Here is a 71,861-nt window from a genome sequence, read left to right as displayed (position 1 = left end):
GTACTCCTAGTAGCACCAGGGTATTAGATACCGGTTCGGTTGCTAAGTGTTAGTAACTCGAAATAAAAGCTACGGAATAAACGGAGACTAGCTAAAGGTGAGCTGACGATATGTGTTGGAAGTGTTTCCAAGTTTGATGTGATCAACATCGCACGCTCCCTCTACCATCAAGATTAGTATTAAACCTGAATAATTGTCATTTGGTGTTTGCGTTGAGCATAGACATGATTGGATTATGTCTATCGCAATACGGTTATTCATTTAAGGAGAATAATGGTTACTCTATTTATTTGAATAATACCTTCAGTGGTCTTGCACCTAAAGGAATGGTTTATTGAATCTCGATCGTAGTGATACACATTTTCATGCCAAAAGATATAAGATAGTAATGATAGTACCACTTACTTGTGGCACTGCCATGTAAGTCATAATGGTATAAAACGCATGAAGAAGCTCCATGTTGATGGATCTTTGGACTCACTCGTTTTTGAAAAGTTTGAGACATGCGAACCATGTCTATTGGTGTATACGCATGAAGAAACTCCATGCAGATGGATCGTTTGGACTCACTTGATTTTGAATCACTTGAGATATGCAAATCATACCACATGGGCAAGATGACTGAAAAGCCTCGTTTTCAGTAAGATGGAACAAGATAGCAACTTGTTGGAAGTAACACATTTTGATGTGTGCAGTCCAATGAGTGCTGAGGCATGCAGTGAATATCGTTATGTTCTTACTTCACAGATGATTCGAGTAGATGTTGAGAATATTTACTTGATGAAACACAAGTCTGAATTATTGAATGGTTCAAGTAATTTCAGAGTGAAGTAGAAGATCATTGTGACAAGAGGATAAAATGTCTATGATATGATCATAGAGATGAATATCTGAGTTACGAGTTTTGGCACACAATTAAGACATTGTGGAAATTGTTTCACAATTAATACCGCCTGGAACACCATAGTGTGATGGTGTGTCCGAACATCATAGTTGCACCCTATTGGATATGGTGCGTACCATGATGTCTCTTATCGAATTACCACTATCGTTCATGGGTTAGGCATTAGAGACAACCACATTCACTTTAAATAGGGCACCACGTAATTCCGTTGAGACGACACCGTTTTGGTTAGAAACCTAAGTTGTCGTTTCTTAAAGGTTTGGGGCTGCGACGCTTATGTGAAAAAGTTTCAGGATTGATAAGCTCGAACCCAAAGCGGATAAAATGCATCTTCATAGGACACCCAAAACAGTTGGGTATACCTCCTAATTCAGATCCGAAAGCAATATGGATTGTTTCTTGAATCGGGTCCTTTCTCGAGGAAAGGTTTCTCTCGAAAGAGTTGAGTGGGAGGATGGTGGAGACTTGATATGGTTATTGAACCATCACTTCAACCAGTGTGTATCAGGGCACAGGAAGTTGTTCATGTGGCACCTACACCAATTGAAGTAGAAGCTTATGATAGTGATCATGAAGTTTCGGATCAAGTCACTGCCGTACCTCGTAGGGTGACAAGGATACGTACTACTTCAGAGTGGTACAGTAATCCTGTCTTGAAGGTCATGTTGCTAGACAACAATGAACCTACGAGCTATGGAGAAGCGATGGTGGGCCCAAATTCCGACAAATGGTTAGAAACCATGAAATCCGAGATAGGATCCATGTATCAGAACAAAGCATGGACTTTGGTGGACTTGCCCGATGATCGGCAAGCCATTGAGATAAATGGATCTTTAAGAAGAAGACGGACGTGGATGGTAATGTCACCGTCTATGAAGCTCGACTTGTGGCGAAGAGTTTTTCACAAGTTCAAAGAGTTGACTACGATGAGATTTTCTCATCCGTAGCGATGCTTAAGTCCGTTAGAATCATGTTAGCATTAGCTGCATTTATGAAATCTGGCAGATGGATGTCAAAACGAGTTTCCTTACCAGTTTCGTAAGGAAAGGTTGTATGTGATACAATCAGAAAGGTTTTGTCGATCCTAAGGATGCTAAAAGGTATGCTAGCTCCAGCAATCCTTCTAAGGACTGGAGTAAGCATCTCGGAGTTGGAATGTGCGCTTTGATGAGATGATCAAAGATTTTGGGTTTATACAAAGTTCATGAGAAACTTGTATTTCCAAAGAAGTGAGTGGGAGCACTATAGATTTTCTGATGATTATATGTTGTTGACATATTGATGATCAGAAATGATGTAGAATTTCTAGAAAGCATATAGGGTTATTTGAAAGGTGTTTTTCAATAGAAAGCCTGGATTAAGCTACTTGAACATTGAGCATCAAGATCTATAAGGATGGATCAAAACGCTTAATGGTACTTTCAAATGAGCACATACCTTGACATGATCTTGAAGGTGTTCAAGATGGATCAGTCAAAGAAGAAGTTCTTGCCTGAGTTGTAAGGTACGAAGTTAAGACTTAAAGCTCGACCATGGCAGAATAGAGAGAAAGGACGAAGGTCGTCTCCTATGCTTAAGACATAGGCTCTACAGTATGCTATGCTGTGTACCGCACCTGAAGTGTGCCTTGCCATGAGTTAGTCAAGGGGTACAAGAGTGATCCAAGAATGGATCACAGACAGCGGTCAAAGTTATCCTTAGTAACTAGTGGACTAAGGAATTTTCTCGATTATGGAGGTGGTAAAAGAGTTCGTCGTAAAGGTTACGTCGATGCAAGCTTAACACCTATCCGGATAGCTCTAAGTAGAGATACCGGATACGTATAATGGGGCAACAATTTAGAATAGCTCCAAGTGGAACAGTTATTTGGAATGGCTCCAAATAGAACGTGGTAGCTACATCTAGGAGATGACATAGAGATTTGTAAAGCACACACGGATCTGAAAGGTTCAGACCCGTTGACTAAAAACCTCTCTCACAAGCAACATGATCAAACCCAAGACTCTTTGGATGTTGGTCACATGGTGATGTGACCTGTCAGTGTTAATCACATGGTGATGTGAACTAGATTATTGACTCTAGTGCAAGTGGGAGACTGTTGGAAATATGCCCTAGAGGCAATAATAAAAGTGTTATTATTATATTTCTTTGTTCATGATAATAGTCTTTTATTCATGCTATAACTGTATTATCCGGAAATCGTAATACACGTGTGAATACATAGACCACAATATGTCCCTAGTGAGCCTCTAGTTGACTAGCTCGTTGTGATCAACAGATAGTCATGGTTTCCTGGCTATGGACATTGGATGTCGTTGATAACGGGATCACATCATTAGGAGAATGATGTGATGGACAAGACCCAATCCTAAGCATAGCACAAAGATCGTGTAGTTCGTTTGCTAAAGCTTTTCTAATGTCAAGTATCTTTTCCTTAGACCATGAGATTGTGCAACTCCCGGATACCGTAGGAGTGCTTTGGGTGTACCAAACGTCACAACGTAACTGGGTGGCTATAAAGGTGCACTACAGGTATCTCCGAAAGTGTCTGTTGGGTTGGCACGAATCGAGACTGGGATTTGTCACTCCGTGTAAACGGAGAGGTATCTCTGGGCCCACTCGGTAGGACATCATCATAATGTGCACAATGTGACCAAGGGGTTGATCACGGGATGATGTGTTACGGAACGAGTAAAGAGACTTGCCGGTAACGAGATTGAACAAGGTATCGGTATACCGACGATCGAATCTCGGGCAAGTACAATACCGCTAGACAAAGGGAATTGTATACGGGATCGATTGAGTCCTTGACATCGTGGTTCATCCGATGAGATCATCGTGGAACATGTGGGAGCCAACATGGGTATCCAGATCCCGCTGTTGGTTATTGACCGGAGAACGTCTCGGTCATGTCTGCATGTCTCCCGAACCCGTAGGGTCTACACACTTAAGGTTCGATGACGCTAGGGTTATAAAGGAAGTTTGTATGTGGTTACCGAATGTTGTTCGGAGTCCCGGATGAGATCCCGGACGTCACGAGGAGTTCCGGAATGGTCCGGAGGTAAAGATTTATATATGGGAAGTCCTGTTTTGGTCACCGGAAAAGTTTCGGGTTTTATCGGTAACGTACCGGGACCACCGGGAGGGTCCCGGGGGTCCATCAAGTGGGGCCACCGGCCCCGGAGGCTTGCATGGGCCTAGAGTGGAAAGGGACCAGCCCCAGAGTGGGCTGGTGCGCCTCCCACCCTTGCCCAAGGCGCAACTAGGAGGGGAGAGGGCAAACCCTAGGGCAGATGGGCCCTAAGGCCCACCCCAGGCGCGCCTCCCCTCTCTCCCCCTCTTGGCCGCCCCCCCAAGTCCCATCTAGGGCTGGCCGCACCCCTTGGGGTGGGAAACCCTAAAGGGGGCGCAGCCCCCCTTCCCCCCATATATAGTTGAGGTTTGGGGCTGCTAAACACATGAGAACCTCTCCCTCTATTGGTGCAGCCCTGCCTCTCCTCCTCCTCCTCTCCCTTGGTGCTTGGCGAAGCCCTGCTGGATTGCCACGCTCCTCCATCACCACCACGCCGTTGTGCTGCTGTTGGATGGAGTCTTCCTCAACCTCTCCCTCTCTCCTTGCTGGATCAAGGCATGGGAGACGTCACCGGGTTGTACGTGTGTTGAACGCGGAGGTGCCGTCCGTTCGGCACTTGGTCATCGGTGATTTGGATCACGACGAGTACGACTCCGTCAACCCCGTTCACTTGAACGCTTCCGCTTAGCGATCTACAAGGGCATGTAGATGCACTCTCCTTCCCCTCGTTGCTGGTTTCTCCATAGATAGATCTTGGTGACACGTAGGAAAATTTTGAATTTCTGCTACGTTCCCCAACAGACTTATCCGGAAAGCTCTTACCACAGGTTTGAGGGCTGGTCGTTTTTCTATACATATTTCTGAACTTTGCTGCAGATGTGGCCAACAGGAGAATGAGATTCACCTCTTTTTTCTTTGTGATTTTGCTAGAGCAGCTTGGTTCAGCCATCCTTGGTATAATAGATCAAATGTTTTAGTTCAGAGTTATTGCAATATGCACAACATTATTCTTGCTTTAATCAACATGAACCATCCACCTGCTTCTCTTTCAAACATTCTCAACTTTATGTGGTGCCTTTGGAAAGCAAGAAACGACTATCTTTTTGACAGGAGAAAGGCTCTCCCTCACCATGTTAATATTGTTGCAAATTCTTTGTCTTCTGAATCTAATGATCTTCTGGAGTACAGTTTGATGAAAAAACTGCACGCCCTGCCCTCGCTTCGTCCCCTTGGGCGACTCGGGGGCGACTAGGGTTCCGCCACCGCTGCCACCCCCTCCACCCCCTTCCTCCCCCTCGCCGCTACCAGAGACGGCCGCCGGGAAGCCCGCGCGGACACCGGTGAAGGTGGCGGCGGGGATCTCGGCGCTCCTTCCCCTCTTGGAGGCCCGTGGTTCCTAGGGCGGCGTCCCTTGCCGAAGAGGCGACATCGTCGGGCGGTGGGCGACGTTCGCAGGGGGTGCTGGCCAGCGTGCCCGGCCGCGCGGGCAGCAGGTGGCTGGTGGAATCCGGCCGTGGCGAGAAGCTTTCTTCGTTAGATCTGGAGGTGTGAAATCCCTATTCCCTGTTGCCTCGCTCTCGCCTTCGGTGTGGGCTAGCGTTCTGGCTCCGGCGTTGATGCGTGTTGGTGGTCAGCTAGGGAACCAGGGGAAACCTTGGCCGGTCCGGCCGGCCCAGCGGCGGCATGTCAGGACCCCGACTCAATGCCACATCGATCTAGCATGTAACACCTCATATCACTTTGCGGCCTCACACACGGTATTCCCACGGGTGTCGCCTTACCTTAGCCCGGGACCGTTTGCGCCTTTTGGCACACGTATATGACGGTGTCGCTAGCATCCATATGATAAGGAGCCCGGGCTGACATGGCTAGTCGTAAACCCAAAGTGGCACAGACTTACAGGGACAGGCATTCATGACCCAGCATCGAACGTGTCGGTCATCAGCGAGTGAATCCAGGCTGTAGCACTGGGCTAGCAGGACTCCGGTGAACCGGGCTGTAGCGGGCTAACAGGACTTCGATATTCATCGCGTGACATTTCCCCGAAGGGACAGACACAGGAACGAAGAAGGACACATGCCGGCCAGCCTAAGTGTTCCGGAGCAGTAGCAAGCTACCATGGCTCGGTGGAAACACTAGGAGACATTTCCCGGTAAGAGAGGCTACTAAGGATAAACAACTAGATAGCCAGATCCCACACATACCAAGCATTTCAATAACATACACACAATATGCTCGATATGTGCAAATACAACATGGCATCACAACATGACTCTACGACACAAGTAAATATTCAATAGGCTCCGAGGAGCGAGATATTACAAACATGGGTCGTATGACCCAACAATCAGAGCATACAAGTCAAAGCACATGCGGAAGCTATCATGTCTGAGTACAGACATCTATAAATGAAAAAGGCTGAGAAGCCTGACTATCTAACAGATCCTGCCGAGGGCACAAGATCGTAGCTGAGGTATCAAGCTAAACGTCGAAGTCCACGTGGAACTACTAGCGAGACCGAAATCTCTCTGCAAAAACATAAAATAGGCAAACGTGAGTACAAATGTACCCAGCAAGACTTACATCAGAGCTAACTACATATGCATCATTATCAACAAAGGGGTGGTGGGGTTTAACTGCAGCAAGCCAGCGTTGACTCGGTGGCTATCCTAAACTACGACTGCAAGCGACTCTTTTGAGGTGGCGCACACGAGTCCACATATTCACCATATCAATACACCACTATGGATCCGCTCTCGTCTCCCTACGAGAACGCCATCCATAGCACTCACGCTTATCTTGCGTATTTTAGAGTATCCACTTTCACTTGTCTATGAACTGATATAAGCAACCCAGAAGTCCTTTTCCGCGGACACGGCTATTCGAATAGATGATGTTAACCCTGCAGGGGTGTACTTCTTCACACACGCTCTCACCACTTACCGCCGTTTACACGACATGTACTCGGCAACCTTCAAGCGGAAGCCCAACGTGGGTGTCGGTCATGGCCTACGTAAACACTCAAGTCTCTAGTCCAGGTTTATCGCCTATTCGGGTTCCATCCATGAGGAGATCCGGCCGGAGTTTCGCTCACAGCCCCAAACGATGTGAACAGGGTTCCCGAGACACCAAACGGGCGCCCGGTACACCGTGCCACGTGCCTACCGCATCACAGCCCACCCCTACGATCAGCGCTGCGCACGGCCTCCAGCATACTACAAACACCAGAAACTACTTGCAACTCCTGGACAGAGGACAAGGGTGATCAAGAAGCCGAGAGGGTCCATTGGTTTCGGGCCCAATGCGTGGTAGTAGCTGAATCATGGATCACAAACACAGAACTCAGTTCCTGAGGACGGCTTCAATGAGACAACCCACCATGTACTCCTACATGGCCTCTCACCGCTACCTTTACCAAATCGTGTTCACACACTTAGCTCACACACAGTAGGACATGTTCACACGCCTCTGATTCATCCCCGATGAATCAGACCTGACTCAACTCTAAGCAGTAGCAGGCATGACAAACAAACATGAATGAATAGGCACAACAGGGCTCAAACAACTCCTACTCATGCTAGTGGGTTTCATCTAATTACTGTGGAATGACAGGTCATGCAGAGGATAAAGGGGTTCAGCTACCGCAGCAAGTAACAGATGAATCGATGTTGTCCTAATGCATTAAAAGAGAGCAGGAGCGAGAGAGTAGGATTGTATCGGAATGAACAAGGGGGTTTTGCTTGCCTGTCACTTCTGAAGATAACATTGAGTCTTCATCAGTGTCAACGATCACATCATCGGTATCGCGTCTATCGAGAGGGGACAAATACCGGCAACACAGAAAAACACTATCAATGCAATGCACAAAATGATGCATGCTATGACATGGCAATATGAATGTGTTTCGAGCTAATGCAACTAGCAACAAGTTAAATGGGGTTGGTTTGAATACAAGATTCAAATTCAAACTCCATATGTGATTATTTAAATGCCCTTTATTGGTTTTGTCCAAAACAGAGGACAACCATTGTTCAAACATGCATGAAAATGGTACAGATGGATTCCTTGAATTTTTCTGATAATTTTTCATATATAATTTATTTAATTTGGAGTTACGGTTGAATTTCTATGATTTTTAGAAGTTTAGAACATTTTCTGAAAATAATAAATCATTTAAGAATTATTTAAATTCCAGAAACATTTACTATGTCAGCAGTGCGTCACCGTGACGTCAGCAGTCAACGGGCACGGTCCAGGTCAAACCTGACGTGTGGGGGCCACACGTCAGTGACACAGGAGCTAATCCCGGTCAAACCCAGTGCTGACTGGGGTTTGACCAGGGGTGGGGCCCGCTGTCAGTGGCTGTGGGTTGTTTAATTAGCTGGGTTAGCTCCTAATGACGGAGCCACGTCAGCTCCTGCCGGAGTTTCGCCGGCGGCGACCATTCCGCACGGCGGCGCGGCTCGGATTTGAGCTAGGGGCAATGGTTTGGCGCGCTGAGCGCACCGGGGAGGAGCTCTTGCACTCGCGCATCTAATGGACCAGACGGGTGGTCACGGGGCAGCCGGAATCTCGCCGGCGACGAGCTTTGGCGGCGACCAGAGTTCGGGCGTCGATGGAAACGACGACACCGTGCACGGGAGGGTCCACGGTTAGCACCTACGCGTTCTACGAGAGCTCACGAACCCTACGGAGGCACGCACGGGACCAAATGGCCATCGGAGCCTCGTCGACGATGAGCTCGTGCGGCGGCGTGCTGTCGGGGGAGAGAGGCGCGGCGGCTACGGCATGCTAGAGAGAAAACGGAGAGGGGGAGGATGATCAGGAGCTCACGGCGGGGGCGTAGGTGATCTCAGCGGCCTCGGGGACGGCCTGGTGACGACGAATCGGTCGACGGCGGCCGTCGGTGCAGGGAACGAAGATGGCGTCGGCGACGGCGCTGCTGGGCATCCAGGGGGTCTTCTGGTCGCGTGAGACAACGAGGAGGATGAGGGAGGACCGGCGGAGCTCGGGAGCGCGTCGGGGAGGAGAGGGGGTGGCGGTGGCCGCAAGGGAGCTTGTCGGTGGCGGCGGCTCCGTTCGGTCCGGGCGAGAGAGAGGGAGCAGAGGAGAGAGGGGATGCAGCGGGGGAGGAAAAGGAGCGAGGGGACACGAGGCCTCGTCGTGGCGTCGCTAGGGAGGCCGGGGGAAGCAGGAGGTGGCCGGGGCGCGTGGCCGCGCGCGCCGGGCGCGTGCCCGTCCTCCTGGCAGGGAGGAAGACGACAGGGGAGGGAGTGGAGATGGGCTGGGCCGGCTGGGGAAGCTGGGCCAGGTAAGTGGGCGCCAGGTAGGTGGCCCAGGTGGCCTTCTCTCCCTTTCTATTTCTGTTTTTATTGTTCTGTTTGTTTTATTTAATTTATTTTGCCACTGTTTTGAATTTTAAATAATTCAAACAAGGCCAAAAACTCCTCTGAATATTTTATATTGCTAGATGGACTTTTCCAAAAGCTTATAAAATATTTCAGGGGTATTTGAAATTATATTCTAATTATATGAATATAACTCAAATTCAAATAGCTAATGAATTAAATCCAAAGTCCCAAAAATAATTCCTTAAAAATGTTCAATATTTTGGTTGGGACCAGAACCCTTACCAAAAATTAGCAAACATTTAAGAAGAGCATTTTGGAGCAATGAATGAGATTTCTAGGGTTTTTGCCCCTCTTTTATTTAAGTTTTTGAGGCTTCCAAAATTCCTCAGTTCAAGTTTCAAAAATATAGACATGATGCACACATGAAGCTAGCCTAGAGCACTACCAGCAGCTAGGGATGTGACAACTCACCCCCACTAAACAAGAATCTCGTCTCGAGATTCAAGCGTAGGGTAAGGTGAAGGGTAAATGCAACTAGTATAATCTTCACGATCCAGGGTGCACTTCAGTTGAACGTTGATTCATTCACCATCTTTGTCTTGTCGTCTTGTTCTGAGAACTCCAACTAACATGACAACGAGAGGAAAGGAAAGACCCTAAAAGAATCGTTCTTCTCGAAGGTCGAACAACTCAGGATTAACTCACGGAATGAGACGCAGAACCATCTCTCGGGTTGAGACACGAGATACACATCAAGAGGGGAGGAAAGAAATGGATGACGAAGGTTCACTAGGTGGATAACAATTCCACACCTAAGAAGGTGGTAAACGATTGTCCACGTAGCGAGGAGTTGAGTTGCCATGATACCATAACGATACACCTTAGGGAAGGTGACTCGTAGAGATATCCCCTTAAGTGGCAAAAAGAATTACTTTTGATTCAGAGATCATTGAAACTCTTTAAACCAGCCTAAGGCAATTCTCGAGCGATCGTTTGGAGGGGGTCGGTAGAATGGCATACTCGGACTTGGATGATGTGGATTACCTTGTTGAAGACAACGTAATGGATGAATTTGCTTGCCACCGGAAATGGAAGAGACCCATGGTAGAATGGCACATTGGCGGTGCAAGCTAGGAACAAAATGCAAATGCTAGGAATGATTCTGGTAACTGGGGAAGAACCCAACAATAAAGAGTGAATTCACTGTTGGAGTGGTTATAGCATAACCGACGAGACTAGGAGCAATCCCGGTTAGTGCCGGCGATAATACCTAGCGCTTGTGCGTGCTCTCAAGAACTTGAGCATTTCCACAATCATCAAGATTCTACCAACATCCGTGTCAAGGATCCTGGCAACACAACTTGCTACCATGATGAATGATGATGGAGGATGCAGATGCAAAGGAAGATAACACCTTCTCAGATTTCACCCTTGGCGGGGCCAAGGAAATAAAATCTGGATGATCGACCGAGAGACATTTAGCACTCCGCTTCTAATGTTCTCCTTGATGTGCTAGCGTAATCCACCCATAGATATGGTTTGATATCTAGAACATCAAGTAAAAAGGTCGGACTTCGGGAACACAAAAATCCATAGGGGCAACTAGGGAGTAAATCCTACGAAATCCCTATGGGGAGGTGGCCAACTTCTTCAATCAAGATATTATAATAACAGGTCTTCCGGCTGGGTGTGTTGGCCACGACATCCACTTTACCGGTTTCCAAGGGATCGATATTATAATTCTTGGAAAATGTTCCAAACCATCATATCTGCCTGAGATTCAGATCTGGTTGGTGTCAGGATATTCCAGACTCATCGAGTCTAGGAAGAAAAACGAAAGTTTGCAACACAAATCGACGAGATGACGTTGCGGGATTCTCGGGGAGTGAGCTACGACAGCAAGCTCCAAAACATGAGCTGGTTCTGCTACAAACATGTGAACACGTTGTCCCAGACAAGCATGCCCACATGGTAGTCTTACAATAAAACGCTACCGGGTTCAGGTTGGGAACCATCAACGAGGATATCGAAGTTCTTTCATAAGTCCGGATTAGCTCTTATGAAGATACTCCTTCTCCTTGAACAAATCAGTCAGTGGCTTGGTGTGCTAGGATACACATATGGAATGAAGGTTGCAAGTCTCCAGACCACAGAATACTTCGCACGTGTGCATGACTGACTTGCGATGATTCCAGAGGAAGCAACATTGACTTTCTCGAATCCACGGCGGCAACTTGCATCAGATGCACATGAACTGGAGGAAGTCACTTCTTACATCCGAACATATGCTTCATGAACTAGCATGAACAAATGCTTTCAAAAGTTTCCAACACTAGCTTAATGTTCAACAAAATCATGGAGGAGATAAGGATGTTGTCAATGGGCTCAACAACACTTCATCCGGGTTTTCTTTTAAAAGGAATTCCATAGTTAAGTGAACACGGTGATAGCATTGGTCAGACCAAAGATGTAATGGTGTATGCTCGAGGGATCAACCACGAATAAGACAACATTACGAGCATCGTTGGTACTGATTTGATTTGACGATAGCCCACACTCAAATCAAAGGATTGATAAGACAATAGGTCCAGCAACTGATCACAGGGACCAATCGATGAAGATATCATCTTTCTTCAACACACACTACACAAGATTATCCCTTTGGAACGAACTAAGTCAGGCAAGCTTTTATCCTCCAACTCTCCAAGTTGTTGTTTAGCTTATCCAACTAGCTCAGGGTATCCAACACGGATTCTTGGAGAAGGGGTGGTTTACAGGAATAAACCAACTTGATCACGAGCTCAACATAACAGTCAGGGAACAACCTGGTAATACTTCCGAGAAGATATTCGGAAAATCACGAACCACCGGTATGTTACTAAGCTCGAGAACAATCTCGCTTTTGAGGGCAAGACGATATGATCAAATGAGTGAGGACTTGACAAGATCCTAACTCATCAATCGAAGGGTGCACCGAAATAAGGACTAGGTAGCACGATCAGTCTTAGAAGGATGATTCAAAAACCAACACGCTAAGAATGAAATTATTACCCTTTAACTACCAAGCAACGAGGTTGCTGGGAGTATTGATTTCACACATCACAATTCATTTGTCGGTATTCCGGTTGCATCAACACGAGGGCCGAGGAATGACTAATGATGGTGAGAAGTATCACTACGTCAAAATTCATGAGAGTTGGTGCAGTTCTCATGACAATTCTGACATAAGGGGGGTAATACTCCAAGGTAGAACAGAACCAAAAGCTGGATTGGCATTTGATCTGCGGAATACAACTACTTTGACCCAATCCTAGATATGGATGAGGTACTGGAGTTTGTTTCTCCAAGTCATTCAGGACAGAATGGCTTGACGGACCACAAGGGTAATAGGCATCGATAAACGAATGCATGCATACCCTTGATATCAATTGATAGGCGAGGGTCGGAAACAACTAAGATGGGACAACTCAAAGAACATATGATTTTCTGAGTTGTGGATGCATGGATTAGCATGTCGAACGAAGTTCAACATAATTCTTCCGGATAACCCATGCAGAAAGGTTGAGCTGGCAGAGTCACAATATAGCATGGAGAACTCATAGAGGGCCTGTTGTGATCTTTTGATCCAACAAACTTCTGCCATGATGGTTCATGGTATTTGGAAGAACGATATACCACGGACCTCGAGGACTATCGCAAAGGTTACTAATATACTAAAGGAACTAGCAACACTATCAACATGATGTAAGTAGGGTGAATGTCGGGTTTAAGAACCCAGGAATAGAATACCTACTAACTAAATGGCATCACAGGATGCTTTCGATAATAAAGGCCAGAATCTTCACACTAGGACACAAATCATGGCTAGACCACTAGATGATCCCCTAAGACACCTAGGGTCATAATACTATCTCCAACATATACGCCGAGGTAACAAAGTACCTCAACTCACCGATTAGTGTGGTTAATCTGGCCTAAAGGAACATCGGAACGGGAGGAAGGGATTTTGCAAATGCTTCAGACTACTTAGAAACCTGGGATGACTCGGACAGCATAACGGCTGTAAATGCTCAGAAAAAATTTGAGACATTCACAAAAATGGTGGCATAACCACTCAGAAGCACAATATCAAGGTTTCGAGATCAACAATTAACATACGGAAGTAGTAGGAACTGAACTCAAGCTTAATCCAACAATCTTATAAGTCTACGGATTAGTAACACGTGATCCTGATAGAAAGAAGAGATAGCCTAGTTCTTAATCCCCGCAGGAAAGATAAGATGACTCAGATCAGAAGGCATAAGGTATAAGGAGTAAAAAGAGCCTTACGTTCCATCCCACAATCAATTCCCTTACATATAACTAAAGAATTTCTAGACTCAACATCGACCAGTTTGGCTTGGTAATCCTACAGGCAGTCAAGCTCTGATACCAACGCTGTCAGGACCCCGACTCAATGCCACATCGATCTAGCATGTAACACCTCATATCACTTTGCGGCCTCACGCACGGTATTCCCACGGGTGTCGCCTTACCTTAGCCCGGGACCGTTTGCGCCTTTTGGCACACGTATATGACAGTGTCGCTAGCATCCATATGATAAGGAGCCCGGGCTGACATGGCTAGTCGTAAACCCAAAGTGGCACAGACTTACAGGGACAGGCATCCATGACCCAGCATCGAACGTGTCGGTCATCAGCGAGTGAATCCAGGCTGTAGCACTGGGCTAGCAGGACTCCGGTGAACCGGGCTGTAGCGGGCTAACAGGACTCCGGTATTCATCGCGTGACATTTCCCCGAAGGGACAGACACAGGAACGAAGAAGGACACATGCCGGCCAGCCTAAGTGTTCCGGAGCAGTAGCAAGCTACCATGGCTCGGTGGAAACACTAGGAGACATTTCCCGGTAAGAGAGGCTACTAAGGATAAACAACTAGATAGTCAGATCCCACACATACCAAGCATTTCAATAACATACACACAATATGCTCGATATGTGCAAATACAACATGGCATCACAACATGACTCTACGACTCAAGTAATTATTCAATAGGCTCCGAGGAGCGAGATATTACAAACATGGGTCTCATGACCCAACAATCAGAGCATACAAGTCAAAGCACAAGCGGAAGCTATCATGTCTGAGTACAGACATCTATAAATGAAAAAGGCTGAGAAGCCTGACTATCTACCAGATCCTGCCGAGGGCACAAGATCGTAGCTGAGGTAACAAGCTAAACGTCGAAGTCCACGCGGAACTACTAGTGAGACTGAAGTCTCTCTGCAAAAACATAAAATAGGCAAACGTGAGTACAAATGTACCCAGCAAGACTTACATCAGAACTAACTACATATGCATCATTATCAACAAAGGGGTGGTGGGGTTTAACTGCAGCAAGCCAGCTTTGACTCGGTGGCTATCCTAAACTACGACTGCAAGCGACTCTTTTGAGGTGGCGCACACGAGTCCACATATTCACCATATCAATACACCACTATGGATCCGCTCCCGTCTCCCTACGAGAACGCCATCCATAGCACTCACGCTTATCTTGCGTATTTTAGAGTATCCACTTTCACTTGTCTATGAACTGATATAAGCAACCCAGAAGTCCTTTTCCGCGGACACGGCTATTCGAATAGATGATGTTAACCCTGCAGGGGTGTACTTCTTCACACACGCTCTCACCACTTACCGCCGTTTACACGACATGTACTCGGCAACCTTCAAGCGGAAGCCCAACGTGGGTGTCGGCCACGGCCTACCTAAACACTCAAGTCTCTAGTCCAGGTTTATCGCCTATTCGGGTTCCATCCATGAGGAGATCCGGCCGGAGTTTCGCTCACAGCCCCAAACGATGTGAACAGGGTTCCCGAGACACCAAACGGGCGCCCGGTACACCGTGCCACGTGCCTACCGCATCACAGCCCACCCCTACGGTCAGCGCTGCGCATGGCCTCCAGCATACTACAAACACCAGAAACTACTTGCAACTCCTGGACAGAGGACAAGGGTGATCAAGAAGCCGAGATGGTCCATTGGTTTCGGGCCCAATGCGTGGTAGTAGCTGAATCATGGATCACAAACACAGAACTCAGTTCCTGAGGACGGCTTCAATGAGACAACCCACCATGTACTCCTACATGGCCTCTCACCGCTACCTTTACCAAATCGTGTTCACACACTTAGCTCACACACAGTAGGACATGTTCACACGCCTCTGATTCATCCCCGATGAATCAGACCTGACTCAACTCTAAGCAGTAGCAGGCATGACAAACAAACATGAATGAGTAGGCACAACAGGGCTCAAACAACTCCTACTCATGCTAGTGGGTTTCATCTAATTACTGTGGAATGACAGGTCATGCAGAGGATAAAGGGGTTCAGCTACCGCAGCAAGTAACAGATGAATCGATGTTGTCCTAATGCATTAAAAGAGAGCAGGAGCGAGAGAGTAGGATTGTATCGGAATGAACAAGGGGGTTTTGCTTGCCTGGCACTTCTGAAGATAACATTGAGTCTTCATCAGTGCCAACGATCACATCATCGGTATCGCGTCTATCGAGAGGGGACAAATACCGGCAACACAGAAAAACACTATCAATGCAATGCACAAAATGATGCATGCTATGACATGGCAATATGAATGTGTTTTGAGCTAATGCAACTAGCAACAAGTTAAATGGGGTTGGTTTGAATACAAGATTCAAATTCAAACTCCATATGTGATTATTTAAATGCCCTTTATTGGTTTTGTCCAAAACAGAGGACAACCATTGTTCAAACATACATGAAAATGGTACAGATGGATTCCTTGAATTTTTCTGATAATTTTTCATATATAATTTATTTAATTTGGAGTTACGGTTGAATTTCTATGATTTTTAGAAGTTTAGAACATTTTCTGAAATATAATCATTAAGAATTATTAAATTCCAGAAACATTACTATGGGTCAGCAGTGCGTCACCGCGGCGTCAGCAGGTCAACTGGGCGCGGTCCAGGTCAAACCTGACGTGTGGGGCCACACGTCAGTGACACAGGAGCTAATCCCGGTCAAACCCAGCGCTGACTGGGGTTTGACCAGGGGTGGGGCCCGCTGTCAGTGGCTGTGGGTTGTTTAATTAGCTGGGTTAGCTCCTAATGACGGAGCCACGTCAGCTCCTGCCGGAGTTTCGCCGGCGGCGACCATTCCGCACGGCGGCGCGGCTCGGATTTGAGCTAGGGGCAATGGTTTGGCGCGCTGAGCGCACCGGGGAGGAGCTCTTGCACTCGCGCATCTAATGGACCAGACGGGTGGTCACGGGGCAGCCGGAATCTCGCCGGCGACGAGCTTTGGCGGCGACCGGAGTTCGGGCGTCGATGGAAACGACGACACCGTGCACGGGAGGGTCCACGGTTAGCACCTACGCGTTCTACGAGAGCTCACGACCCTACGGAGGCACGCACGGGACCAAATGGCCACCGGAGCCTCGTCGACGATGAGCTCATGCGGCGGCGTGCTGTCGGGGGAGAGAGGCGCGGCGGCTACGGCATGCTAGAGAGAAAACGGAGAGGGGGAGGATGATCAGGAGCTCACGGCGGGGCCGTAGGTGATCTCAGCGGCCTCGGGGACGGCCTGGTGACGACGAATCGGTCGACGGCGGCCGTCGGTGCAGGGAACGAAGATGGCGTCGGCGACGGCGCTGCTGGGCATCCAGGGGGTCTTCTGGTCGCGTGAGACGGCGAGGAGGATGAGGGAGGACCGGCGGAGCTCGGGAGCGCGTCGGGGAGGAGAGGGGGTGGCGGTGGCCGCAAGGGAGCTTGTCGGTGGCGGCGGCTCCGTTCGGTCCGGGCGAGAGAGAGGGAGCAGAGGAGAGAGGGGATGCAGCGGGGGAGGAAAAGGAGCGAGGGGACACGAGGCCTCGTCGTGGCGTCGCTAGGGAGGCCGGGGGAAGCAGGAGGTGGCCGGGGCGCGTGGCCGCGCGCGCCGGGCGCGTGCCCGTCCTCCTGGCAGGGAGGAAGACGACAGGGGAGGGAGTGGAGATGGGCTGGGCCGGCTGGGGAAGCTGGGTCAGGTAAGTGGGCGCCAGGTAGGTGGCCCAGGTGGCCTTCTCTCCCTTTCTATTTCTGTTTTTATTGTTCTGTTTGTTTTATTTAATTTATTTTGCCACTGTTTTGAATTTTAAATAATTCAAACAATGCCAAAAACTCCTCTGAATATTTTATATTGCTAGATGGACTTTTCCAAAAGCTTATAAAATATTTCAGGGGTATTTGAAATTATATTCTAATTATATGAATATAACTCAAATTCAAATAGCTAATGAATTAAATCCAAAGTCCCAAAAATAATTCCTTAAAAATGTTCAATATTTTGGTTGTGTCACATCCCTGGTCCTGTTATGCATTAGGCTAGACCTCATGTGAGCTTCATGTTTTAATTCAAATGAAATTTGAACTGAGGAATTTTGGAAGCCTCAAAACCCTAAATAAAAGAAGGGCAGAAACCCTAAAAATCTCATTCATTGTTCCAAAAATGCTCTTCTTAAATGTTTGATAATTTTTGGTAAGGGTTCTGGTCCCAACCAAAATATTGAACATTTTTAAGGATTTATTTTTGGGATTTTGAATTTAATTCATTAGCTATTTGAATTTGAATTATATTCATATAATTAGAATATAATTTCAAATATCCCTGAATTATTTTGTAAGCTTTTGGAAAAGTCCATCTAGCAATATAAAATATTCAGTGGAGTTTTTGACATTGTTTGAATTATTTTAAAATTCAAAACAGTGGCAAAATATTTTAAATAAAACAAAAAAAGAAGAAAAATATAAAGCAGAATAGAAATAAAAGAGAGAGAGAAAGACCCGTACCTGGGCCACTTACCTGTAGCCGGCCCAGCTTCTGCGCGGCCCGTTACTGTGCAGCCCAGCTGCCAGTCATCTTCCTCCCCCTCGCCCCGAAGCAGCTGCGTGCTGGACGCACGCGCGCCGACGCCGGCCACCTCCTGCTTCGCCGTGGCAGCCTCCCCGACTTCCTCGCGACGCCACGGAGACGTCCCCGACCCCCTCTCACTTCTCCCTCGCTCTCTGGACCTCCCTCCCCCTCGCTCCTCTGTTTCCCCTCCCGCGACCGAGCGGAGCTCGCCGTCATCATCGCCGTACCCATGGCCACCGGCCACCCCTAGCCTCGCCGATGCACCCAGGAGCTCCGCCTCGACCCCCTCTTCCTCCCCACCGATCCAAAGCCCTCCGGAAGCCCTGCATCGCCGCCATCGCCGTCGTCTTCTACCTCGGACCCGCCGGCCATCTTCGTCAAATTCGCCGGCTCCGGACCGTCCCCGACCTCGCCGAGCGTCCCCTCGTCATCGCCGTGAGTCACTGACCCTCTCCCCTAACTCAGCATGCTCCCCTCCGTGCCGTAGCGCCGTTCCCCACGAGCACCGAAGCCACCGTCCGCCATTGCTGCTGCACGCATAGCCTCCGTGCTCCCCTGGCCTCACTGAGCTGCTCTTAGTGCTCCCCATGACTAGCAGGTGCCGCCCAGCCTCTCAGCTCGCTCGCTCGCTAAGCGTAGCCCCGTGCCCGTGCTGGCCCGAACTCCGGTCGCCGCCGCGGTCCCCGTTCCGGTGAGCTCGGGCCACCTCAGCCCCTACCGTTTGCACAGATGGATGCGGGCGACTCCCAGCTACGCGTAGAGCCCCTCAGTCGCCGATTTGGTCGCCGAAGGAGCGTTTCCGACGCCCTCCGCCGTTGCTGGCGTCGCCGGCGACAAGCCGCGGGTCAACTCCGGCGGGTTTGACCCGGGGTTTGACCCCCTGACGTGTGGGCCCAGGCGCCTGCTTAGTTAGTGCTAAGTTAGTTAGTGTTAACTAACTTAGTTAATTAGGTAGGCCACTGACATGCGGGCCCCGCCCGGCTAACTAAGTTAGTTAGGGCTAACTAACCTGGTTAGTTGACTGGGTCACTGACCAGTGGACCCCACTGGTCAGGTTTGACCTGGTCGACGCCTTTGACCTGCTGACATCACCAATACATCATGCTGACGCAGTATTTGTTCTGGAATTAAAATAAATCTTAAATGATTTAATAATTTCAGAAAATAGCTAAAACTTCAATAAATCATAGAAAATTAACCGTAACTCCAAATTAAATAAATTATATATGAAAAATTATCAGAAAATTCAAGGAATCCATCTGTACCATTTTCATGCATGTTAGAACAACTTATCACTACTGTTTAGGGCAAATGAAGTGAATGACATTTAAATAATCACATATGGAGTTTGAATTTGAATCTTGTATTCAAACCAACTTCATTTAATCTGTTGCTAGTGGCCTTAGCTCAAAACACATTCATATTGCCATGTCATGAGCATGCATCATACTGTGCATTGCATTGATTGTATTTCTTCTTTGTTGCCGGTATTTGTCCCCTCTCGATAGACGTGATACCGATGATGTGATCGTTGACACTGATGAAGACTCAATGTTATCTTCAGAAGTGCCAGGCAAGCAAAACCCCCTTGTTCATTCCGATACAATCCTACTCTCTCGCTCCTGCTCTCTTTTACTGCATTAGGACAACACCGATTCATCTGTTACTTGCTGCGGTAGCTGAACCCCTTTGTCCTTTGCATGACCTGTCATTGCCACAGTAAATAGATGAAACCCACTAGCATGAGTAGGAGTTGTTTGAGCCCTGATGTGCCTACTCACTTATGTTTGTTGTCATGCCTGCTACTGCTTAGAGTTGAGTCGGGTCTGATTCATCGGGGATGAATCAGAGGCGTGTGAACCTGTCCTACTGTGTGTGAGCTAAGTGTGTGAACACGATTTGGTAAAGGTAGCGGTGAGAGGCCATGTAGGAGTACATGGTGGGTTGTCTCATTGCAGCCGTCCTCAGGAACTGAGTTCTGTGTTTGTGATCCATGATTCAGCTACTACCACGCATTGGGCCCGAAACCAATGGACCCTCTCGGCTTCTTGATCACCCTTGTCCTCTGTCCAGGAGTTGCAAGTAGTTTCTGGTGTTTGTAGTATGCTGGAGGCCGTGGGCAGCGCTGACCGTAGGGGTGGGCTGTGATGCGGTAGGCACGTGGCACGGTGTACCGGGCGCCCGTTTGGTGTCTCGGGAACCCTGTTCACATCGTTTGGGGCTGTGAGCGAAACTCCGGCCGGATCTCCTCATGGATGGAACCCGAATAGGCGATAAACCTGGACTAGAGACTTAGGTGATTAGGTAGGTCGTGGCCGACACCCACGTTGGGCTTCCGCTTGAAGGTTGCCGAGTACATGTCGTGTAAACGGCGGTAAGTGGTGAGAGCGTGTGTGAAGAAGTACACCCCTGCAGGGTTAACCTAATCTATTCGAATAGCCGTGTCCACGGAAAAGGACTTCTGGGTTGCTTATATCAGTTCATAGACAAGTGAAAGTGGATACTCTAAAATACGCAAGATAAGCGTGAGTGCTATGGATGGCGTTCTCGTAGGGAGACGGGAGCGGATCCATAGTGGTGTATTGATATGGTGAATATGTGGACTCGTGTGCGCCACCTCAAAAAAGTTACTCGCAGTCGTAGTTCAGGATAGCCACCGGGTCAAAGCTGGCTTGCTGCAGTTAAACCCCACCATCCCTTTGTTGATAATGATGCATATGTAGATAGTTCTGATGTAAGTCTTGCTGGGTACATTTGTACTCACGTTTGCCTATTTTATGTTTTTGCAGAGAGACTTCGGTCTCGCTAGTAGTTTCACGTGGACTTCGACGTTTAGCTTGATACCTCAGCTACGATCTTGTGCCCTCGGCAGGATCTGATAGATAGTCAGGCTTCTCAGCCTTTTTCATTTATAGTTGTCTGTACTCAGACATGATAGCTTCCGCTTGTGCTTTGACTTGTATGCTCTGAGTGTTGGGTCATGAGACCCATGTTTGTAATATCTCGCTCCTCGGAGCCTATTGAATAGATTACTTGAGTCATAGAGTCATGTTGTGATGCCATGTTGTATTTGCACATATCGAGCATATTGTGTGTATGTTATTGAAATGCTTGGTATGTGTGGGATCTGACCATCTAGTTGTTTATCTTTAGTAGCCTCTCTTACGGGGAAATGTCTCCTAGTGTTTCCACCGAGCCATGGTAGCTTGCTACTGCTCCGGAACACTTAGGCTGGCCGGCATGTGTCCTTCTTCGTTCCTGTGTCTGTCCCTTCGGGGAAATGTCACGCGGTGAATACCGGAGTCCTGCTAGCCCGCTACAGCCCGGTTCACCGGAGTCCTGCTAGCCCAGTGCTACAGCCTGGATTCACTCGCTGATGACCGACACGTTCGATGCTGGGTCATGGATGCCTGTCCCTGTAAGTCTGTGCCGCTTTGGGTTTACGACTAGCCATGTCAGCCCGGGCTCCTTATCATATGGATGCTAGCGACACTGTCATATACGTGTGCCAAAAGGCGCAAACGGTCCCGGGCAAAGGTAAGGCGACACCCGTGGGAATACCGTGCGTGAGGCCGCAAAGTGATATGAGGTGTTACATGCTAGATCGATGTGGCATTGAGTCGGGGTCCTGACAGGTTGGGACCAGAACCCTTACCAAAAATTATCAAACATTTAAGAAGAGCATTTTGGAGCAATGAATGAGATTTCTAGGGGTTTTGCCCCTCTTTTATTTAAGTTTTTGAGGCTTCCAAAATTCCTCAGTTCAAGTTTCAAAAATATAGACATGATGCACACATGAAGCTAGCCTAGAGCACTACCATCAGCTAGGGATGTGACACGGCAACGTCCAAGAGCGCTGCTTTCCTCCATGGGGGCGCAGCCGAGGTCCCCTGCTCTCCACCCCGATCCCCCTGCCCAGGTGAAAACCTTTATCCTCGGTGGATTTGGCGGCGGCGGCGCCTTGCGTATCGTGACCTTGCTGGAGGCGTCGTCAAGGGTGTGGGGCTCGGTCGGGAGGTTAGGCAGGTGAGGGATTGAGCTACCCCATCTGCGTCGTCCGATTCCTTGAAGCTTGTCTCCAACTAGGTTGGTATGGACTGTGGCGGAGCAGCCGGCGAGACATATCCCAAATTGATGTGGTCATCCTATGTCCACCTTGTGAAGCGAGGGTGACAATCTTCCAGCTCTAGTGTGAGCTTCTCGAAATCCCGACGGTGTGGCGCCTACGAGCCATGGCGAGGGGGAAGGGTCCCTCTTCGGTGATTGAGAGGGAAGATGTTGGTCCCTTCCTTCTCTAGGTGTTCCTGGAGCACGGTCCATCCTCGAAGGTCGGCTATGTCCTGCTGTGCTGCTCCGTTTCTGCTACATATGATCCTAGTGTGGAGTGCTTGGCCTTTGCTAGCTGCAATTCATTTGCGGCTTGTGGAGGTTGTATTGAGTAGGCTTTCCAGTGTTCCCCATTGTATCGTTCTGGCCGTTGTAAGCTGGGTTGTCTCTTGTAATTTCTGGCCAGTTGATGGCTTTGTTCGCGTCTTTCGCGAGCCTTCGTTCTAAAAAAATCTAATAATCTTCTTAATATCTCTCAACAATTACAGCCTCAGGCTCCCATCCGGTTTTCAACTCCTACTAACCAAATTCCTTTGCAGGGTCATACACTTAAATCTGGTTTTCTTATTGCAGGTTCCAAAGTTTATTCTGATACTGCTTTCAAATGTAAAAGTGTTCCAGGTTTAATGCAGGGATCAGCAACTACTGGAGTTGAAGTCTATCTTTCTTTGCAACACGATCAAATTGAAACAAATGTGCAGCTTCAGGCGTCCACATCCATCACAAGCACACCTTTGCAAGCTGAAGCTCTTGCCCTTCTTTTCGCTGCACAGGTGGCCAACCGTCTTCACATTACTCAGCCTACATTTCTCACAGATTGTCTTTCTTTGGCTCTAGTTGCGGCAAGCAGAAGGATTTCAGAGCCTTCTACTCCTTGGTCTATCAGGAAAACTTTGGCTGATTTTTTCCACTACTCTTCAGATCTTCAATCACAGGTGTTTCACATTCCTAGAGAGATAAATGGAATTGCACATAATATAGCTCATCAGGTTCTTAGATCAGATGTTGAACCTGACATATGTTGCTTTGCCTCGGCTCACAGGAATATGTTATGCCCTGCAGTTTCTCTTCTCTCTAATTTTCAGTTTCAGGGGTTTGTAATCCATGCTGCCTCGAAATCTTCTTCCCCCGTAGTGACGGAGAAGGATTGGATGGCGATCCCTAGCTCTGGCGAATCCTGGCGCCTGCGATGGCGTGCCCCCGCCGCCGGTGGCGTCCTCCGCCCCTGTCCCAGCCGTCCCCTTCGGTGAGTGCCTCGCTCCGGCGGCTACGGCGCCTCCCGCCTCTCCGGCCGCTCCCTCCGTGCCTCGGATCCGCTGGGCCGACTACGCCGACGACGCGCTGTTTCCCCCTCCCGCAGTACCCGCCCCCTCGCCCGCCGCCGCTCTCCGTCGCGCCGCGCTGCCGCGCCGGGCTGGCATCTCAGCCCCCCACGTGAGGGGTTCTGCTGCTGGCTCGCGAACGTCGTAGTCGCCGCCGGCGACACCCTCGAGCTCGACTCGGGCTGAGGAGCGCCAAGGTGCGGTCTTGGCTGGTAGGGCTGCTCGCCGCCGGCGCGAGCGCTCCTGGGGCATGGCTGGCCGCTCCGACCGGGGTGTCGCCCGCCCCTCCTGGCACCGCCCGGCGGCGGAGGTCCGGCCGCCGGCCTCCCCTTCTCCCTCGGCGTCGCTCTCCGCTCGTTCCCCCCGATCCCGGTCATGCGCTCCTCCCCCTTTAGGCCCTTCACCGCGACCTTCGGGTCCTCGAGCCTCCGGTTCCGCTCCGTCCGACGGGATCCCACAGCCCTGGCTGCTCGCGCCGAAGCCGCGGTGGCGGTGGCGGCGCCCGCCCCTGGAAGGGAAACCCTTCGGGCTCCCGTGCCTCCCCGTCGCCTGGACCGGGCCGCTGGTGCTCCTGGGCTGTTGGGCCCCAGCCCGCCTAGGCCGTTGGGCCGCTGCGCGGCCGGGCCGGATGGCCTCTCCTCCTCCCTGGGCCGGCTCAACTGCGTTGGGCCACTGGGATGCCCTAGGCCCAGGGCGCTGGCCACATCCATCTGGCTGCCCTACGGCCTCCCGTGTCTCCCTTTCCCCAGCGCTGCCGCCTCGTCTCGTCCCCATCTTCCCCTCGTCGCGCCCCCTCCTGCTTCAACTCCGGACTCCACCTCGCCCCGTTCGACCAACCCGCCCCCGCCTCCCTCGCCTCCCCCACCTCCCCCGCCTTCCCATCCCCCGTCGCGGCTTCCCATGCCGCGCGACTGGGACGATGGGGTGGCCCGATCCAAGCGCAAGGCCGACGACCACCGCGACAGCTCCGCCCATCTCCGGACGCCCTCCGGCGCGAGGAGGAGCTCCGGCGTGAGCTCCGGGAGCTCCGGGAGGGTCGCCGCTCGCTTGCGCGCCAGGAGGGTCGGGGTCGTTCTCAGTCGCCTCGGCCGGCCGCCTCGGGGGACTGGCGGTCACGCCGGCGATCCCCCTCCCCGCTCCCTCGCCATGAGCGCTCGCCCTCCCCTCCTTGGTCTTCGCGGCCCGTCTCCCCCCGCGCCCCGGATGAGCAGCCTCCGGCCCCTGCTCCCCGATGCTACGTGCCTCCCCATGCCTCCGCCCCCACGGCCACGGCTTCGGTTCCTGCCTCGGGCGGTGGCACCGCTCGCGGCCGCGCGGGGTCGGCCAAGAAGAAGAAGCGTCGGGGTGCCCGCGACGCTCCGCCCGTGCCCCCCTCGGCGGCCCTGGGATCTTCCACCACGTCCGAGCATGTCTCTGTTCTCCCTCCCCCCCCCCCCCCGGCAACTGCGGGGTGGGGGGCCATTCGCAAGTCAACTGTGACAATCCCCAATGCTGCTACCTCTGCAAGGATCCAGGCCATCCCGCTCTCCTGTGCCCGGATAGACCGGTGGTGTCGGAGCTCATGGTGTACGGCGACGGTATCGAGGGTTTGGGTTTCTTCCACCTCAAGGTCCCCGACGTCCCGCCGCCCTCTCCCTCCCTCCAGGAGGTCGTCACGGTGGTCGACGGGGTGGCATCCCCGGAGATGATTGAGGCCGAGCTCAACCACCTCTATCGGTGCCAGTGGGACTGGGTGGTCACCCCCACTGCTGGCCACATCTTCACCGTCGTCTTCCCCGACTCCGTCAGCTACGGCTACGCCACGCACAGTGGCCGGATCACGCTCGCTCTCAACCAGCTGGTTGTCGGCATCTCCGAGCCGATCCTCAACGCTCAGGTCGTGGCCGTCCTCGACACCGCTTGGATCCTTCTTGCCGGCCTCCCTGATATTGAGCGGTCCGAGCTCATCATTCGCCAGATGTCCCGCCTCTTGGGCAAGGTGGTGGTGGTCGATGAGCTCTCTCTGCGCAAGGAGGAGGAGGTCCGGGTCAAGGTCAAGTGCCTCGACTCCTCCAAGCTTCACACCACTGTCCGCGTCTTCTTCAACGACCAGGGCTTCGACCTTAGAATCGCCCCCGAGCCCCCCAACCACGTCGGTCGCCCCCGCTCCTTCTACGCTGGCCTCCCCGACGGCAACCCGGGGACCGACGAGGACTACCACGGACGTCACCGTGCGCGCTCCCACCACTCGGATGAGGAGTGGGGCTCGAAGGACTCCTGCTCCCCGTCCCCTTCGCCCCCTCCTCCTGCCGCGGGGGGCAAGGGCCGCCAGGCCGCGCCCAGCCTGCTCCTCGGCGGTCCCTCGGACTCTGTGGCGACGTCCTCCGAGGCGAGCGACATCTCCAGTGTTGGCCTGGTCGTCTGCCCGGCTTCCTCGCCGCGCTCTCCTTCCTCGTCTGCTCCCGTCGCGCTGGACCCGGCGGCTCCGGCTCCCAGTCTGCTTCCGGCGGCTTCGGTGGCCCCTCCTGAGGGGGATGAGCCCCCTGTGGCGGACTCCCCCCTCCGGCTTCGCCTCCCGCGATCTCTCACCCCACCCCGCCCGAGGCGCCTCCCCCCTCCCCCCGTCGCCGCTCCCGCGGGCGGCCTCTGCTGCGGGCTGTGCGGTCCCCTCTCCGCCGATGCTGCTCTCATCCGCGACTCCGTCACCGGCTCCGCTCCTCCTCAGCTGCTCCGGGCCCGCGCCTCTGGCTTCACCCGCAGAGGCCCTGACCATGGACGGGGAGGCTAGGGTGACCAACCCCCATGGCTGCCCAGCCCCCTCCTCCTCGGTCCGCCGCCTACTCTCGACGCGGCCGGTCGGCCTCCTCCCCGGTGATTGCATCCCGTCGGAGTGCTCGGCTGGATGCTTCTCTCCCCGAGGGCAGTCCGGCTCTGCCCATCCCCGAGCGGGCGGAGCTTCGCGCTGCCACTCAGAACCTGGAGCCAGGTACGCCTGCCGTTCCCCCTTCGGCTTCGTCTTGCTCCTTCTCTGCGCTTGAGTCCATTCCTCTAGGCAACCTCGCAAAGGTTGCTTCTGACTCCACAATCATTTTTAGGGGGGAAGCTGGTCCCCCCTTAGTCCAGATCGCGTCTATAGAGCTCGTGGGATCCTTGACGGGAGGCTAGCGGAGGCCCGTGCGGCCTTCCTTTTGCCACCCGTCCCGCCTGTAGCTGGTGAGACCCCTCCCCTGACCGTGCTGCGGCTAACGGCTCCACCCCCCCCCCCCCCCGTCGGTGGGAGAGGAGATCCGTGGTTGCACTCGCTCCCGCACTGCGGCTCTCCGTGCTCAAAGCGCCTCTCGTGTCCTGGGGTCAAGTAGCCCCCCAATGGCGCCTTAATGCGTGCATTATTCTGGAACATCCGCGGTTTCGGCCATGATGGCGGACGCCGCCAACTTGTGGAGTACATGCGGGAGGAACACATTGACATAGTTGCCATTCAAGAAACCATGTGTCTCGAATTCTCGCTCCCTGAGCTTGACCGTCTGAGCTCCCACCTCTTTGCCTGGCATTGGCTCCCTTCTAGTGGGAGCGCCGGCCACTCGGGTGGCATCCTTTTAGGCGTGAAGGATGCCAGCTTTGAGGTGGGTAGCATGGATCGAGGGGAATTCTTTGTGAGCATGGAGCTGTTCGAGAGGTCTCTCAACTTCAAGTGGGAGGTCATCATCGTCTACGGGCCTGCTGACCATAGTCGGTTGGCTGCCTTCCTCGAGGAGCTCCACCGGAAGATCTCCGCAGCCTCCCTTCTGGTGGTGGTGGGAGGCAATTTTAACCTCCTACACGTGGCGGAAGACAAGAGCAATGATAATGTCTGCTTTGCGCGGATGCAAGTGTTCAATGACTTCATTGCTGACCTCGGTCTCCGCGAAATCGATAGGATTGGTGCCAGGTTCACCTGGACCAACCGGCAAGCCTCCCCGACCCAGTCTATCCTGGACCAGGTCCTAGTGTCCCCGGATTGGGACCTCTGCTGCCCCTTAGCCTCCCTTCGCGCCATCACGAGGATTGGCTCGGATCATGTACCCCTTCTCCTCTCTTCTGCTGACGAGCGTCTGCCGGTCACCCCTCGATTCCGGTTTGAGACCTTCTGGCTCTCCCAGACCGGGTTTATCGACGCTGTTGGCGCTCGGTGGATCAAGGCTCGCGCCCACCCCCACCCCCACCCCCCTTCGGCCATTGACTCGTGGCACTTCTGCGCGAAACGCGGTCGGCAGTTCATGAAGGGATGGGGTGCTAATCTGGGTCGCGACCTCCGTGAGCGCAAGAAGGCGTTGTTATCCGTGATCCAGGCCCTTGACATGCGTGCTAACGCGGTGGGTCTTTCTCCGGACGAGTGGCTCTCCCGTTATGACCTGGAAGACCAGCTCTCCGTGATCTACACCGATGAGGAGGCCTATTGGCGCCTCCGTGGTGCCCAGAAATGGGTCTTGAAAGGCGACGCGAATACGGCATACTTCCAGGCCATCGCCAACGGCCGCCATAGACGCAACACCATCCTTCTCTTGTGGGATGGTGAGACTCTCCTTCAAGACCCCCGCGACATCCGGTCCCACGTCGACGGTTTCTATAGATCCTTATTCTCTGTCGCCCCTAGAAGCGGCATTTCTCTCGCCCCCGATTGCTGGTCTGATTCCCGGTTCGTGTCTGTCTCGGAGAACGTTGCCCTTACGGCCCCCTTCTCCGAGCAAGAGGTCTGGGATGCCATCAAGGGCATGAACCCATCCTCGGCGTCGGGACCGGATGGCCTCCCGGTTAAATTTTTCCAGACCTTCTGGAACGTGATTAAACTAGAGGTCATGGCCATCTTTGACGAGTTCTACATTGGCTCCATTGATCTCGGGCGTCTCAACTACGGGATCATCTCTCTCGTCCCCAAGGTCCCTGGGGCGTCCGACATCCGCCAGTTTCGCCCGATCACGGTTATTAATGTGATCTTCCAGATCCTGACCAAAGGGTACGCCAATAGGGTGACCCTGCTGGTAGACCGTGTGACTCACCCCAACCAGTCGGCCTTCATTAAGGGTCGTTACATCCTGGATGGGGTCCTTGTCCTTCATGAAGTCCTTCATGAGGTCCACGTCAAACACCTCAAGGCGGTTTTTCTGAAGATTGACTTCCACAAGGCCTACGATACGGTTAGCTGGCCCTTCCTCCGGGAGGTCCTTCTTCGGAAGGGCTTCGACGACCGGTGGATCACTAGAGTCATGCAAATGGTCTCTTGCGGTCGCACGACCGTGAACATCAACGGTGAGATTGGCCCTTTCTTCCCCACCCTTTGTGGGGTTCGACAAGGTGACTCCTTCTCCCCGTTCTTGTTCAATATGGTCGTGGACGCGCTTGCCTCCATTCTGGATAAGGCGAAAGTTGTTGGCCATATTCGTGGGATTACTCCCCATCTTGCCGGTGGCTCCGGGGTCTCCATCCTCCAGTATGCTGACGACACTATCATCATGGTCGAAGGCTCGGAGACGGACATCTCCAACCTCAAGTTCCTCCTTCTCTGCTTCCAACAGATGTCGGGCCTCAAGATCAACTTCGACAAGAGTGATATTATGGTGATGGGATACTCCCCCTCAGAGTATTTGTCCATCGCCAACAGACTCAATTGCCGCCTGGGCTCCTTCCCCACAACCTACCTGGGGACGCCCATTAGTGACTCCCGGCTCACCGTCGCGGACTTGCGCCCCTCCGTGGCCAAGCTCCAAACGTGCATCGAGCCCTGGCAGGGGAGGTGGCTGTCCAAGGCGGCCCGGACTATTCTTATCAACTCCTCCCTCTCCAGCCTCCTCTTGTTTCTCATGAGCTTCTACAGTCTCCACGAGACCCTTCTGTAACAACCCGGTGTAATGATGCTACAGTAACCCCTGGGGTTAAGTTAATCTTTTTGCTAAACATGTGCCTGATCATTATTGTCTCATGTTCTTTCACATTCCAGTTGAATTCAAATTCAAATTTTGTCTGAAATTCAAAATGCTCAGACATGAAAACAAAAATGTTCATCATGTGCAGAATAATCCACAGCTAATATTGGTGGTGAACCAACATTTTTGCAAAAAGGTTTGAGTGGCCTAAGCTACTTCAAACAGTGGCCTAAGCAATAAATTAAATGCCCTTTTTGATTTATAAAATTGGCAACTATTCCAAAAGCCACCCAACCTTTTTGAGGCAGTGCACTTTAATTCTTTGAGTTTGTTTTGGCCAGTGGCATAATTTTGCAAAGTCAATTGTGGCAAAAGAAAAATGCAAAAGCTGCTGGAAAATAAAAAAAAAAGGAAAAGGAAAGAAGAAGGGGTGGGAGAGCCCCTGGCCTCCCATTGGGCTTCGGCCCATCCCAGCAGGCCGGCCCACCTCACCAGCCTGGCCGGCCCAGCTCCCCGAAGCGCGCCCCCTTCCTGTTCCCCTGGTGCGCGCCACTACAGGGGCGCCGTCCCCGCCGAACCACCTCGCCGGCGACGACCCCCGCGAGAGGATAAGGCCTCCACGCCCCCGGACGCCTCGAGTCCTCCCCCCTCACCTACCGCCACTCCCGCCTCTCCGTTCTCCTCCCTCTCCCTCTCGGCCTTCTCTCCTCCAGATCCGCGGCCCAAGCACAGTCGCCGCCGCCCTCCGTCGTTGTCGCGGCCACCGGCGGCCCCGCGCCCGCTGACCTTGACGGTGAGCTCTGCCGTCGTCCTCTCCATCGACCGGTGGCCTCAGCTGGAGTTGGGGAGCACCGAAGCGCCGGATTCCTTTCGTCCACGTCTCCGGTCGTCGCCGCCCTTCTTCGTCTCCGGCGCCGTCTCTGCTGCTACTAAGCCTTCGAGGGCCACCGTGCGTGCCGCAAGGTGAGCCCCTTCCCCCCCCCCTCTCTTTTGCTCCCGTACGCGCCCAGAATGGCTGGACCCGCCATGGCCGAGCCGAGCTCCGCCGACGAGCTCGTTGCCGTTGTGGTGACCGTCCACACGCTCGCCCGAGCTCACAGTTGTGCTCCTGGGGTTCCCAGGAGCCCAACGCGCACGCGCACGCTCCCTCCCGTGCCTCCTAGCGTAGTTTCCGTCGAGGTCCCGTACGCGCGGCCGCCGTATCTCGTCGCCGACCCGTCTCCGGTGACCGTTTGGCCACGGGCTCGTGCCCATTGGACTCGCCGCACCACGAAGATCCTCCCCAGCCTCCTCTTTTGCTCAATAGCGCGCTGCCTCGCCGTTTCTTCCTTCGGCCAAAGCCGCTCCGCCGCTGGCCTCGACGCCGGCGCCGATTCCGGCCAACTCCGGCGACGCCACCGTCCCTAGTCGACGCGCCTTCGTGCGCTCGTTCGAACGCCCCTAACCGCGACCTCCCCCGTGCCCTATAGCAGAATCCCGATTCCCCCTTGTACGCGCCGCCGTGTTTTTAGTCGCCGGCGGCGAAGCTCCGGCACCGCTGACGTGGCACCACCTGGGGCCACCCCCCCGGGTCGCTGACCAGTGGCCCCAGGTGCCCCGGTTGGCCAGTTGACCAAGTCAGCTACGCTGATGTGGCAGTTACTTCCACTGACATGTTGGCCCCCACGCTAATTAAACTAAATTAATTAGTTAATCTAATTAGGCATTGACATGTGGGGCCCAACCTCTAATTAACTTTGTTTAGCTAAATTAAACTGCTGTTAGACCCACTGTCTATGACAGGTGGGACCCAGCTGCCAGGTTTGACCTGACCAGCTGCGGTTGACCTGCTGACCTCTTGCTGACATCATGCTGACGCAATAATTCCATTTATGTTAATTTAAATAATTTCTGGAAATGCTAAAATCTTTAGAAATTCATAGAAATTAAATCGTAGCTCAGATGAAAATGTTTTCTATATGAAAGTTGCTCAGAAAAATCCAACGAATCCAAATATGTGGTCCGTTCATCTGTCACATGCCCCTAGCATGCTGAACATGGAACTTTCCCCCTCCGATCATCTGTCTGACACAGGTCCGGAACCGGGAACACCTTCCCGGTTGATTTCCCCCTTCACCTATAACGTCTAGGACCGCGTTAGAGCACGCTTAGCGCTACGTATCGTCATGTCATGCTTAGTGTTACCTCTGTTTGCTATGTATTTACTGTTTCTTCCCCCTCTTCTCTCCGGTAGACCCCGAGGCCGTTGATGCCCCGGTGACCGACTACGTCGTCGACAACGACCCCTCCTTGCCAGATCAACCAGGCAAGCCCCCCCTTTTGATCATCCCGATATCGCCCATTCCATTCTCTCATGCTTGCATTAGATTTTGCTATTGTTATTGTTTGCTCCTATTCTGATGCATAGCCTCCTTTTGTAACCTGCTTATTGTTACCTTACCGGCTTATCCTAAACTGCTTAGTATAGGTTGGTTAGTGATCCATCAGTGACCCCACCTTGTCCTTGTTGCCCCTGCTTCATCATTGAAGACCCGATCAACGGGATCGAAGACCAGGCCCCGGCACCGCACATCACTTTCCCCTTAGTTGCTCGACACTACTGGGATACTATCGAGTGCCGAGGGTGAGACCTCTACAACACTTCTGATGTTAACCCTGTAGTGTAGCTATTCGGTTGTGGTCATCGAGGGTGATTTCCTCTTTAACCACTTCCGATACGACTCTGTCGTGCAACCCCTCAAGTGTGAACCTCGAGGGTGATTCCTCTACGTTCACCTTGATGATTACATTGAGTGGAACCCACCGAGGGTGATTCCTTGGGTTTTCCTCTTGATGTTTGGACACACGGATACTTGGACTTTACAACTGTTACTTTGAAAGTGATGTGGAGACGGGTTGACCTGGAAGGTGACCGTGAGATAATTACGAGGCGTGGCCGGGCATTCTTAGCCCTTGCCGCAAGTCCTCGAGACGGGGCAACGGGGTCACCTCTTTCGTGAGACTCTGCTTGTTACCGCGCGTTCCTAATCCACTACGATTTGGATATTTGATCCGAGGGGCCTCTGGCCTGATAGCACTAACCATCACGTGGGCATAGTATGGGCGTTCTACGTCGTGTACATCAGCCGAAGCTTAATAGACGTCAGCGACGGAGCGGCGCGCGCCGAGTTGGACTGGTAAGCTCCTGGCTTTTTAGGGAGGTAGCTAGGTCTGCTCACCGGCCGCCCACGCAACGTGCAGGAGTTCCCGGGGAGATGGCCCATGACCCCTGGGGGCATAGGTTTAGTCCGGCGTGCTGGCCTCTCTATTAAGCCTAGGTCGGGTTGCGGCGTATTGTTTGGCCGAGGCCGGGCATGACCCTGGAAAGTGTGTCCGGCCGGAGTCAATCGAGCGTGGTGGGTAAGTTGGTGCACCCCTGCAGGGAAGAAAACATCTATCGATAGCCTGTCCTACGGTAACGGACACTTGGAGTTGTATCCCGATCGATACAACTAGAATTGGATACTTGTGATGAGAACTGGATGGAGATGAGGATTTGATTGTGATGATAACTGGATAGTATGGCTCTGGGATTTCTTTCTCGCAGGGAGTCGAGAAAGGATCTCCGGCCGAGGTTGATAACACCACTGCTACTTACTTTATGCTACTCTACTCCCTCCTGTTGCTGCAAGATGGTGGGTTCGAGAAGATGCTAGTCTTCGATAGGACTAGGCCTTCTCTCTATTCTGGCATTTCTGCAGCCCAGTCCACATATATAGCCTTCCTTTGATAATGTTGCATATGTAGTGTAGATCCTTGCTTGCGAGTACTTTGGATGAGTACTCACGGTTGCTTTGCTCCCCCTTTTCCCCCTTCTTTCTTCTTTCTGGTTGTTGCAACCAGATGGTGGAGTCCAGGAGCCAGATGCCGCCTTTGACGACTGCTGCTACCCCGAGGGTGCCTACTACCACGTGACGGACGCCGACGACCAAGAGTAGTTAGGAGGCTCCCAGGCAGGAGGCCTTGCCTTTTCGATCGATGTTGCTTTTGTGCTAGCCTTCTTAAGGCAAACTTGTTTAACTCATGTCTGTACTCAGATATTGTTGCTTCCGCTGACTCGTTTGTATTCAAGCTGATGTATTCGAGCCCTCGAGGCCCCTGGCTTGTAATATAAAGCTTGTATTATTTTAAATTGTGTCTAGAGTTGTGTTGTGATATCTTCCCGTGAGTCCTTGATCTTGGTCGTACACATTTGCGTGTATGATTAGTGTACGATTGAATCGAGGGCGTCACACCTTCACCATGAGATCGCCAAGGTCCAGTCCCGCTTTTACTGGGCAGGCGACAATGACAAGCAGAAGTACCATATGGTCAGCTGGCCTGACATCTGCAAGCCCAGGGAGCAAGGTGGCATTGGCATCATGTGCTCTAAACAGATGAATATCGCCCTTCTCTCCCGCTGGCTTTGGCGCATCTCGCAAGGTCACGGTGGCCTCTGGCTTGACATCATCCGGAATAAATACTTGCGCGGACAGCCCCTCACCTTCTGCTAGAAGTCTGGCGGATCTCAGTTCTGGCAGTCGATTGTCCAGCTTCTCCCGGTCCTCCGTATCGGGACCTCCATTTCGGTGGGATCCGGAGTATCGACGCTGTTCTGGTTTGATCGCTGGGCCGGGGACACTCCCTTTGCGGCTCACTTTCCCGGCCTCTTCTCTATCTCCGTCGATCCCGTGATTTCTGTTGATAGGGCCCTTCTTGACTTAGGGCGCCTTGCTTTCCGACGGCCTTTTGGTCCCTTGGAATCCGCCGCCTGGCGTGAGTTGCTTGACTGTGTTGCTCTCCACGAGCCGATGGTGGATGGTGGCCCTGACCTGGTGCGCTGGCGCCTTGAGCCTTCGGGTCAATTCTCCACCAAGTCGCTATACCTGGCCATCGCTCCATCTTTCGCCCCCTCCCCCTATCGATGGTGTGGTCCATCCGCCTGCCCCTGAAGATCTGTATCTTCATGTGGCAATGGATTCGCGGTCGGGTCCCGTCCGGGGTGGAGGTGCGCAAGCGAAATGGCCCGGGTACTGGCATCTGCCCGCTCTGTGGGGTCCTCGAAGACTCGAACCACATTTTCTTCTCTTGCGTGTCCACTCAGTTCCTCTGGAGCTGCTTTCGCGAAGCGGTCGGTGGAAATTGGTGCCACACCAACTTCCCGGACTTATTTGCCGAACTCCAGATGTCCCCCGTGACTTCTCGCCACATTAGGTGGCTTGAGATTGGGGTCCTCGCCTGGACCCTCTGGACTTATTTGCCGAACTCCAGATGTCCCCCGTGACTTCTCGCCACATTAGGTGGCTTGAGATTGGGGTCCTCGCCTGGACCCTCTGGACTGTCCGCAATAAGCTTGTGATTCAGCGCACTCCTCTCCAACGGGCTACTGGCGCTCTTTTCAAACTCTCGGGTTTCTTGCAGATTTGGCGGCCGCTTAGCCACCCCCTGGACCGCGACGCCATCTCAGCCTTCATCGCCGACCTTCGCTCGATGGCCGTCCGCCTGTCGCCGCCGCCACGTCAGAACCAGACTAGGCGCTATCTTCGTCTGGCGTGTTCTGTTTTTTATTTTTTGGGCTTGTTGAGCTGTGCCCTCAGCAGAACCTATGTACTTTGTTGTGAGACTTGGGTGCGTGTGTGGACTTGACTCTGTATGTGTGCTCTTTGGCAGTTTGCTTTATTCATAAAGCGGGACGAAAGCCTTTTCAGGTAATCCATGTTGTACGTTGTTACTGAGCTGATTGAAAAGTTTGGCGCTTGGTGCGCCTTCTGTTGTTCAAAAAAGAAACGCCGGAGAGCCAAGGAAGCCGGAAGGGCGCAGCTTTTAGAGCACTAGGGCCGGAGCAGCAAAGGGAGGACGCCGACAAGGCATGAACAAAAAAATCACCTATATTCATGAAAAAAAAACTATTATGCATGTACTACGGTGTCCCAGTTTGTGTGGAACCAATGCATTTCAAGTTTTAAGTTTGACCATCAATTTGGCCAATAAAACATTTATTAAGTACCACAACCATTGAATTCCTACTCCCCAAAAAAATTCTAACAGTATGATATTTATGACACGTGACTCTTACATTATTGGTCAAATTGACAGTAAGCTAAATCATGAAATAAGATGGCATGTAAATTAGGACGAAGAGAGTACATAGAAAAATGAAAATAAAAAGATAGAGCAACCAGAAAATGAAAACACTCTAGGCAGGCCAGTCAGACCAGCAGACAAAGAGACATGAGCATCAGGAGCTGTATTTCTGCAGCAGATAAGTAAATTCAGATTTGAGCGAACTAACTGCGATATGGTATGCTAGCACGTAGGGCTTAAAACAAAGACGCCAAGTATTATGAATAGACACTGAGACTGGTCATTGTTACGAGCACGGGGCATCATTACTAGCTGTGAAAAATAAAAGCATCTTCAGAGATCTCAATAGACCGCCGTTTCTCCTGCAGCTCAATATAAACTCGATTTCAACAACCAGAAGTGCCCCCATACGCTCAAAAAGGCAGAGAGAGCACCGCTTGCATCTACAAGGGCTTTCAGTTCTCCAGTCCAGTTATTATCAATGGACCTAATAAAAGTGCTTTGGCAAAGTTGCCCTGAATCTAACACTCCAGTTGGCCAACTCCTCCTGCTGCTCATTGTCCCTCAGGTCGCAACTAAAATAGCCCCTCCCCTGCCAAAAGGAAGGCTGTTATGACGATCTTATGTGATGAACACATGTTACAGGTTAATGTGATTCTTTATGCACACAAGTCTGTTCACGGACATAGCGGAGAGCACTGAAAAGAACAACAACACTGCCTGTCCGATGGTCTGCACTTATTTACTACTCCCTCCGTCCCACAATGTAAGACATTTTTTGACATTAGTATAGTGTCAAAAAACATCTTATATTGTGGGACGGAGGGAGTATATGCTATGATGCCTTCCCTTATATAAGAAAAAAAAAGAGATACAGACCGCACTTACTTAACTCTTCCAATGATTTGCTGACATCACTGCCCCCAGATTGAACCAAGTGTATCTTGCCTGAAAATATTAAATTTCCCAACATCAAAATCATACAAATGGAAATGAACAAAACCAAAAATTCTGTAAGTAATGAAAATGACATGAATTCAGATATGATAGCACAATATACTGAGAGTGAGGGGAGTCCAAATGAAGCTGCATGAAGAACTACATCTAGTCCTTGAGTCCACACAGAGTTGTCTCTCCTTTTATTGAAAAGCAACAGGAGAGCTAGTCTCACTCCCTTTAGGTAGGTCTGTTTTCTAACTAAGCTGCTTTGGTAGGGATGGATGGGGTACCACAAGAGAACAAAAATCAGCAGGGAATTCTTCAAGAAATAACTCAGTTAGCTTGTGCTCAGCTAACACATTTGCATTAGTTTATTTGACTAACGAATGTTTACAACAAAACAGATTGCCAAAGGAAAGAAAAAAAATACTTGAACCTCAGATTAACTTACCATCAAACCGCACACAGATCTCAGGTACGATTTTCACTAGATTATTGATGTCATCATTGTAGACTCTAGTCTCAATATCACCCTCAACATATACTGCAGCACTGAAATAAGACATAATAATAAGCACGGTATATCCTTGGTGAATTAAGAATCTGAACTTTAGTTTTGATTTCACATCAAAAGGCAAAAAAACAGAATCATGTGCTATAGAGTAGAAAGCACATACTTCTTAACCAACTTTTGAACAGCATATGTACCAAGCTGCTCATTATGAACAGCTATGCGATGCCACTGAGCTGGCATTGGCAAGTTTTCAGCACCTGCCCTCCTCTGGTCAAACATGCCTCCAGTCCCGACAGTAAATACAGTCACAATATGCCCGTTCCTCAATTTTTTCTGCACAGGCACTTGTCCAACGCTGCCACAAATAATGGCCTAACAAAAACAAACAAGCCAACCGAGTGTCAACATGAGAACCAAAATATGAGTAGTTATTCTAATAGGATATATCAAGCAAGTACCCGGTAAACACCACGGAAGTCAGCATCTTTCCAAGAATCTGCAACATCACCATCTGCCTCGACGCCCATGCCATTCTTCTCATGAACACCAGAAAATGAAGTGCTAGAGCTCCATGCTCTCGATGCTGTGTATAAGTCTACCAAGAAAAAAAAATACACAAGCAAGGAGTCATATATGTGATGAGCCCCTTCCATGATCAAATAAGACAAAATAAATACGTTGTACCCACCAATTGGGTTTCTTTGCTGTCCTAAGAGCCTCCTCAGGCTCAAGCTGTTGAGCAATTTCGTGCTCATGGTAGGTCTACATACATAAAGGGGAAAAGGGTGAAATGGCATAACCACATAATTAAACAGCCTCAATAACAAAGGAATGCGGCTAGGGTTGTGTGTAATTCCTAAAAGCTTCTTCAGAAAGCCAGTGATGTAGCACGAAAGCACAGGAAAATGTTAACTACTTATTGCTTGATTTGCCCTTAAGGGGCACTATATATCTCTCAGAATCTCATCCTCTGTTGACAGGGTCGGATCTAGATGTACTAATCTCATCCTGGAACTTGTAGAGGTCCGTTCAATTGATCACTGGGTGGGTGACTATGCGGCGGCCATACCTCGAAAACGGATGTCGAGGACTGCGGACGGGGGTGGAGACAGCAGGGACGCGACGGGCTACAACGGAAACGGCGACGGCGGCGACGCGCGTGAGAGGCGGAGGGATTGGGTGGGCGAGCGGGAGCGGGAGCGGGCCTCCGCGCTGACGCCAAGCTACGGCGGCGGCAGCTCAGGGGCACCTGCGGAAGATTTTAGGGTGGTTTTACATCCGCATCCAATTGGCCCGGTTGAAGCTTCGTTAGGTCAAAGCATTAGGTCACGCGAGGAAGATCGAAGGGCTGAGTGAGTCAAGAGGAAAAATCGCCGTGCAAGGGACCACGAACCGTTTTTTTTTAACTTCCAAACTATTTATTAAATATCAAGATAGTGCAAAGAACATAAAAAAAAAATTACATTCAGGTTGGTAGACCACGCCTCGCCGTCATCGCCCCTTACTCATTGGAGCCAGACAAACTTTGTTGTAGTCGACGGTTAGAAAGTCGTCGTGCTAAGGCCACATAGGATTAGATTAGCGCACCAGAACAGCAACTGCGATGATGAAAAGAAGCGTAGATAAAAAATCTAATATTCAGACACACAGACACAGACGAACGAAGACCGGATCCACCGAAGACAAAACACCAACCGATCCCACGAGATCTGCTGGAGACACACCTCTCGAAGACAAGGCTAGGCGCATCGCCGGGACAGAGGTTAGGCAAGGAGAACAGTATTCCATCTTCAGGAAACCGCCGTCGCCTCACCTTTTTGAGCAGAAACCCTAAATGGATACAAAAGGACACATAAAAATGAATCTGGACCCTCCCGCCGGTAAAGACCAAGATCCACCACGCCTCCATGGTCTAAGGCCACAAGAGACGGGATAGACCTGATGCGGCGTCAGCAAGAGGCGAGCAACCCTAATCGCCTTAAATCGCTAGTGCAGCCAAAGGGGTATGTGTGCGCGTGTTAAATCCTAAACCCTTTTGGGACCACGAAGCGTTAGAAGACTCCAATTTACCTGCAAGTGGATCAGTATATGTGAGCTCCTTGGAATGTACTCCCTCATTTGCAACATAAAATATGTTATGTTTGTGGTGATTTTGGATCAAACATGTACTCTCTCCTTTGCGACATAAGACATATTATGTTGTGGTGATTTTGGATCGAATGTGTACTCTGTCCTTTGCGATATAAGACATGTTATGTTGTGGTGATTTTGGATCAAGCGTGATCGATGTGGTGATTTTTATTTACACAAAGTTAGTAACCCATGCTCCCAATTGAATAAAGTATCACAAACATTTTGTGTAGTTAATTCAACTGACGTTTTTTATGTACACTTTTATTTACACAAGGTTAGGAACTACGATGCCACTAGCCAGAGTATTTAGCTAGTACTCCCTCTTCCTCAGTTCCAAATTGATTAATTGAAGTTTGTCCTAAGTCAAAATCTTTAAGTTTGATCAAGTTTCTAGAAAACATATTATATAGAGCACCAAATTAGATAGTTTATAAAAATATACTTTCATACTATGTATGTCTAAGTTGCAGATCTTACCATGTTTTAGAACGAGATCCACAAAGAACACATTTTAATATGTACATCTATGTTGCAGATCTTACAATGTTTTAGAACCAGATGCACACAGAACACATTTTAAAAAGCAGAAAAGTTCCCACTGTTCTAACACTGCACATCCGTGCAAATTTTATACATACAACATACTCCCTTTGTCCCAAAATAAGTGTCTCAAACTTTAGTACAACTTGACCGAGGGAGTATTACTTTAGTACAACTTGACCGAGGGAGTATTGTGTCAGGTAACCATTTTCGAAAAGCTGATAAAACCTCTGGCAAAATGAAAATCACTCGCCAAGGTGAAAAATACAACTGTAGTGGCTTGAATGTGCTTACAGATCATTCACCAGTGTAAACGGTTCATTATTTTGTATCAACACCATCACAGCCTTAATCCACAATTCAAAATACAAGTTACTGTCACAACTAGAGGTTGACTACTGCTACGTCAAACATGAAAAATATTGGCTATATACCTAATGTTTACAGAAACAGAAAACAACTTCCTCGACAAAATGTTACATGTACAACCCTATTCATTTATAGATGTGATTCCTCGAGCGCCTCTCGCCCGTCATGGCGGATATACAGGATCATGGATGTAAATGAAGAGGTGGAATACTAACGAAGACATAGCATTCCGGTCCAGCAAAAGAATAAAAACGGAGTTCATCATTCATCTTTACGTCAGGCGTTGCAATCCTAGCTCTGAGGAGATGAGTCTGAGAAGGACCTGAACAAGCTCCCGAACCCTGGCTTCTCTGATGCAGGGACAACAGAATGCCAGTGTAAATATAAAGAGTAAGAAGACAAATAATGGCTCAAATGAACCCAAAATTAAAATAAAGATTACATGTTGACCACCGTTGTGAGGATTGAGATTCTCGATTGAGTAGGATATATTCTGATAGTATGAAAGACATTATTTAAGAAAACAATAGTCCACAGGAATCATTTATTCTTACTTTATACAAACAATTGTTGATATTAATGGGAAAATTCAGGAACAGAATTCTGGTTGAACTGATCAACTAACAGCTCATTACCGGTAAATAGAACCAAATAGTTATACCAAGTTGGCAACATTTTTCCTGCTAGGGAAAGATAAACACCCATGAGGGTATTTTCCATGAATAGTCAAACGATATTGTCCTACATCGCCACCTTTTTCTAGAACATGGGTATTGCTATGTTCATCGTATTAATTTAGAGATTGATCTATTGATTTTTTTTCAAAGGAGTAATGCAATCACATAGCAAAGGAGTGCCCAGTTTTAACCTTTAAATGATCATTCAGACTGGGTTTACAAGATTGACACTTGCAGTGATCTACACCACATTTCAGTTCTTACATTCTGGAGATGGAACAACAAGTTATTTCTCAGCTGACAGCTAGTTTGTGGTCAGAAAGCGGCTATTACTTAAATCAGCGACGTAACTTGCTAGTCAGTTTGTATCCCCAGAGAGTAACTCTGATATTACTTGCTCACAGCTCTACAGTGCCAGCTCACAGCTGTGTTATTTGTGCAACTATCAACAATGTACTGGAAACTCTAGTGCTATTGGGATTTGGGAACCTCTCAGTTATGCCAGGGATAGACCTACATTATTTACTAGCGATCCTACGTGTTACCTGGGTAGCTTTTTATTACTCCCTCCGTCCCAAAATTCTTGTCTTAGATTTGCCTAGATACGGATGAACTAATACTAAAACGTGACTTGATACATCCGTATTTAGACAAATCTAAGACAAGAATTTTGGGACGGAGGGAGTACTTAATTGCAGCTACAATCTTTGTACACTCTTTGACAGCAACTAGTGAATTGTACAGCAACTACCAGTGGTAACTTTGGTCGTAACTTTGCATTACTTGCTAACAATTTCACAAATCACTATCTACCTAATTTAGGTATTTCTTACTGTCTGAAACATTAGCTCTATATTATACTTCCTACTAACTCTATAGGACTAGAAAACCCTTCTCTCACCTTGAGACGACAAGCTCAGAGAAAGTGGGAAGCAACGACAACAAATGGGCCCTCCCATGGGACTGGTTTTCCCGTAAAGCATCTTTCAGGTACAGTGGTATGTTGAGAGCATTAGCTGTTTCAATATCTAATATTAGCCTAGCAAGCTCTTGAAGGACACAAACCGTTTCTTCAATCCTCACACTAGGCAATGGACGGTCTCCTGCAACAATATAACATTATCATTACAAAATTGGGGGCATTGCTGTAGAAAATTAATATACTAGTGATGCAACAACGTTACTATGAAAGGAAGCTCAAGATTAAATCATCATCGATTTTGAAAAATACCTAGGTCATTTTCATCAGCTAAAAACTGACCCAGTATAACCTCACATCGCTTTGTAAGAATGGAAATAGAAACTTTGCTGGTTTCTGATACTGCAGGGTATGAGCTTGTCTTCGATATACAACTGCAATTATAGGAACAAGTTAACATTGTGTGTAAGTGTACTCTCACTTTGGTAGTTGGCATAAGCAAGCAAATGAAATAGAAAAAAAATGTTGCACCTGCATAAAGAAAACATCATCTGCAAACAGCCCAGAGAAAATCTGCTGCAGTGCAATGGTAGAAGACCGACAGTTTGAATAGGTAGGGATCCTGTTCGTGATGCACAACGATCAAGACAGTTCACAAGCCTTTGCAATACCTGGAGAGAACAGACATTTGAAGTACCAGTTAGATGGACACAATTGAGCCTTTACAAGGACAGATTTTTTAGAACCCTTCCAAGCCACAACTAGTTATCTCTCATGTACAACTGCAAAGCTAAAGAAATAAATCTTATTATGAACAAACCTCAACAGGAGCCTCCTTCTGCAATTTCAGAACACTGTCTCCAAAAACAGTGAGGACAGTCATCTCAAGGCTCTCATCAGCTGTAGCAGAGTCAGCTGAAGGAACATCTGAAGACAACACACGCCCACAAGATCCAACAAGAAAGGTTTCATATACATCTGCAACCTCCTTCCAGAAGCGAGCTCTAGAAAGTCTATATGAATTCATGTCACTTCCACATTCAGCATTTTCCTGTCTCACCTCATCTGTCACAACACGATTGAAGCATTCAGCAGAAACTCTCCAAAGGGTACCCCTGGGATTGTCTCTCCTTGTGTTCATGCACCTGCGTTAACAATTTCCAGAGTAAGGAGTAAATAAACAATCTGATGAGGGACAGTAGGAGAAAGGTAAAAAAAAGAAGTCAATTTTGATTTCTAAATCTATCCTCAAGTCATATGTTATTGCATTCATCTTCTTAACCTTTAAGTAATCTCCTCTAGAGTCTTCTATCTATGGGTAGAAGCTGAGATGTCCTTTAAGTAATGTTTTCTAGAGTCTAGTGATGAGTAGAAGCTGAGATGTGAAGGCTTCACAAAGCCTATAATAGAGGTCCTTGCCTCTAGTTTTATAACTCAGACTATGTACCCACTACTAACAGAACTTGGCGTTCTTATCCAAGATCTTGGCATAGATTTGTGTTCTAGGAGTTTCTGGATTGAATTACTGCTGCCATATGAGCCTATCTCTGTCTCGAGCAATATCTAGCACAACATGTTGAAGTTGCTCCTCGACAACCCTGTGCTGCTTCACAATCCAATTTCATAGGCTCATTATCTAGATGGTTCCAAATTAACCTTCCATGACTTTGTAATTAGTATGAACACTCTGCAGTAAGCACATGGATCTTCACTGGGGAAAATATTCTTCCTTTTGCATTGTATCTTTGTAACTACAACCAATACAAGTTGTGTTTACCACATGAAAAGCCAAGGAACTCCAGATGCACAGGTTTACAACATAACTATTACCCCCAAAGCTTTGCTAGGGACTGTTAAGGTTGTAAAGCTAAGGCAATTTACCTTCCAAGACCTTGAATAACTTGTGGTGAGGCACTACACCTTTCATTTGATGGAGCCTCCAGGAAAAGGTTGACCATGATTGGCACAAGCTTTTCTATAAATAGAATGCCCCAGCCACAGCCCACCACAGTATCCCCTTTTGTGCCAGTGCCATTGATATGGCCTTGTTCAACTGTAGCCATGATAAATTACACACAAATTGCTCAAGATATCATATTTCTTAAATTACAAAAACATGTATGCACGATATGATAACATGTCTTACCAGAAGCACGCTTTGTGCCATTGGCCAGTGCATCAGAATTCTGTTCACGTACTTTACTATTCCTGTGCAGGGGGCTTTCTTCTCCGTTAAGATAGCATAGCAGCTCAAGCAGGAGAGGCGACCACATTGATGATAACATAGTTGTTGGGCGTAGCATAGGAATAATTTCTAAGATACCACGCTGCACAGCAGGGATGCTACCCTAAAGCATAAAAGGCTAAGTGAGTTGTGAAGTTCAATACGTCCTGTTCTACAGCATGGAAGTTGTCAAGGTAGGAACATGGAATTGAAGAAAAAGATTCCAAGAGTACATATGAGGGAAATGAAGATTAAAGGCTCCTTTTGTGGTTGTCACAAAATAAGTTCCACAGATTTATTTTTTCAAGAGAACAGCATGTATTTCTGTCAAGCATGAGAAGAGTGAAATTAAAGAACCATGGAATAAAAGGCACCTTCTGGGACTATCTAAAAGACAAAACAGAGACTAAAGCTTCTTTCATGGTGTATTATCCTACCCAGGGTATAAAAACAAGAGAAAGGTTTGTTGTGGGCCACTGTTAGTTTCGGAAAGGGAATATTAAACTAGTTGTTTCCGGTCAAAACATTTGGAACTGGTCAAAAATGGTTGTAAGCCGAGCAACTTGCAGACGACAGTAACACACCACTAAACATTCCAATCACAGGCTGGTTGGACCTCAAACAGTGGGAAACAGCCAGTTCCGAATGGTTGTGTAAGTCCTACTCATCATGCCCACATTACCTTTCTAAGAACGCAAACATAACCCGCTCCCCACCGTGCATGGCTAACCAGGGAAAATATCCACATACTTTACAGTTTACACAGGACATTTCTAGAATTCTACGTTGAACTCCACAGTGTAGCAAACAATACTAATAAAATTGGAGTTCACGAGCATACCAATTCACTGTCATAATCTGAAGAATTCATGGAACTCTTAATCATTAGATGCATAACAGCCATGAGCCTTAGATACATGTCATCATTAAATAGAGATTGCGCTTGAACGTAAAGATCTCCTGCATAAATGCAACATGATTAGTAGCTCGTTGCAACACATGGAACTTATCAACACAAACTACGAAGTCCAGAAATTTACCAAGACCACGAAGGACCTCTTGCTTCACCTTATCAGCCGAGTCACTCTTATAGTTTGGTGAAGTTTGAAGAACAAGTTCGTAAATATCAAGAACGGATTTGACAAAGGAGGACTCTAGATTGCCCTGAAATTTTTATTAATTATACATCAAACATGTATATGTGATGATTTAAAAAACATGTACTCTTGTTTTTAGCAGAAAAAATAAAGGTGACAAGTCCACAAGACATGCCATTTATACCACTGTGAAAGTGTAAATCAAGTCCTTTAATAGGGAAGTGCAGATAAAATATTAAATCTTTGAAGAACAAGTAGGCTCCTTAAAGTTACACTGCCCCCGCATAGCTGTGAAAACATCTGATTTGTTTCTTTCAGATGCAACAAAAAACATAAACAGCCACTGCAGCCATAAGTCGTAATAGCAGTCATCAGGTGATTACATTCCGCTCACAGCTTCCATTGCCAAGATGGTAAACACGTCCACAATTACACAACCTATCTAAAATGTCAATTACTCCATTTATCCAGTCACTGGTCCAGAAATAACAGATTTATTTGCTTCACGAACAAAGTTATTATCGACAATACAGACTCGAATCATCTTTTGTTAGTGCTTTCATTAATTTGACAGCTATATTTCCTATTATATCATGAGATGACATATGCGATACCATGTATAGAACTATAAATTTATAGGGGGTAAGGAGATAGCAAATGCGAGGACATGTTTAAAACTCTGTATAAAGTTAGAGGGGGTAAGGGGATAGCAAAGGCAAGGTCATGGCATAACAGTGTTCAAATCATGAGAACAGTAGGTAGCACACTCGGTTGTTCCCATAAATAAAAATACAACATTAAGCTTTCACCATCACAAATAATTTGAACAGGCAAATAATGACAGCTCAACAATTCAATTTAGCTTACAAACTGTACTAAGCTATCTGAGAGAGAGAGAGAGAGAGAGAACCTTCGGACAGTTTGAACTAACAAATGTCTGCAAACAATTAATAGCTGCAAGAGCTACCTCCTTGCTACCATTTAAGATGCTATTTTTTAGAAACGCAAGCAAAATTGCCCAACCTGCACAATTTTAAGCACAATATGTCAATAACAGTTACTGGTAATTTACTAACTGGTGCAACATAAGCATAATGGCCACTGCAGAAAACTGACCGGAAGAAAATTTGCTCAATTGCTGGAGGAGAGGGAAAAATGATCGTAAAAGCCGTGCTATACCACCTAATAAAAGAACAATAGTTTCATCCCATTGTTTTTGCGCTGTATTTCGACTGGATAAGCAAAAGAACAATCCATCAGATAAATAAAAGGGTAGAACAAGGGAAATTACCAAGAAACATGAAAGCTCACATGGAACTCGACGCTATTTGATGCCAGAATGAGTAAGACTAAACACGAATGGGCATGTGGCTTAGTGGTGAGAGCAACGGTATTAGTTCACATCCATCCAGGTTCAGTTCTTAAGATAAACAAGGTGGGCGTAGTTAATCAGAGTACATGAACGTGTGTGCACGAAGTGTTTTTTTTTCTTTTTGGGTTGTGGAAACTTCAATATTTTCCTACAATGAGCGAACGTGCACATGCGCTAAAATCAAAACAAGTTAGCCTACAGGATTAAGATGGAAGTAGGTTTAATGATCAACTTAAAATCTAATTTGCGGGGCGACCCGAAGATAATGGAGTTAACCAAATAACAGAGGTGGCTTTTTTACTTTAAACAAAAAAAATCATATCGAACAAATATAATCTGATTACAGTGCTTTCAAAGACTGAAAACCTGTGATGGATAAGCATATGAACAGCTTTCCCTGCACGAGTTCCTAATTCCTTCCCATGCCACTCATCTTTAGACGAGGTAGATGCCTGAAAAATAATATAAAGATTAGGTGCTAATTATAAGTGAAGAAGATTCAAGGGAAAGATCAAAACATGCTAACCAATTGCTACATTACTTACCAAGTGGGAAACATGTTCTAGCATCGGGAAAACATATATCCACAGGCAATCCTCCCACATACTTAGAGAAAGTTTTTGACCATGGGTGCAGAGAGTTTGAAACAGAGTCCGAACTGCTGAATTCCGAACCTTGGAATAAAAAAAAGTATAAATTATGCTGGGCTGTACATGTCAAAGAATTATCAATTGTGCCACGGAATCACCAATAAGCTACTCAGAAGATGTTAAGCAAATCATGAATGGCCATGCACAGAACGAATGGCATGTTGAAAAGACATACCTCCGGACGGTCATCTGCACCCAATTTCTGAAGGACGGAAAAAACTGAAAAGAACAGCTTATTGTAATCAACCAGTTGTTGCAAGGGATTTCGCTTGACGCCTTCCTCACTGGCTGCTATATCTCCCTCTTCCGTTGATACACCCAACTGAACCTCTGCAATCCAAAAAAGAACATGTATGAATTATAGAAAACCAAAAGCAATGGTAATGTTATCTGAAGTGCCCATGTACCTTCATTCAAGTGATTAGCTTTCTGAGCAGGACTGCCACTTAACCCCTTCACAATAAAATCGGTCGCAGTCCACAAAAGACCAGCTGCTGTCAAACTTATGTTTATGTCAGTTTTCTGGGCACCATACGCCCCAGTAACCAAAATGCACCTGCATTTGTTGGCATAAAAGAATCAGAAAACACTGAAGCAGATATTATAAACAACTCATGAACTTTGCATGTCCATGCCCAACTTTATGAGCATCATTAACTTTACAGCTCAGGCATCATAAATTTCGTATGCAATAAATCTCCTGGTAAAAAACAAGGATTATTGACTTAGTGCATTTATTGTTTGTAACTTCTGTGAATGACTTAGGGCCTGTTTGGTTGGTGCCCATAGGAGCCCTACCAAAATGATGGCGTGCCAATTTTTTGGCGAGCGAATTTGCCACCAGGATTTCACCACCACGTGGGCGCGGAATCAGGTGCAGATCGTGCAGGTGACCAAAAAGTTGGTTAGGATCCAAAATTTTGGCTGTGATCCAAACGTGTGCCCACCCCATTGGTCAACGCCAAAAAATTGGCAAGGCAGCCATGGGCACCCATCCAAACAGGCCCTTAAGAGATTTTTCTTATACATAATAATGGAGATCTTGTAGTTTCTGGTAGCACAGCGAATTCAAGACTTACTCATCAAGACATTGTACAGGTATTGTCGCCAGTCCTTCATTCATAATCACACGTACACTCTGTAAAAAAAGTGACTGTTGAGACTACCAAACTGATTATTGGCATAACTAAAAAAACATATTTTTTTGTTGGCTCGTTCTCCATTTTAGAAGTGAACATTACGGTCCATTCCATATCCATAACCTGGTGTTAAAGGTCAATAGTACAGGCTCCGAAGCAAGCTACAAACTTTCGATTAAACTACCATGTCAAGCCAAACATAAAGACTGGTTTGGAATTTACCTGGAAACCTAAGGAGATGACATCTTTTTCAGATGCATCGGCAACAGCCCTAGAAAAAATGGACGTAAGGAACTACAGGTAACAAATACAAAATACAAAACAAATCAAGCATGAACTGCAGTAACACCTCAACATACGAAGAATGCTGGGCCAGCTATAGGACAGCTTTTCTCCATGTCTCTGAAACAGTACGAGTAAGAAGTATATTGTATGATGTACCAAATGGAAGACATACAGAACAAAGAAAGTACCTCAAGAACATGCAAAAGAATTTTCAGTGCACCCATTTGAACATCAATATTCTTGTTAGACGAATAAAGGATCACCAATGGAGATAAAACTGCATACTCAAATGATCGTGTTTCACTTTCTTCGACCGACTAGCAAGCACCGAATTCAAATTGTCAGAAAAAATCACAGAAGATGAATAAGGTAAGTTTTTGCGCTCTTACTTGGTACTCTTTCAAAGGATGAGGTGCTGAACTGATTCCCTGAAACTTTTCAGAACCCACTACAGAGCAAATTGAATGATCTAACGAATCAAGCGCCATATTACGTAATTGTGGGTTGGGGCAATTGGCAAGCTGCAATTTGTTGCCATCATCAAGATCATCATGGCATTACAAATGACAATAATAAAGCTAACAGTCAATACAAAAATATGCACTGCTACCTCAAGATGGTGTGCAGCAATTTGATCCCATATTGATTCAACTCCTGTAACATGATGAAACAAGCAAATGTAAGAAACAATGAAGACACAGTACTATGGAATCAATAACCTTTATATCCTAACTATACTGCACATTCAGTTGTAACTATCGAGTTAAAGTTTAAGATTAAGTTCAGTGCATTGTTGTTAAGCCCTTAGAAAGCTCTCACATCTATAATTCAAAGCTCATTTTTCACATAATCATTTCACGCACTGGTAAATTGTTATGCCATATTTCATGTCAGAACATGCTCGCTCACAAAACAAGGATAATAATTTAATGTGATCTATCGGCATGGATACGAGATGATATAAATTTAATACCCAATAGCCTACTACGGACCTGCAAGACGAGTGTTCACACATACTACAAAAATGACATCAGTTGCAAATTATGTTCATCGTGTGAAATTAGAGCAGAAAATAGAAAACATTGCTGTTTTATTATGCAAATGAATCTTCCTGTGTCTATACTTAAACCGTCACAAATTATTATTTTGTTTTACCAAATACTCCTTCTGTTCCAGAATATAAGGTGTATCAATTTTTGTGTAGTCAAACTTGTGTGTGTTTGACCAAGATTATAGAATAAAATATCAACATATACAATACAAAATAAATAAAATATGAAAATACTTTTAGTGATGGATCTAATGATACAAATTTGGTAATGTAGATGTTGATATATTTTCCTAAAAACTTGGTCAAACATGCACATTTGACTTTTAAAAAAACTAATACACCTTATATTTTGGAATGGAGGGAGTATATCTATTTGAGTACTTCTAGCACAGAACATTAAGATCATCACTGATTTAAATAGGCAGTTTGTCCGAAAAGAACATATCCATGCTTCAAGAAGGAAAGCACCCACGATGCAGATTATTGACAAGTATCGATGTCATGCGCTCCACTGAAAATGCAATGCTCCCAATCTGCTGGCCTGATAATTGAGAATTTCCTGATATGTGCTGACTTGACAATTGATGCAATGCAGACAAAAGTGACTTAACTGCAGCTACATTCATCAAGGCTGAACTTTCAAACAACTACATCCAAAAAGAAACAAAATGGCATTCAACGAATGCAAAATATAGTTAAGAGATGAAAAACAGCAAAAAAGAAACATTATGACCCAAAAGAAAAAAAAACTATAATATCATGTTTGCCTCCTGACCTGAGAATTTAAAGAAGAGAGAATATGGAAGTCACTGTACTGTCCAGATGTATCCCTTGAGAGTCTTGAAACAGAAGCCGATACTTCCTGTCAGAAAAATTTGTTGCGCTACTTCAGAAAAGTTAAGACCTATGAGAACGTTGATTGTACAAGAATTTAACAAACTTCACACTGTGCAACCTGGGTTGAAGCATGCGGAGAATGAATAGTTCTATCAAGTGCTGCAAGAGTCTCCAGGACCTTAAAAGTTTTAAAGAATCAGATATATAATATCACAGTAATTAAAGCTAGTTAATCTTATTCTCTACTTACCAAAACCCAGGAGGGGCCCAGGATATTGTGTAATCGATGTGCCACATTAAAAAGTGTCCGCAATGCCTGGATTAAAAAAATACCAACTATAGATATGTGATACAGATTGAGCAGGCAATGGAAACAACATAGCTGAAAATCTCGCCCGTTACCTGCACATTTTTCGGTGTCAAAATAATACTATCACGCTGATCCATTGAAGTTTCTGGCTTCTTCGATCCAGGAGAGAGCAAGATACTACTAACAGGTATAAGAAGAGAAGAAGCGCACAAGGTTAATGCAAAACTTTATGGCTTTGTTTTATAGACAGCTCAAGCACTAGTGTAAACAAGTTTATCACATAAATATTAAAATGCTAATAAATGTGCTGGCCCAACACTTAAATGGCAAAGTTTAGATTTCAAATTGACACATTAACATAATCAGCAATCACCAATATGTGCATTGCAGCATTCATCCAAAGGCAGGATCCAACTCCATTAGATTCATAGACAAAACAGATTTGGAATTGTTTTTCCTTCCTAGGATAAATTCCATGTGCTTCAGATTATTGGCCTGGAGCTCATCAGCAGCTGTATAGTTATTCCGACCGTATCATGTCAATCCCACCAGCCTCTGATCCATTCCCATTCGCTCATGGCAAGGGAGCAAGTCGAAATAGAACAAGCAACATTGGGTTTAGGAGCAAAACCCAAAGAAAGGAAACTCCTTTTGTATACTTTATATAGACCCTGAAGTTAATGATCAGCAGGTGACATGGCTGGAACCCATCAGGTGAACAAGTATTATGACCACAAACCACAATTACTTAGACATGCCTATATAACAACTAAGCCCATTATACTGAAAAGGACATCATGTATCCAAAATGCAAGACAGACTTAAGAGGAGCTCCCCGTAGAGAAGTGCGGTATTATTCCAACAAACAAGATTTCAGTGGCATACCTTCTCTTCTCTCCTTCATTTGGGTTATTGATTGTAAACTTGCAAAGCGATGCTAGAAAAGAGTTTAATGGCTCTATAGCACGGAGCACTCCACAGGCCTGCAAGAGTTTGTGTGCCATTTATCATGGTGAAGAAAAGGTAATAATTGGTATAATTCTGTAGAAAGGACTACAACAGACAGTGGGGCTAGAAAGGATAAAATAGAAACAACAAACATCAGCATCCCATTTAAAAGCCATAGCAAGTGGGTGTCATGCTATAAGAGCACTAAAACAGGGTTTCTCCAAAGCAATAGGTAAAACAAACAGACTATTATGGTCACCTGAGTAAATGCCTGGTATCCTTTCAGTATTTCTAATATTATAGCTTCTCCCTGTGACCTATTAATTTGATTCCCATGAGCAAAGCATAGGAAAACGAGAAAACAACCTCAAGTAAAAGAAAATTGTAAGTTTGAATATGGACCTCACCTCATTAAAATAAGTGAAAGGGAGTCCAGGATGGTTAACCATGTTGAATTGACCATGGCGACACAAAGAAGAGCTGATTGTCCACTACATACCAGACGATCCACTTCACATCTTGGTGATTCAAGCTTAAAGGCAAAAAACATTTATTAAATTTACCTTCCCAAATTCTTCTAAACAATTCTTTCTTTCTTACGGCCTTACCTCACCAGCATCTAGAGCCTCGTCTGTCAAAGTAGCAATGGTGAAAACTACACCTAAGAGGCCTTCAAGGGCAAGAGTGATGGTATGTGCTTCGCTAGCAACCAAAACAGCAGCATTTGATGCATCGGTATCCATGCTCCACTCAATCCCTGTAAATCGTATCAGTTTTATTTATTCGTATTTTTGGCAATTTGGGTAAACAAATGAAGAGAACAGAGGAAGTAAACTATCAACGGAATTTGAAACACTGTAGAAGGTACCTTTAGCTTTACTACTGAACATTCCAGCAACAGCTGCAAGAGTCTCTTCACTTGAATCTGAAGCCTATAATAGAATATGTGCTCAATATATGTATAGGAATGTAGCATTGCACTAGAAACAAAATGATGATGAACAGGCATCAGTCATGTCAAACCCACTGTTTCTTGTAAGACTTTACCAGCAAGATTTGATAATATGTTATGTAAACAACACAGACCAAATTTACGCCTGCGCGCAAACAGAGAATTAAGCAAGCAATGATTTCTATTTCTCTATATTGATGAAAGCAGGATACTAAGATAGGAAGTTAGCTAAAAGCATTGTTACAAATATCGGCCGATTAACTGCAGTTAACTGCTATTTGGCCCCCCTCCGATATGAGAAAGGCCTATTCGGCCCATTAACTGGGAAGCCCAGTTAATCGGTCTGACAAGCCGATTTATCGGTTGTCAGGCCGAATTATCGTCTGGCCGATTAACTAGGCAGCATATTTTGGCCCAAAGCTGTGCTGCTCTCCTTTGATGTTAGATAGTGATGTACAATTACTGCTGCTGTGTTGTTGTTGTTGCTGCTCTTCTATGTATATCTAGACATCATCAGAACATCAATGTAACACTCTTCCTTGTTGCTATGTAGCCTAGGATTGCATATTTAGACATTCAGTACAATGCATGTTGCTATGTAGCCTCAAATATATAAATATGGCCCTAGCTAACCTACCGACAAATGGGTTACCGATATATTCAGTTAAATAGCCGATTCGCCGATTGATCCCTTATCAGCCCCCGACCGATATGGTACCAATTACCGATATCCTGAACAGTGGCTAAAAGGAGAGCTGCTGAAGTCAAAGCAGGGGTATGCTGCTAACTTGAGTATAAAACAAGAATGAACATACCAAGAAAACTTTGGAAAATGCACTTATGGATGACAGAAGATAAGAAAAGTGTAGCTCTGGTGGTTTGGCATTGCACCCAGCCATACAGGCCAGGTGAATCTCCACTCCTACGTTTTCTAATATAAGAAATTTCTTAGGAATGGTCTTTCACAAAAATAACATCCAACTGGAATCAACTCATCAAGGCTGCAGTGCCAGTTACTATGTTGTTTCCATGTTAGCCCATGATTTTGATGCTGGTAGAGAATGACCTTTTGTTGAAATAAGACAGAATGTTGGGCAGTGGAATCACCTCGTCCAATAGGGGCAACATAGGCTCATACCTGTTAAGTGTTAGATTAGCCTTGTGTTCTATTGGCCTGTGTGCATTGTGTGGTTAGACCTACAGGGTGAACAGGAGGAAGTATTATGATGTCTCACCTAACTTAGGTGACTCAAATACACGGCAGCACAATATCTAGAGCCAGGCTGAGGATAACTCATGAGATAATGTGACAGGACGTGCCTCACTAACTTGCTCAGAGAAACAAAAACCAGGGTACGATCAAAATTACCGTTTTCGGCATAGAGGGAAACACTTGAAGCTGTGTGTCTGGGAGTGACACCGAAGCAATCCTCTCTCGACCGCACGAAGAATCAAGGAATTTAGAACGCCGATGATGAGAGTGAACAACATTGGAGAAAGTGGGTCGCCTTGCCGAAGGCCCCTGGCATGGGAAATAGGGTGCCCCGGCACGCCATTCACGAGCACTCGAGTGAAGCCGTAGCGAGGAGGGTGGAGATCAACTCACACCAGCGCGGACTAAAGCGAAGGTGGCTGAGGATCTGGAGATGGAATGGCCACGAGACCGAGTCGAATGCCCTGGGAATGTCGAGCTTGAGCATCATGCAAGGGACCTTCAGGTTGTGGATGAGGCGCACGATTTGTTGCACAAGCAAGAAGTTGTCATGGATGCTGCGCCCAGCAATGAACGCACTCCGGTTCGTGGACACCATGCCTCCAAGACGAGGGGCAAGCCGAACGGAGAGGGCTTTAGCAAAGAGCTTGGCGATGAGATGAATAAGGCTGATCGAACGATAGCCGAACAGGGACTCGGCATCAGCTCACTTGGGCAGCAAGGTGAAGAATGCTTCATTGAGTTTCTGGAAGCCACGAGCATTGAGAGATTAGAACTTTCCAAAGGCATCAAGGATGTCCTTCTTGATAATATTCCAACATGCGCGAAGGAACTCCGCGGAGAACCCATCAGGTCACAGCGCCTTGCCCGTGGGCATGGATTTGATCGCATGCCAAATCTCATCCTTAGAGAATGGTCTAGAGCCGCCAGATCAAAATGCCATGAGTGAACCTCTTCTAGGGCGAGCAAGAAAGCACGTTCGTCGAAAGATCCAATGATGGCCGAGAAGTGGTCGAAGGCCGCGTCGGCAAGGGAAGCCGGCTCGGATGCGGTGCAATCCGCGGTCTTGAGCAAGAAGATACGGTTCTTCTAACTGCGATGTGCGGCACGGACACGCAAAAATGCAGAGCTCGCGTCGCCGCGTTTGAGCCATGCAAATCGCGAGCGTTGTCTGGCGATGAAGCGATCCAAGGACACGAGACTGAGGTAAGCAGCTTTCAGTCGCCGTCGTAACCACGTCTCGGAGGTAGACAGAAGCCGAACGTCTTGCTCGGCGGCGAGTTGAGCAATGAGCTCCCGCGCGACCAAGAGCTCAAGCGAAATGTTGCCATCGTCTTAGCGCTTCATCGTTGCAAGCTTGGAGCTGTGGCCTTAAGGTGCGCCACAATACGCCCGAATGGGTTGGAGTCATGCTCCACGAAGTTCCAAGCCTCGGAGACCACGAGGTGGAAGCCCTCAAGCTTGGGCCAAAACCCCTCAAAGTGAAACTATCTATCTCCCGGCGTAGGAGCGGCACAATACAGAAGCAGAGGGCAATGGTCGAAAGCCGCGGAGGAGAGACACTGCAAGAGGCAGTGCGGGTACTCGACGCTCCACGTAGACGAGCAAAGAAGGCGATCATTATGCTCCGCCGCCCCGATTGGTTGTACTGAAGAGCACGTCGACATGATCCGGAGCGATCTTGCTTGCCCCATATCCTCCTTCCCGTGCAATACCTCGGCTTGCCCGTTTTGCTTGGCAAGGTGCCTATGGCCACTCTTCTTCCCCTGGCCGAGAAGATCGAAGGCAAGATCCCCACATGGCATGCTGCTATGCTATCCCTCGTGATCGGTTGCCCCTGGCGAGGCACGTTCTTGGTGCTATCCCCAACCACCTCCTCGTCGCCATTGCACTCAACAAATCCATCCTCAAGAGGGTGAACCGGGCAATCTGAGGCTTCTTTTGGGCAGGACGCAAGGTCAATTGGCCTTGCGTTTGCCTGCCCCTGCACCTCGGCAGCCTTAGAGTTCGGGATCTTCACCGTGCCAATCTGGCTCTGCGCGCCTGGTAGGTTTGGCTACAACGTACCGATCTGCACCGTCCCTGGAGTCACCTTCCTCTACCTCATGACAAGGAGATTCACGCTATTGTGACGCTTCTACCTCCTGGCAGCTTGGTGATGGCCGTTCTCGTCTCTTTTGGACAGATCGCTGGGTTCCCGGCCGCTGCATCGCCGAGCTTGCGCAGCTTATCTTCATGACGGTCCCTCAACGACGCCGCAAATCCCGCACTATTCAAGAAGGTTTACAACTTCCATCATGGGTATAGGATATCCAGGGTGCCCTTGGCCCTGCCGTCATGGTCCAGTATGTCGAGCTTTGGCGCTTGCTCCGCCACTCCCACCTCTCAGATATCCCAGACAAACTAGTCTGGCGTTGGACCGAGCCCGAGTTTACGCCACCGCTTCTTGCTACTCTGCCATGTTCATTGGCTCGCTGTCGGACCCACATCGGCGTCCAACTTGGAAAACTTAGGCGCCTCTGAACACCAAAATTTTCATGTGGTTGGCGGCCCAAGACCGGTGCTAGACCGCGGAAAGGCTCGCGTGCCACGGCTTGCCTCACACAGATTATTGCCTCCTATGCGACCAGGAGCCAGAGAGCATGCAACCCCTCCTGGTTGGCTGCTCCTCACGCCAGCTTTGGTATGAGTTATGAGTTACTCACTTGGTGCCATTCCACCATTGCTCCACCACAACCCAACAACCTCTTCTTGGAGTGGTGGTCCACCACGTCCCCTTCCTCCTACCGAAAAGGGCTCTCTTCCCTCTTCCTTCTGACGGCATGGTACCTTTGGAAGCATCGGAATGGATGCGTGTTCGACGGTCCACACCCCTCCCTGAGCCACCACCTACAGCTCATCAAGGATGAAGCTCGGCTATGGGCGCAAGCGGGTGCTTTTGGCTTGGCCAACATTTTTTTCGAGAAAACGCAAAAGAGCTTGCATTTCATTGTATTGAAAAGACGGGGTTTAATAGTTACAATCCTCCTGGGAGGCAGTTACAGCTCGGGATGAAAGTCAATGGACGTCCCAGGTTTGCGGGATAATGGCTCTTAGCCCTAACGCGCCAGCGGCGGCCCAAAGGGCGGCCTCCTCCTTGATTTTTGCGAGCAGGTCGGCAACCAGGGGGCGGCCACGGTTGAAGACGCAGTCATTCCGGTGCTTCCAAAGCATCCAAGGGACTAGCAGGACCACAGAAGCCAGGCCTTTGCGCATGGGCTTGGGCGCGAGCTGCCTAGCGGATTGCCACCAGTCATTGAGAGATGGCTCATGATCAGGCGTGGGGCTTGGCCAGCATCATTAGGGAGTAGTCTGCATGTGGTAGTTTAAATCCCCCCTCCCCCTCTCTTTCTTCCGACATTCCATTTTGTTTGAGTGCCAAAGACCTTGTAACTTGTTCTAGTCTTCTATCAATGAAAGATATGCAAACTTTGCGTATTCGCGATTTTTTTTTACCGTTTTCAACAAAGCTCCATTTGGGATGTGCAACTACTTTTAGATCAATATGCCAGCCGAGCATATGGTATGGATGCCTATCAGCATGAGTGAGAAGTCAGTTCATCTAATACAGCATAAAAACAGAAAGGCAACTTATACTAGAGATGGTATTACCAAGTCAATACATCTGATCTTGAGACACAAATCATGCACAAAAATAAATAAAGAATCTACTATCCAAAAGAAAAGGAAGTCATGTCATGAAAGTGGTACAAGAACATACAAGGAACTGAAATGTGAGACTAATTAGAAGTGCAATGCCAACAAACCAAAATGAGAATGTTATGTGGTAAGGTATATCACCTGAATAGTAGCTACCACCAAAGCAAGCGCTTTAACGATGTTCTCCACAACATTAGTATTTGTAGGGTTTCTGTATTAATAGCAAAAAAAAAATAACTGAGGTTTTCCAGAATAAGTATAAATGTACCCAATGTATAATGTATGCCCAGAGATGAAAAGCATCAGTGTAGTAACTCGTATGACAAGGAGGTACAAAGCAGGCTTCTGACCTAAGTAACAAATTTAAAACATAACAGAGGGGCTTTCAGTTGTTGCCTTCATCAGTTAATCTATATAAGGGTAAAAAAAACCTTAGTTGCAACCGCAATAAGGTCTTTGCACAACACCAGTAGCATGTTAACAACTATCTATGTCGCCGGTTAGAATCCTTAAATTCCCTTGGGAGGTTTATACACATCCAATCACCAAAAGAAAACAAGGTTCACTGATATCTAAGAAGTGAACCTTTTTAAAATGAAATTTGACTTGCCATTTCCATCAATTAAACATAAATAAATAATGATGCTAAACATTTTAGGATCATGGTCTCTCCGGCAGGATTTCTTGAATCTGCCTACTTGTCCTATAGCAACAGTACTATTGACAGCACTGCAACCTTATCTATCATCCTTTAACCCAATTAACATAACTTTACATAAAAGATGTGTTTAGCCTAAAATGGGTGTGAAAAATGAAGTAAAAGTTCAAGAATCTATGCATTAATACATCACACAATTGTCCCTAATTTGGGATATGAGTTACCGCAACTATATTTTCAAGTCCAGCTAGACTCGCAAGGCTATCATAGCACAAGAATGAACTATGACAGACTTCACAGAAGATAAAGCTTCCTGAATCCTGATTAGATATTTGGTAGTTCACCTCATTAGAGGCAAAAAGGATGGAAAGGAATCAAACATGTCTCAAGACACTGGTCTAAAAAACCTTTCTCTCAGACAAATGAAGCAAGTTACACAATTTCAACTTAATATAACTTCCATCATGATATGTGCTACCTACATGCCTACGCAAGTTAAACTGTGGAACCAATTCTCTTAGAAAACAGACAATTAATAATACAATGTGAATGTGAATTATGAGCCAGTTTATAATATTGCCAACAATTATTTTTCGGAAAGACATGCAGACACAAACTTTCTATCCTGCAACACAAGCATGATGTAGGAGCTTCTAGACAAGTCAAAAAATAAAGTCAGCCATAGGCATAGAAAGACCACATCAAAAGAAAGCATGGAGTTATGGGGATACAATACATACATGTCAAACGTCTGAAATAGGGAGCGCAGAGTGCAAGCTTCTACACAAAAACCCTGGTAATCAGAAGGTACACACAAGTAAGAACAGATCATCGACAAACATCAATTTCCATTGTATAAGGAACTTACCCTCAAAATTTCGAGAACAAGTATCTGATGCCATAAAGGTAAATCCAGGCGGGTAACTTTCACAAGCATGTTCAGAAATACCTGTCAACAGAAGCATCTTAATGCTCATGTAGGATAAATAACCAGAATAAAGTAAAAGCACCTTGAGCACTTGTTAAGTCATTATTATATAGAGCTGTCTAATTGACTATTTCATCCTTCAAGTGAACTGAAAGTACAACCTATTTTGCTCAACATACACGATCTTATGGTTGAACCTATTTGGAAATATATATGGAACGAACTACCATTAAAATGGCAGAATGACAACTCACATCAACAGTTAAATCACTGATAGAACAAACTAGGGCTGATTGTTGATGTCAATGGATGGTAAAGTGAATAATTCTGATTCATGGGGTCGTTGAAAGATGTTGGTTACTCCTGGTGCTCAATCACACCAATCCAGATAAGATCCAATGGTCAAGATTGTCTTTACTATTTTAAAACCAGTCATAACTATGTGTACTGAACCTGGATAGCTAGTCCAGCAGTTCTTTTGTTTCTAACTATAACCTGCTCAATAGTTAGCAAAAGCTATCGGTTGGACTCACATTAAGTATAGATTTGCAGTCTTACATATTGCAGAAGGGGTTTACTGATAGAACTGCACCGGGAGGTGATACCACTTATCAAGTCAGAGAGAGTTTCGATGCCAGTGCTTAATTTAAAGCTGCTATGCGAAAGCCATTTGCAAAAGATCTAACAGCCGTTCCTATTAGAATTAGATAAATACCGCTATCCCATGGTTCTTCTCACGTTTCCAGTGGATTGTTCTGTCATCTGGGACATAGTGATATCTTCCTTTCACAGTTTGATTTTTAGACAAACGTAGCTAACAAAAAATGCAAACCTCTGAAAGTGGTTCTACCAAAAGAGATTGCCAATTGCCATAATCCACTGCAATGCCAAACAGAGCCTAGTTATTATCAGCGGTTTTCTGGGCTCCGGTTGATCAATTAAAGTTATCAGAAAGTTTCTGTGTTGGAGCTTAAGTTGATCGTTTTAGATGGTTTAATTCAGACTATTTAGTGGCTCACAGGCCCATTGCGGTACTGGCATGTACATGAGCTTGGACAGAACAATACCTCACTTTCAGTGACAAGTGAAGAGCTGTAGAGTCTGATAACATGAGCAACCAAACGTAGGACTAAACGGCGAAAAGCAGGTTCCCCTGCTTCACCTTCAAGCTGAAGATAAATAAATCAGCAAACATATCAAGACAGAATCAGTTAATAACTGGATCATGCATGAAGTCGGGAAACTAAATAAATCAGCAAACATATCAACACAGAATCAGTTAATAACTGGATCATGCATGATATCGGGAAACGGAAATAGTAAAGAACTCATGAAAATCCATTTTCATTTATATATTTTTATTTCCTTGCAACTGAACTAGGTACTAGCACATCAAAAGATGAGGTTCACCATTTGACATTTTCCTTCCTGGACTTAACATAGATACTGGACTCGATGCACCTAAAAGTACTTGAAGGGCACTTCAAACTTCTTGGTTAGTAAAGTGGTAGGTCATATTCGTGCTTCTGCATATAAATTTTGCAACAGTGGCGAGGCCTTATAATTTTCTGACAAGACATTTAGCATGCTATACATTTAAAAAAAGTCCTTATTTTCATTTACTTACCTCCACATTCGTGCGGAGTGAAGTCATAAGAAGTGAGCATATTTGATGGCGCAATACCTGGCAAGTTTTAAGAGGCTCTTTTGTTATGGATCAATGGTTAACAAAAATGTCTGAGGACAAAATATGTACATAAACACGAACCTGCTGGTAAGATAATAATGCCCGGAATACAGGAACATATGTCGATAGCACAAACCTGGCACAAAGCATGTCAAGATAAACTCAGCAACAGAGTCAGGACTCAGGATAAGTTATCTTCAAGTCCAATCCTAAATAATATCAACATGTTATAAAAGGGCAGCCCGGTGCACGTAGCTCCCGCTTGTGCAGGGTCCGGAGAAGGGTCCGACCACTTTGGGTCTTTTGTACGCAGCCTTTCCTTGCATTTCTGCAAGAGGCTGTTTCCAGGACTTGAACCCGTGACCTCATGGTCACAAGGCAATAGCCTTACCGCTGCGCCAAGGTTCCCCTTTCATATATTCTATAAAGGGCAGCCCGGTGCACGTAGCTCCCACTTGCGCAGGGTCTGGGGTAGGGTCCGACCACTTTGGGTCTATAGTACGCAGCCTTTCCCTACATTTCTGCAAGAGGCTGTTTCCAGGACTCGAACCCGTGACCTCATGGTCACAAGGCAACAGCTTTACCGCTGCTCCAAGGCTCCCCTTCCATATATTCTATGAATAAAAAAAAGTTAAAAGCAGCTTGCTGATGAAAAGATTGCCATCACTAATCTGCCTAAACTATAATGGAACTGAGAAAAATAATACAACAATTTTTGGTGTTACTTAACAAATAAAATAGGATAATCAGCAACAAATCACAAAACAAATGCAGAAACAGAAGAAAAATGCACTTAAAAAAGAAACAGAAAAAATATTGAAACAAGTTAATAACAATCCAGAAATTTGGAGAACGCTTTCATAACTCTGACCAAACAAAATGAAGAACAAACTCAAGTCAACATGACTAGTAAATTAACGATGTGCTGGCTTAATCCAAATCTGACATATTTAGCCCATTTAACATATCTAGAAAGAAAATATAAAAATGAAACAAATATTGTTCCAGATTACAAAGAACTGACTGTATCTATTGTTCGTAACGGAACCATCTTTGAGCAAGTAATGTGAACTATTGCACTTGAATCAATACATCTTGTTTTCACATTGGATTATCTTTGAGATAATAGTGTGATACGTAGTGCTTCCATGCTCCCCTCAGAAGTGAAAACTGGAAAAACGCATTAAGGGTTTGAATTGCAACAGTCCATTATTCCACTACCGCCAACATCTTCAAAGATACAAGGTGCTTACAGGTAGTTTTCTTGCCATACTGAAGAAAAAATGTACAAATCCACGGGCACAAATTAAATGCTTCTTTAAGCACTAATGCTTGCATGGGCACTTGTGAGTTTGTAGGAAGATGTAACCACCTAAACGCGTGTGTACTTGCACTAAAGGGTTGGCCTTTTTAATGGATGCTTATGTCGCAAACGACCCTCTTCTAAGTATCTCGCGAAGCACCTCCTTCATGAGAGATGCTCGTGCACTTCAATTTTTAGAAGACATGTGAATGCAGCAGCTCAAGTAAACAACCTTTCATCCAACACTAAACTTTGTTAAAACACAAAATGTGTAGAATATTGGGCATCATGAGAGCTGTGACAACTGACTAATATGGAAGTATCCCAAGATTTTCAGTATGAAAAGAGAACTTACTCAAGTATGTCAAGGGCAAACGTCCGATGCAGTGACTGAGCATGCAACCACCTAGCCTAAAGAAAGAGACAGTAGTAACTTTATCAAGAAACTTAGGTCTAGAATACTAAATAAAATGTAGCAGCAAAATGAGCCAGTTAATTACACATATTTAACGAAGAATGGAAAAGGTACAGTCAGAAATTGTTCACACATACAGATCCACCTGCAGCAAGAGCAGTCAGGTCTTCGAGCAGACGGAGACCGAGTTTTCCAACGTCAGTAAGATCTTCCCTCATGATGAGTTCTCCATAGCTAAACGCTAGTGATCTGTGAAGCAGGGTATGTTGAATATCAAGTTTTTTTCTACATCATCTGGAAGGAAAAGGTTGATGGAACAGAAACACAAGCAATTTAGAATTGGTTAAACTATCATCCATGTTAACGGCATGACCATGACAAATGTACTAAAAAAGCACAGGAGCAATGAGCAAGATCTCTCTTGGTCAAACGGGCAACACAGATGTGCATTCATCAATAAGTATCCATCACACAGCAAAATATAATGATGGTGCAGCTGATAAGATTCGAAATGCATATGATGCCAATGTTGTCAATGGACAGAAATACTAACAGAGAAATATGAGCTTCAGATACCCAAATATACAAGATAGTAGAAAAGAGAGGATTGTTGAAGGATAGAAGTTAATCTGCACTGACTGAACAGTCAATTAGCTACTACTCCATCAGTTCCGAATTATAAGATGTTTTATTTTTTTCTGAATCGGATGTATATAGACGCGTTTTGGTGTGTTCATTCACTCATTTCAGTCCGTATGTAGTCTTATATTTGGAACAGAGGTGATACACCATAACAGGCTAATAAGAATATCTTCTATCAAAAATATAATAGTATTGCTTGAATGCTCATATTATTCTATAATCATGATTAAACAACAAAGAATGGGATCATCACATAGAAGCCAGACACTTCACAATAATACTCGGCATCCTGGTTTCTAGCTTAACTGTCTAAATATTTATGATCCACTCTTGATACCTTTCACACTTGAATACTAGAGCAAATCTTTTAGGGATTTTTTTGCCACGCCTTGGCCTGTGATTAGTGTTTCATCTCATGTGTGTCCCATCTATGGATAATATGCCAGACACGAGCGGTTTGATGCAACATGAATTTTTTTTCTATAGATGATAATGCATAAAGGTATGTTTCTTACTAACAAACTTGTTATGATATTAGCTGTATTGCTACTTGATGAGAACAATATTAAAGAAAGAGAAATAGACTGAGCCTTACAGCGTCTGGCCGAAGCTACGAGTAACATTGTTGGCAACAGAGCTAGCACTCGAGCCGAGTCTTGCTGGGGATGCTTTACCAGTCGGAAGTGATTCGGCAAGAACAACATTATCAAAGACCAATGCCACTGCTTGTCTAAATGTAGCTGCTGCCGTGCTAAATGAGAAATGTATGATTTAGGAGATTGCCACAAAGAAATTCTGAATCCATGAGCCAACAACTTGAATGGGCTTACTTGCGGACACTGTCAGAAGATCGACTGCTTTCAAGTAGGTGAAGACATATGCCAAGGGCTTGAGACATGTCCTCCTGAGAAATGAAACAATATGCTAATAAGATAAACCTGTGGACAGTAATAGTAATGATTCCCAAAAGGCATTCAATAAATAGTACGTCATCCTGTAGAATTGCATGAACTACCAAAATAGTCAAGTTTCACATGCATTCCAAGAAATAATCAACAGCAGTGTTCCCCTCTCTCATCAGAAACAAAAATTCATGGTACAGTCAGAGTTACTCTCTGCTGTTGGACTTAAGAAAGTTTCCTGGATTGCTGTAATGAATAAAAAAGCAGTATGTTTTGAAACATAAACATCTGGTAACCCAAATTCAAACACCAGGCACCAGCACTCCAAAGAAACAAAATGAACAGGCAGAGTGCCTTATTTTACAAAATAAATAAATTCAAATGAGTCAGATGCAAAAACGGAAGGCAAGAATGCTAACAAGTGGTGACTGCTCACTGGCTCACTTTAGAGTCGTAGATTCAACCTTTTTATAGAGGGAAGCTTCTATGTGTTATAAGGCCAGCTAAGCATACAACAGATGGTAAGAAACCATTTCATCTATTACAGACATTAAAAAATTTAGATGATAACCATTCATAACTGCTACCTCACTTTCAGGACGTAAATGTGACTGAAAGACAATCAACATTGTTTGCAATGTCTTCAGCTGAAGACTCTCATCTGGCATCTCTGAGTGCTGCAGTCAGACAAACATCACAGTTCAGTGTAATTAGTTTAAAGGTCTTGAGAGTTAACATACTACAGGATGATCCATCAAATTAAATCACACAAATATTTACAAGTGGTCAAATAAAGCACAAGATCCTATTAAAATATATATAGTTATGATGAAGAATCAGCTTTCCAAAGAAAAACACATTATCAAACTCAATTATCCAGAATAACAATTAACATAAGCCCATGAACAGAAACCACAGAAATTCTAAGGCAAATATATAAATTTATTATGCTAAATTCAAAAAAGTGAGGCGAGTGGATACATAAGTGAAGAGAACTCACATCCCTCAAAGTAGCTAATATCTCCTTCAACGCAGATGATGCTACAGCATCATGTGATATAAGCTTTTGCAAACAGGATAGTCCTATCACACTCAGCTTCACTGATTTGACACTGCATGCCATCAGAAAGATCCGTAATATATCCCCCTTTTGAGCTATTTCCCTTGGATTAGATAGAGAACGGAGCTGCAGGCCAAAAAGAATTAAAAATGAATGTAATTAAGCAAGTGGCATACCACTTATATCACATGAGAACTGAAATGAATGTTAAATGTACAGAAAAGCTAGAAAGTACTGGTATTTGTGCAGCAGTAACATAAGAAATAAGAAAAGTGATATTCATCATCTAGCTATTACAGATGAAGAAATTGTGACACTACTTGGATTATGGTAGGAATTAGTACCAGCACATAATTTTGGATGGGTTTGCTTAATCATTTTTCTGAAACTGGACATGATATGTTGTTGATGCATCCCAACAATAAATGGTGGTGAAATATAAGTATATGACAATTATCTAGTTACTTCCTTCATAAATCAAAACAACATCAAAAGCGTCTTAAACATAGAAAACTAATACAGGAAGGTAGCAGGTAGTTTCCACAAGATAAAGACTGATGCAAGGCAGCAACGTGCACAAATATGGACGACATGTCCATGCAGGCCAAGTACAACTAAATGCTGACTAAAATCTAAGCTAATTTGGTTCAGACTTCAGAGGATACTGCTGATAACAAAGACATTAGTCGTTTAACCTGTCAAATTAGTTATGGGCAACATTGTGCCCCAGCATCACTAAAGTTCACTCCTCTGTGCAGCCAAGATAACATGGCAAAAAAAACCTTGGCAGTGCAAATACAGTAAGGCTACACGAAAATATAAAAAGTGGAAACACATCCCCTCACCAACCAACACACACACGAAAGAAAAGGCAAGTGAGATCTGAAGGACTGGAATATCACTCACCCAAGAACTAGCGCCATGGACAGGAGTGCATGTAAGGTAGCTATCCATGTGCCAGAACCATGAGTTAGTTTTGAGATCTTATGGTTTCAGCTCTAGCCTACCCCAACTTGTTTGGGACTAAAGGCTTTGTTGTTGTTGTTGTTGTGTGAATGTTATTTTCATGGACCAAGTCTTCTAAGAGGTAGGGTACGGGTGATCTCACTTGATCAAATAAATATGAGCAGTAATGTTTCATTGTGCATATGTTCATAGTTCATGGCTATTTTTTGTGACAAACTAACAACTCTTGTTATGTAGTATTGCATCTTAACTATAAACCAGCACCAGTACATTTTGCTCAAGTTATGCTAATATCAAGTCATGTTTTTGTGTGTTCTATTATGAAATCCTGTAAAAGCACTTATAGGTGCCCAGTGGACAGAAACATGCAAACAGAAGAAGCCAATTGTTTGTCTCCAGTCTCCACCACAGTAAATGAAAGTTATCCCTCCAACCACAGAAACCCAGCTTAGTAGGTACAGAACCCTTCAACCTGGAGGAACCAATAAATTTCATCCAGCTCTACGGGGTGCATCAGTGTATGTGCCCAGTCTTCTTGCGCAGTTACTCGAACTACTCTCATAAGCTATGTGCCCAAAGATTTAGCTTGGGACCACCAACGAAAAACTAAGGTCACAAAATCAACTGCGACTTTCCAAATGCAAGAACCAAACCTTCAAAAAACTCACAACCATTCTCTACAGTTGAAATTATGCACCCGCCAAGTGGATAAACCCTCACTAACACTAATCATTAACCGGGACTAACTGAAGTCACAAACTGCAGCTGAAATATCTATCCTACAAGTCACCTAAGTGGGATCGGCCAAACCTTAGTTCTCCTGCAAAATGTCACCTAAAATCATCAAACCGGGAGTCCTGCTCCTACATCGCTAGCTCACTAACGCATTGCTATCACGAAACCAAACAGGAGAGAGTTACAAGAGACTAACAACAACTTCCAACCACAGTTCGAGATGTTTGGACACTACTCCCCTGGCCAGTTGGCCTGTTGGATCCGAAACGAGCGAGCAAGTACATGAAGGCGAAATGAGCAGCGTCACTGAAATCTCGGGGCTGAGGTGAGGGGCGGACCTTGAGTGTTGCGTGCTCGGCGGCGTCCTTGACGGCGGGGTGGCGGCGGCGCGCCTCGGCGGAGAGAGCGCGCAGATCGGCCTCCAGCGCCGCCATGAAGGCCATCTCCGCCTCTTCCTCCTCCTCCTCGGGTTCAGCCGGGAGGCTAGGGGGTTAGGGTTTTGGACTATCTCCTCGCGGAGATCGAGGGAAGACCAGACGGAGATGGAGGATTGGTGAGATCTGACGAGGTGAGACGGAGACGACGACAGGAGCTTGATGTTAGTTGCAATCGGCCATCGCTGTGTTTCCGGTGTAGTTGTGTGGTGGGAAGAAGGTCGCGGAACCGTTGGATCATGATCTAAGGGCGAGTATGGTTTCACCCAAGTTCCCCCTTTCTAACACGAACACAATACCGAATCCGTAAAAAGACGAGGAGTTAGGCACTGGCTTAAAAGATCGTGCACAAAATCAAACTCAAAAGATTAGCTCGGGCTAGGGATGTAAATGGAGCAATAAACCAGCAGCATGTTTAGTTAACTATAGTAGTTCATTTTTTCTGGAAGAAAATCTTAAATTGTTTTTTAAGTAGGATATATCCCGGCCTTTGCAACTGGACGATGCATACAACCATTTTATCAATTATAATTACTCACAAAAATCATCCAAAGTAATACATCAGCAAGCCTGAAGCCATCCTCTAGGCAACACTTGTTGCTACTCCTATCCCTAACATCGCACCTAAGCCTGATATCTAGAACCGAATGTTCGAGCCAAATACCAAACAGGCATTGCACTTAAGCCTAACATCTAGAACCGAATGCCCCATGCCCCCAGCCCAGCCACATACCCGGACTGGGTCACACACCGAATCGGCACACTCTTAGAGGTTGCCGCCGCCATCCACCGGTCCATCTCCAGAGCAGGAACTGATGCATTGACCTTGCCTGGCCTCGCGTCGACACCACCACGGCGCCAGCCAACGCCACCATCATGCACGTATCCGTCCACACGCGCCTGTCGCCGAACCTCTGCAGCGCCATGCCGCCAGGATCCGTCGTCGGCCTTGCGGCAAATGTAACACCGCTCCTCCTCTTGTCCCCTCCAGCCAGCACTTGCTCCAAAACGATGCCCTCGGGAGGGACAACGACATCGAAGATGTCATCATCGACCGATCCGGTAGACCCAGATCTAGGGTTTCCCCCGAAGCATCACGAGTGGGGTGGCACGACATGCAACAACGATGCCTCAAGAAAGGAGCGACGTCACAAACGCTGCCATCGTCCGCCATGACCGTAATCGGCGCAATTTTTTCCGGAAGTCCCCCCCCCTCGATCTCGCAACTAACTGGAACCATACGGAGCCTCGCTACGTCGTCGTCATGCCGGCAGAGAGCCTCCAGCCACCCCTCACCGGTCCCTCCACACGCCGCCAGTTGGAAAAAACCACGTCAAGGCAGACCTGGACGAGACGCCAGATCCACGGCTTCCGTAGACCCATCTCCAGACACAGACTCTGATAGAGGCGAAGGTGTCCCGATGTTTCGATGAGATAGCTATCGTTTTCTGTGGAAGTCGACTTTGACGATCCGACTACGAACGTGCGAAGACGTCGCGCCTTAGCAATCACTAAACCAACTTTCGAGGGGTTATTGACCACACCGGAGCATGATCAACCTGACCACGAGGGTCTATTTCCTGCAAGCAAACGAAGAACAAGCAAGAAACTGATATTGCAATCTTAATATTGCGAATATAAGATGAAAGCTTTATTGATCAAGATGAGATTCTGTACGTCTTGGTCTGGTCGTTGAACACAAACGAAGTACGCGAAGTTGCAGCTATGGTGAACTTTTAATATAAACAAACCCAAAGTCTAAATGATGCCCTAAGGGTTGTATATATGGAGGAGTAGGGGAGAATTTCATTGCCACTTGTAGGAGGGGTCCGAAACCAACCCTAACTTTGTTTCCCCACACATACGGACTCTAAAAACAGCCTAGGAAATTGTATTTTGAAATTACATGGGCCTGGCCCAAAGATAAAGTGACGCAGCACCTATAATAGCCTTTGGACGAAATTTATAAATGACATCTTGTATATTTCGTTCAAGGCTTCATGCACTCATTATGGTGGCTTCAAAGTCCTGAAATCATCACTTGTAACTCCGTTCTTGCTCCCCTTGCGCATGTCATCATGTCCATGCTTGATCTTGCTCCAATGTTCATCCCTCTTGTCCAAGCTAGGCCCTTCATCTGTAAGCAAGACAAATGTATCCAATTTAGGCAGCATCATACTCTCATGAACATTAGAATCATTACCAAGAAACATAAGTACTTGATAATTTAATTGGCGTGTGCGAGCTCTAGTAATTGGTCCAGTGTGTATAGCAGCAGGGGGTGTGTGTGTAACAATGGTATTGATGTCCTCATCATCCTCCCCTTCTTGAAATGAATCGTCCTCGACGGAAGCTCATCTTCCTCGCCCAAATAAGGCTTCAATTTTGCAATGTTAAAAGTGGGACTAACCCCAAAATCTGCAGGCAGCTCAAGTTTGTATGTGTTATCGTTTATTTTCTCTAACACCTTAAAAAGACTATCAACACGTGGCATTATCTTTGATTTGCGCAAATCAGGAAAATTATCCTTACGCAAATGTAACCAAACAAGATCTCTAGATGCAAACACAACACATTTTATACCCTTATCTCCAGCAAGTTTATATTTAGCATTCATACGCTCAATGTTCTCCTTAGTTATCTCATGCATTTTTAAGATCAATTCAGCATGTTGTTTTAGCATCAAAATTAACCTTCTCCGAAGATGTAAGAGACCAGGGCCGGGCCGGCAAAATCCGGGGCCCTGTGCGAAACTAAAAAATGGACCCTATCTCACAAAAAATGACCTAACAAGCTATTATAATGTATATATATCTTGCAGAAAATTTTAATAATGTCTATAATATAACGCCTTACATAACAATTGGACATATAAAAGTCATACCTATCCAACTCCCGGTCGTTATTTATTTAAACATACTCATTCTTTTAGTGTTCTTTGAAATGAAATCTTCGATTATATCCTCGTAATCAATCCAACACTTCTCTCAAGTGCTATTATGGCCAAATTATTGAGTCTTTGTTGTGTCATAGTAGTACGTATATAGAACTTCAATAGCTTCAATTTAGAAAAACTTCTTTCTGCTGATGCAACTATCACAGGAATAGTCAATAGAAATCTATATACAATTAATACTTACATTGGAAAAACAATCATGCCTCTTTTATAGTAAAATGAATATTATATAATTGAAGATCATGTGTTGATGTTTGGCAATTAGACAGACCGTCTAACTCACCTTGTTTTGGATCATGTCCGATTGAACTGCTACACTACGATCTTTAATCGAGGAGGTAAGAACCAATCTTTAAGGAACTAATGATCCCTGCTAATAGTTAATTAGAAAATTAGGAATTAGAAGTAGGAAACAAAGTTAATCGAAAAAAGGACTCGATAAGCACCTGTAGGTTGGGGGAGTTGGTCTTCGATCGATCCGAGGAGATGACGTTGACGAGTCTAAAATTTAAGAGAGGAGGTGAGGAAGGCAGCGGCCTGTCGGTTGTCGCACTGAATCCAAATTTCGAAGATCCGAGAGCGAACACACCAGGGCCGGCTGCTTATCGAGACGTGGGCGTGAGCGACGAGACGAGGCTATGGGCGATGAGACGAGGGACGATTCTTCGGTTCCCGTAGCCACGATTGCTTGACCATTCGAGATGTGCCAGTTGCCCGATCCCGATCTAGCAATCATGTAGCTTTTTTTAAGTAATTCCGATCCCTGACTCCCTGTAGCGTGCGCTCGCGGCTCGCCGCTCGATCGTTCGCCTCGTCGCCTGGCTAAGGCCTCCAGCCCAACTCCAACGCCACAAGGCCCAATAGCGCTTAGTTTTTTTCCTTTTTAATACTAGGCCTATATAAAAATTTGGGGACCCTCAAAATTTTGGGCCCTGTGCGGGCCGCACTTTTGGCACCACTGTGGGCCCGGCCCTGTAAGAGACAACAAATCAATGGGTGCATGAGGAAGGAAACCATACACAATCTCAAAAGGTCACATCTTAGTAGTAGAATGTACTGCACGATTATAATCAAATTCAATGTGAGGCAAGCATTCTTCCCACATTTTATGGTTAGTCTTCAAAACAGCCCTAAGCATAGTAGACAATATTCTATTGACTACCTCAGTTTGTCCATCAGCTTGGGGGTGACATGTAGTACTAAAAAGCAATTTAGCCCCCAACTTAGGCCATAAACATCTCTAAAAGTGGCTAAGAAATTTAGTATCACGTTCTGAAACAATTGTATTTGGCACACCATGCAAGCGAATAATTTCAAGAAAGAACAAATCAGCAACATTAGCAGCATCATCGCTTTTATGACATGGTATGAAGTGTGTCATTTTAGAGAATATATCCATGACAACAACTATGCTATCCCTCCCCTTCTTTGTTCAAGGTAATTAAACCCAAAACAAAGTCCATAGAGATATCCTCCCATGGAACACTAGGTACAGGAAAAGGCATATATAAACCATGAGGATTGAGTCGTGACTTAGCTTTTTAACATGTAGTGCAACAAGCAACAAAGCGCTCAATATCTCGTCTCATCTTTGGCCAAACGAAATGTGTAGCAAGTACGTCCTCTGTCTTTTTGACGCCAA

The 71,861-nt window shown here is 46.6% G+C and overlaps 2 protein-coding genes across 3 annotated transcripts; both read right to left on the bottom strand.

The window, feature by feature from the left end:
• Window positions 1–35,784: 35,784 nt before the first annotated feature.
• Window positions 35,785–38,488, bottom strand: LOC123070944 (single-stranded DNA-binding protein, mitochondrial). The gene is made up of 7 exons (XM_044494365.1): window positions 38,188–38,488; window positions 37,807–37,880; window positions 37,577–37,713; window positions 37,282–37,490; window positions 37,056–37,156; window positions 36,554–36,613; window positions 35,785–36,257 (listed from the first exon to the last, which is right to left on the bottom strand). Exons 2-7 carry the CDS (start codon window positions 37,871–37,873, stop codon window positions 36,241–36,243), a joined length of 591 nt encoding a protein of 196 aa, XP_044350300.1. The 5' UTR covers window positions 37,874–37,880; window positions 38,188–38,488; the 3' UTR covers window positions 35,785–36,240.
• Window positions 38,489–40,091: 1,603 nt separating this feature from the next.
• On the bottom strand, window positions 40,092–67,462 carry LOC123070943 (protein MON2 homolog). 2 transcript variants are annotated; one of them, XM_044494363.1, is made up of 44 exons: window positions 67,168–67,462; window positions 65,069–65,254; window positions 64,656–64,745; window positions 63,997–64,070; window positions 63,762–63,917; window positions 62,662–62,773; window positions 62,465–62,520; window positions 60,888–60,942; window positions 60,747–60,803; window positions 60,187–60,288; window positions 59,060–59,140; window positions 58,932–58,984; window positions 57,675–57,744; window positions 52,538–52,601; window positions 52,278–52,426; window positions 52,077–52,201; window positions 51,929–51,986; window positions 51,607–51,704; window positions 50,814–50,901; window positions 50,662–50,727; window positions 50,530–50,589; window positions 50,350–50,436; window positions 50,047–50,221; window positions 49,131–49,177; window positions 48,913–49,044; window positions 48,712–48,840; window positions 48,588–48,640; window positions 48,461–48,509; window positions 48,179–48,237; window positions 47,507–47,655; window positions 47,275–47,429; window positions 46,995–47,123; window positions 46,816–46,901; window positions 46,194–46,309; window positions 45,988–46,100; window positions 45,021–45,144; window positions 44,822–44,940; window positions 43,903–44,104; window positions 43,638–43,809; window positions 42,577–42,901; window positions 42,288–42,427; window positions 42,069–42,190; window positions 41,739–41,940; window positions 40,092–40,510 (listed from the first exon to the last, which is right to left on the bottom strand). In XM_044494363.1, exons 1-44 carry the CDS (start codon window positions 67,270–67,272, stop codon window positions 40,432–40,434), a joined length of 4,869 nt encoding a protein of 1,622 aa, XP_044350298.1. In that variant the 5' UTR covers window positions 67,273–67,462; the 3' UTR covers window positions 40,092–40,431. The 2 variants fall into 2 exon arrangements, with proteins under 2 accessions (XP_044350298.1, XP_044350299.1); XM_044494364.1 differs by having other exon boundaries at window positions 49,134–49,177.
• Window positions 67,463–71,861: the final 4,399 nt, after the last annotated feature.

The sequence above is a fragment of the Triticum aestivum genome, chromosome 3B (genome assembly GCF_018294505.1).
Source record: "Triticum aestivum cultivar Chinese Spring chromosome 3B, IWGSC CS RefSeq v2.1, whole genome shotgun sequence".
NCBI classification, from domain to species: Eukaryota; Viridiplantae; Streptophyta; class Magnoliopsida; order Poales; family Poaceae; genus Triticum; species Triticum aestivum.
The sequence above is the reverse complement of the archived record's forward strand: the minus strand, read 5'-3'. Positions and strand labels throughout refer to the sequence as shown.

Excerpts from the sequence above, each read along its gene's own strand:
- LOC123070944 (XM_044494365.1), bottom strand. The coding sequence starts at position 37,873 with ATGAGCACGAAATTGCTCAACAGCTTGAGCCTGAGGAGGCTCTTAGGA. Across the intron at positions 37,714-37,806 it reads ACAGCAAAGAAACCCAATTG|ACTTATACACAGCATCGAGA; the intron begins GTGGGTACAACG and ends TTTTCTTGGTAG. Across the intron at positions 37,157-37,281 it reads GTTCAAAAGTTGGTTAAGAA|TGCTGCAGTATATGTTGAGG; the intron begins GTATGTGCTTTC and ends GTCTTATTTCAG.
- LOC123070943 (XM_044494363.1), bottom strand. The coding sequence starts at position 67,272 with ATGGCCTTCATGGCGGCGCTGGAGGCCGATCTGCGCGCTCTCTCCGCC. Across the intron at positions 65,255-67,167 it reads CCGAGCACGCAACACTCAAG|CTCCGTTCTCTATCTAATCC; the intron begins GTCCGCCCCTCA and ends TTTGGCCTGCAG. Across the intron at positions 48,238-48,460 it reads TCATCTCCTTAGGTTTCCAG|AGTGTACGTGTGATTATGAA; the intron begins GTAAATTCCAAA and ends CTTTTTTTACAG.